Source organism: Salvelinus namaycush, chromosome 5 (genome assembly GCF_016432855.1).
Source record: "Salvelinus namaycush isolate Seneca chromosome 5, SaNama_1.0, whole genome shotgun sequence".
NCBI lineage: Eukaryota > Metazoa > Chordata > Actinopteri > Salmoniformes > Salmonidae > Salvelinus > Salvelinus namaycush.
The window spans coordinates 59,944,871-60,000,629 of NC_052311.1; the positions used below are offsets into that span (position 1 = coordinate 59,944,871).

Sequence of the window (55,759 nt, forward strand, 5' to 3'; positions counted from 1 at the left end):
TGATGGCGTCGTTGGTAATGATGGCGTTGTTGGTAATGATGGTGTCGTTGGTAATGATGTTTTCATTGGTAATGATGTTGTCGTTGGTAATGATGTTGTCGTTGGTAATGATGGTGTTGTTGGTAATGATGGCGTTGTTGGTAATGATGGCATCGTTGGTAATGATGTTGTCGTTGGTAATGATGGTGCTGGTTTTGGTGTGTTTTGTGGAATAATCCATTCGGCTGTTGTTGAGTTCTCTGCTTAATAAGGTCTTGGTCTGATGTTATATCAGAATGACGAGGGGTACCAGTGAAGATCTGTATTAAAAGCCTGGCTGAATGATACAGAGGATCAGTCTGATGAATGATCTCCCCATGTAGGACTCTTTGATGTCTGATAGGATCTCCTTTGTCTGTTGATGTCTGTTGTTTTCCTGGTCAATATGCCTCCACTCCTCAACCGCCACCTGCTGGCTGCTAAATCAAGATTACAAAACAGCTATTATCGTTAGACCGTAGTTTATAGGCTAAAGAGAAATCTTGCCCAAGGAGAATGCACTCAGTCGCTCCCTCCAAGACTATACACACACAGCAAGCATACTGTACATGTGCACACACACACACACACACACCCATACGGAAGCAAGCACTCATGCACACACATGATTTAGATGCTCCCGTGCCCTCAAAGACTTGTTCACATCGATGATAGTCTTTACAGTGTAACAAGGTTAGAGCACTTTATGATCAATCACGATGCTTACACATCAAACATTTCCCTCAGGGGACCTGTGATTCTGTTATACAATAAACACATATGTACAAATGAGGTAACAAGATGTTCTCTCTGAGGACCTGAGAGCAACACAGATATCCCAGCAGACTGCCATGAGCCTGGCATCTGCCTTTGGTTATTACCCGCCGTTAATGCTAGTTTCTATGGGAATAATGGCTATACTGTAGTAGTCTGCATGTGTTACTCCGTTATTGATTTGGTCCTCCTATCTGGGTGGTTTATTTGGTGTTTTCTCTGTCATTCAAGCTGCCATTTATTGTACTGTAGAGCAATTAATGGCTGGATGATTGGTGGAAAACCTGGAAGGCAGTGGTGATATCAGGATCGCAGGTTCATGTGCTCTCCTTTGGCTTGGTGCACCTTCCCTTCTCACCCTGTTTGAAATTCTGACCCTCCCCCTCCATTCCCTCTGCTTCCTAGCCTCTCTGATACTCTCTAAGCTCCCCCTGTCTAACACACACATTTCTCCTCATTCCCAGACACACACACCAGCACAGAGCCCACAGACTGCAAAGAGGGGGCTGGGTGGGTAAGTGGAGACGTGATATTCGAAAAACGAGAGAGAGAGAGAGAGAGAGAGAGAGAGAGAAAGAGACTGGGGACAAGGCATGTAGAAGTGGGAGGGATGCTCAGAGCAGAGAGAGGAGACTGGAGAATGAGACCATGAGAGCAAGAAGGAGGCGGAAAGTGAGAAGACAGTCTGTGTGTGTGTAAGACAGTGTGTGTTGTTTGGGGGGGGGGGGGGGGAGGTGCGCATATGCATGTAAACATATATAAGTTCATATGTCTGTGTGTTTTAGTGTATATGTGTGTTTGTGTTCCCGGTGACACAGATTGATGGAGGGAGAAGACAGAGGCTGAGGTGACTGTGCTGGTGGCGGTGGGGGAGGTAGGTAGAGAGTAGAGCATGCAGGATAATAGAATCAATACTATTGTCTGTAACATACCTGCCGTTGGGCTTTCAGTCTGGTCCCAGTAGCCAGTCAGCCATCAGACCCAGCCGCCGTAGAGCAAAGACAGAGAAGAGAGGGGGGGACAAAGAGAGAGAAAAGGAGGGGAAATGCAGGCATTGCCGCCGCCTTTTTTTATTTGCCGCAAATGATGGTGAATGAAGATGGAGTGTTGAAAAAGGCTAAGTTTGATTCCTTTGTGATTTTTAAACCTTTGTGTTTTGTTTAGTGACTCTGCCGCCAAGATGCACTGGAACTTTGGATAGAGGAAGATACCGTCCTTTTGTGTCCCTGTACCTGTATTTGTGTGTATATGCATGTATGTGCGTGTCCTTGTGTGCCTGTGTCTGTGTGTGTGTTTAATCAACAACTGAACCATCAGAGGACACATGTTGAGGGAGACATGTTGTCCACATGTCTGTGTCGGTGTAGCTGCTATTCTATGTGCTCATCTTGTTTCTCCTCTAGATTCCCAGATTGCTTTAGTCAATCTGTCTCTGCTTTTCTGCGTTTGAAATTATCTTTCTCACACGTTGATGATATTTCATTTAGAATGATGAAAGGGGATTGGGAACTCGTTTGAGTTGGTAGACATGTTGATGTGGTTTATCAGTATATGGCTTTTCTCTGCACCTGCGTACACACCATATGTGTGTTCAAAAGCAGAATTTAGTTTGAGATTGCAGTATTGCGGTAAAAACGATATTTACAGATCCAACTGAAGTGTATTATTAATATGGACTTGTAACTTGAACCGCAGATAAATACATAATTCATTAGTGTGTGAAGTTGTGAAAAATGTCTTCAAATGGCTCTGCTTTCCTTTCTGTAAAGACTCACCCTGTTTCACATTATTCACATTCATCAACGTCTATTTATTTCTGACAGCTAAACAGACACGGCCAAAACTTGATTCTTTATTTAACTCATTGATTGTATTTTTCTCATTATTTGAAATTATTGTCACAAAGAGAATTTACCTGTGTTAGAGAGTAAGTCAGTGTGTCAGTCAGACTGTCTACCAATAGGTGGCACTGCTTTGCCAAATTTTCTCTCACAGAACTTTTGCTCTTGGCACTACAGTAGGATATATTGGACGTAATGTACTTAAGTAGTTATTCAAACAAATAAACATGTTTGAGAGAAGTGTATGTACAGTAACATGTTCTTATTTCATAGTGTTTGATTGTCCCTTAGAATGACGCAATTTCATTCCCTCCCTCCGCAGGTAGAGTCGGACATTTTGGAAAATTGTATCCAGTGACATCTTGCTAAGATGGATCCGAAGGCTTCTCTCTTCACCCTTACACATCCTCCTTTAACCCTACACGACCATCATGTCCTGTGTCCCCATCTCACCCAGTGAGTGAGAGCACAGCTCCTGTCCTTCATTTGAACCACTGTCAGACTAACAAAGGCAACATCTACCTGTAATTGCCAGTGAAGACAGGGAGACAGTGGCTCAACCAGTAGGAGTTAGAAGAGAGAAAAGGGAGAATTGCTCTTTAAGTCCTCGTAAGCAGATGTAGCCATTCTTGGCCAGTAGCTGGTTGCCCCTACAACATAGAGTTGTTAAATTGCAGAGCAGTCTCACACAATCAGGCTGGAGATTGTCAAGTGTTACATAGTGGTATCTTAAGGGTAGAGGAATTATACTGACTGGGACTATTTTATTCTGATTGACACAGCTCAGTGGACTGCCGAGGAGGTCCGTAGAGACAAATGTCTCTAAAGAGCTATTAGAGAAATGATTCAGAGCCGAGGTTATTAAGAGAGTATATTACATATTAACAGAATATATTAGGTATGAATACACACACTGTTAATCAGTATATATCTAGTAGGTATGTATTATATTGTATGTTATACCACAGCATTGTTGAATACTTGTTTCTGATTGGCGAGAATGGACATTAACAAGTTGTTATACAGAATGTCTGGAATGTATATTCATTATATTACATGTTTCATATTGATCAGATTTGCTGCGTTTCTGTAGCAAACCCACACAGGAGCCGGCCGGTTGCCGCAGAAATGAAAATGTCAGACGAGGTCATAGCTTTTTGTCGTCGGTGCGACTATGCGGTTCTTTTTTCTTTCGTAAAAAGACGTTTCATCCATCAGACCATGTTTGCTAATGTGAAACGCCTGTGGAACTACTTTTCCCAGCATGCCCCTCTGTCCCTGAGACCCTTAACCTGTGAGGTCATAGTAGGTCACAGGTGAGGTCCTCGGGAACAGGGCTGCATTCATGTTCATCATTGTGGAGCAAAAGAAAAGAGAAGAGTCGCTGTGGAAGATGACTTACTGTTTTTATACGTCAATGAACTCCTTGTTATTTCCCATAGACTGTTCCAGTATAAAGAATGCAATGTATAGTGTTTAAACTGGTGTTTCCTTTTAAAGTGATCATAGTTAGAGTTGCTTCCACACATCTGAATACCAAACAAAATCCCAGACTTTGACACAGTGGTTGGATGTCCCATGTCTTTGTATCTGATAATGGTACACACAGCCCTATCCATTCTGTAGGACTCTACTGAATGTTGTGGTACTTATGTACTTGTCTGAAGTGTGATTCCCTCTTAACAACAAATAGCTGTGGAAGAGGATGTCTGTCTGTAGTCTCCAACTGCAGGAGTGACCTCAGGGGGCCCACCCTATTGGCTGGCTTTCTGTTCTAACCCATAATGGGAGCCAATCAGAAGACAGCCAAGGGTGGTGACCCTGTCAAAGTTATCTTCGAAGACAGCTAATGATCCATGTGAAATAAAGTATTTATACACTGTTACTGTATTTTGTTACTGTATTTTTTACTGTATAAATTGTATGTTTTAATTCGTAAATAAAGACAGAGTAATGTAAACGGTGTGGCAGTCTGTGTGAACGTGTGAAGAGGAGCATGCTATGAGCAATGTCTGGCAGATCTACATGTGAGAGACTCCAGAGGTGTAAAACCTCCCTGTATATATTGTTATTTTTTACTGCTGCTCTTTAATTACTTGTTACTTTTATCTCTTATTCTTATCCATATTTTTTTAACTGCACTGTCGGTTAGGGGCTCGTAAGTAAGCATTTCACTGTACGTAAGCATTTCACTCACCTGTTGTATTCGGTGCATGTGACTAATTAAATTTGATTTGATTTGACATGCTATCATCTAATTGAAGACAATGTTAATGTGGCTGCTGACACTGAAGCACTAACTACAGCTGCAAAGCCATTAGCAAACATTTAACATATCCCGGACTATCATCTTGGTAATGTACAAACATGCAGTCATCCAGAAATATCATCCTGCTGACCTCCCAGTCACACACAAGATATTAATGGAGAGGATTTCAACCCTTAAATGTAAATAAACAGAACTGAATGTACATTTAGCTTTACTGCATGAAGTGTCAGTTCATCAAAGTGCCCTTGTTGGCTACACACACAAAACTAGGCACACACACACACACACACAGTCTTGTACAGCTAACCTTGTGGGGACACACAATTCAGTCCCATTCAAAATCCTATTTTCCCTAACCCCTAAACTTAACCCTAAGCCGTACTCTTACCCTTACCCTAAACTTAACCCCAAAACCTAACCCTAACCCTAGCTCCTAACCCTAAAACTAACCCTAGCTCCTAACCCTAACCCTGAACGTAATTCTAACCCTAACTAACACTAATTCTAACCTTAACCCTAAACCCCCTAGAAATAGCATTTGAACTCGAGGGGACAAACACAATGTCCCAAATTGGTGTCACGCACACTCTCTCTCTCTCACTCTCTCTCTCTGTCTCTCTGTCTCTCTCTCTCTCTCTCTCTCACACACACACACACACACACACACACACACACACACACACACACACACACACACACACACACACACACACACACACACACACACACACACACACACACACACACACACACACACACACACACACACATGTATTTGTGGCCCTCCCTCCCCAGCTGGGAAGCCAGGGTGGCTGCCTGACTTGTTGTCTGACTCTGGCAGTCCTGGAGCAGACTCTTGGCCAATATTGATTAGCTTGTCTGTGTGGAGACAGATGAATGCTTTAGTACCCAGCTCACCATGCCACTGGAAATATATTAACTTGGTGTATTAGGCACCCTGTCTGGTTACCATGGAGACACAGAGAGAGATTGGGAGAGTGGGGTTGTGGGGAGGGGGAGGGGGAGGGGGATATGGGATGTGATGAGGCAGTGGGCTTGATTGGTAGTCTCTCTCTCTCTGTTCTCCTTTCTCTCTCTTGTTTTCTCGTGATCTCTCTTTTTCTCTCTCTCTCCATGTCTTTAACCTTTTTTTCAATGTCTCTCTTTCTCTTTCATTAATTAGGGATTGGCACTTTTTTCCATCACTCATTATCTCAATGATTTCAGTGTCCTCCACTGCTCAGGGTTTATCCCTCTTAGTTTTCATTTCCCTTTCTGTTTCCCTCTCCCTCTCCAGACCACCAGTGAGCCTTTTTCATTTTTGTTTTGGCTCCCTCACAGACAAACTTCCACTCTATATCGTTACACTTTCATGAGCATTTTGCACTCTCTCTTCCCCCCCCTTGCTAGTTTTCCCCTCCCCCCTTCCTCCCCCCTCCCTCTCTCACTCTATCCCTCTGCTCTGCAGTAAAACTGGTGCATTGTGGTAGCAGAGAGAGGGGACCAGAGACAATGGAATTGAGAAGAAAGGTGGGGAAACCGACACAGGCAAAGGGAAGGCTTTGGTGCTCCTCCTATACCTAGCCATGAAGTGGGAGAGCATTTCACATGTATTACGCTGTCATTCTCAGATTTAAGTGGAGTGGTTTAAAGACACTTACACCTCAAGTGAAGATGAACATCTGCTCTGCACAGCTCAAAGACACAGCATTTCATTTAGTGTGTCATGCAAATGTAATATCCATGGAATCCGAATTAGAATTATATGTGAAAATCCGTATCTCAGTGACATCCTTTATGACATCATACATTCATATTCAACAATACAGTACGTTTTGGAACCTCAACCAACTTTTCCCATATGACAGCACATCATCCTGAAGATGTAGAAGTGGGGGTTGTGGGTTCTCTATGCCAGCATGTTGTTCAACCCCTCTCCTAGCTGCTATCATTGCTTTGTGGAGGTTGAATACAGTATACGTCTGTGTTGGGGACACGTCCTCACCGAATACAACATTCGAAATGTAGACTCGTTGTAAGGTTCTGTATTTATTTTCTTAGTCAACCTTGTGTTCTGTTTCGTTGTGTTCTTGAACGTAGCCCTGTCTTTCATTTTTGTTCATTGATTTCACCTGTGTTAGTTACTCACATGGTCTCATCAGCTCCTTATTTAGTTCAGTTCATTCTGCTTGTGCCTTTGTGAGGTATTGTTCGTTTTGACTCTACTAAGCCTTTTCTGAGAACCAGTTATAGCCTTCAGTTCTAGTTTTGATTCACGTACCTGTTTGCCTACCTGTGTATGATCATTGCCTGCCTGTGACTACGATTCCTGCCTTCTGCGAAGGTGAAATAAACACCTGCCGCACTCTGCGCTTGAATCTACACCTTTTTCTCCCTCAGTATTCATTACAGAATACCTCACCTAAAACGGAATAGATTCAGCGGAGCTACAGCGGCGCCTAACCCAGCAAGAGGAGCTTATGGAGGAAATCTGCCATCTTCTCCGCCAGCCTATCCCTACTCCTCCAATGCCAGGAATCGTAACCCATTGCCCCCCTTCATTCATATCCATGCCTGGAAAATATGACGGTTCACCTGGAAAATGTCAGGGATTTCTGATGCAATGCTGCAAATACATTGAGCACAACCCCCACTAACTTCACCACCAACAAGAGCAGGGTGGATGTTGTTGTCTCTACTCATGGGCAAAGCCCTGGATTGGGCCTCCGCCATATGGACTGCCAAAAGCACAACTCGGATCCAAGACCCATTTCCACACCCTCTTCAAAGAGGTATTCGATCCCTCTCCTTCCGGCCATCCTATAGGGGACCTCCTCATAGAACTTCAACAAAGACGCAATTCAGTATGCCCTCGCGTTCTGCAAAATGGCTGTAGGGAGTGGATGGAGTGAGGCTGCTTTACTTACCGTCTACCGAAGAGGGCTCAAAACGGAACTTCAGGCGGCGCTGGCCTGTAGAGGTGACCTTCAGGATTTAAATCAATACATTCGTATCTCCATCGACCACCTCATCGCCGACTGCCGAAGAACTCTGCCACCCAGGAACCCGACACCTTCTCTTTCCATGATTCCGTCATCCGAGTCTTCCAGAGCCCATGCAGTTGGGCCATGATTAACGCTCCCTGAATGACGTCACGGTCAAACCGTGTCCCTCATCCTCTGATCCCAGCGACCATTGAACAAGTGGGCCGCCCCAACATCTATACAAAACTCGACCTGCGAGGTGCATATAACCTTGTCCGTATTCGTGAAGGCAACGAATGGAAGACGGCCTTTATCACCGCACTACAAATACCTGGTCATGCCCTACGGCCTTACTAACGCCCCCGCCGTCTTCCAATCCTTTATGAACGAGGTTTTCCAGGATATGATCAACCGCTTTCTCATCGTCTACATTGATGACATCCTGATTTAATCCCTGAAGGAACACATACAGCATGTGCAAAAGGTTCTTCAATGGCTCCTTGACCATAACCTTTATGTGAAGACTGAAAAGAGCACCTTCCATGTAACCTTGGTAAACTTCCTCGGTTTCGTACTGACACGTGGAGGGGTCAGCATGGATGAGAACAAAGTCACTGCCATCAGTAACTGGGCCAAACACACCACCGTTAAGGACCTCCAACGTTTCATTGGGTTCTCCAATTACTATTGCCGTAGTTCATTTGGAACTTCAGTTCTACTGCCGCAACCCTTACCAGCCAAAAGACCCGGACCCTTCAAAGGACTGATACCACCCTGACTGCTTTCAACAACTTGAAACGACTCTTTACCTCAGCTCCTGTCCTTCGCCAACCCGATCCGACCCTTCCTTTCACCCTGGAGGTGGATGCCTCCGAAGTAGGAGCCATACTCTCTCAGTGGGTGGGAACATATCCATAATCACATGCCTGTGCCTTCTTCTCCAGGAAGTTATCCTCCGCAGAGGAATTACGATGTGGGGAAGAAAACTCCTCGCCATCAAGCTGGCCCTCGAGGAGTGGTGCCACTGGTTGGAGTGCGCACAACATCCCTTTCTCGTCCTAACAGATCATCGTAATCTGGAATATATCAGAGGGGCCAAGAGGTTAAACTCCAGACAAGCCCGCTGGGCTCTCTTCACATGCTTCCATTTTCATGTTACTGACATCCCTGGAAAGAAAAACATAAAAGCTGATGCTCTCTCCCGCCAGTTTGACCTTCCGACCAGTAACTCAGACCCTACACCCATTCTTCCTTCCTCTTGCATTATGGGACCGGTACAGTGGGAGGTTCTCTCTGCCATACAAGAAGCCCTAACCTCAGACCTGGCTCCTCCTGGGACACCAGCTGGGAGGAGTTGCATACCAGCAGCTGTTAGACCACAACTGATGCAATGGTCACACGTCCTTGGGGTCAGGACATCCGGGCATTACACAAACCACCGAACTTCTAACCCGTAAGTTCTGGTGGTCCTCACTGGCATCCGACGTAAGGGATTACGTACACTCCTGTCCAGTCTGCACCCAAACCAAAAGCCCTCGTCATGTCCCTTCCTGTAAGCTGCAAACTTTGCCAATCCCTCACAGACCCTGGTCCCACATAGCTGTTGACTTCATCACAGACATTCCTGAATCCTCTGGTAACACCACCATCCTTGTCGTAGTAGACCGTTTTTCAAAAATGTGTTGTCCGGTTCCTCATCTACCTAACGCCATGGAATTGGACAGGAGCCATGGGGCCTCCCGGGTGGCGCAGTGGTCTAGGGCACTGCATCGCAGTGCTAGCTGCGCCACCAGAGTCTCTGGGTTCGCGCCCAGGCTGGGCTGGGTTCGCGCCCAGGCTCTGTCGCAGCCGGCCGCAACCGGGAGGTCCGTGGGGCGACGCACAATTGGCATAGCGTCGTCCGGGTTAGGGAGGGTTTGGCCGGTAGGGATATCCTTGTCTCAGTATGTAATGTAATGTAAAAAAAAAAATGTAATAAAATGTATGCACTCTACTGTAAGTCGCTCTGGATAAGAGCGTCTGCTAAATGACTAAAATGTAAATGTAAAATGAATTGGCTGAGTATGTTCCAGCAGGTGTTCCGTCTGTATGGGATTCCGGAGGACATCGTCTCTGACCGCAGGCCCCAGTTTGTCTCCCGGGTGGGTGTGGCGAGCCTTCTGTGACCGACTAGGGGTCACCCTCAGCCTCGCCTCCGGGTACCCCTCCCCCCCCCCCCCCCCCCCCCCCCAGAACAATGGGCAGACGGAACACCTGAACAAAGAAATGGGGAAGTACCTCCGCCAACAATGTTCTGCCTCTCCACATGACTGGAGTCTGTATATGGCCTGGGCCGAATATGCGCAGAACTCACTCATGCATTCATCCCTCTGCCTTACTCCGTTTCAGTGTGTACTTGGTTACCAACCCCCTGTTTCCCTGGGAGGCGGAGCCTGGTACTGTCCCAGCTGTCGACGACTGGTTTCGGCGTAGTGAGCGGGTATAGGAGACTGCTAACCGGCATCTGCAGGAAGCCTCTAATACCCAGAAACGCTTTGCCGACAGATGCCGCCGACTTACGCCACTCTTTGACCCCGAACAGCGTGTGTGACTCTCTACAAGAGACATCCGGCTCCGCCTCCCCTGCAAAAAGTTCTGTCCTCGCTTCATTGGTCCCTTCAACATAACACATCGCATCAACCCTGTCACGTACTGCCTCCAGTTACCCCGCCAGTATAAAATCTCCTCGTCCTTCCATGTCTCTGTTAAAACCGGTCACCTACAGTTATTTTCATCCTCCAGTCTCAACCCACAGTGCGCCCCCACCGTTGGACGTCGAAGGGGAACCTGCCTACGCCATTCAGGCCATCCTTGATTCCGAATGCCTGAGGTCACATCCACTATCTAGTGGATTGGGAAGGTTATGGGCCTGAAGACCGGTCCTGGGTCCCCGACCAGGACATCCTCGACCCAGAAATGATTCAGGCATTCAACCGTAACCGTCCGGATCGTCCCGCTCCCCGACCTTGGGGTCGACCCCCGAACAGACCCACTGGACATCAGTCTCAACGCAGAACGTCAGATCAGTCCACGACTTTGTCGAACCAGCCTGCCAGATCTCGCCCCCGATGTAGGCAGCTGCCTCTGCTCCCCCGCCCTCTCCACCCTCCCTTGGGTTGCCAGGCGGGGGGGGGGGGGGGGGGGGGGGGGGGACAATCTTGTCTCCTGTTTTGTGTTCTTGAACGTAGCCTGTCATTTTTTTTCATTGATTTCACCTGTGTGTTACTCACCTGGTCTCCTCATCAGCTCCTTATTAAGTTCAGTTCATTCTGTTTGTGCCTTTGCGTTATTGTTCGTTTTGACTCTACTAAGCCTTTTTTCTAGCTCATTTGTGAGAACCAGTTATAGTCTTCAGTCCTAGTTGATTTACCTACCTGTTTATGACCATGCCTGCCTGTGACCACGATTCCTGCCTTCTGCAAAGGCGAAATAAACACCTGCCGCGCCCTGCGCGTGAATCTACACCTTTTTCTCCCTGTGTATTCTTTAAACTCGTGCTTTAAAAAAAACTAGGGAATATATTCAATAACAACCAGAAAATGATTGAGGCAGGGCGAGTTGGTGAGAACTGATCCTGTTTTATTTAGGCACAGCAATATGGGTTATAAGATAAGAACTTGGAACTTGTTTCTCAGGGAAAGGCTATGGAAGCTGAAGGAGATCCTAAATGCTGAGATCATGGCAGCGGAATTTGACAAGAAGATGAATGATGGTACAAGTCCTGCTGTCTGCATCACTCCTAACAAAATAGTCCCTCAAATGGCTGAATACTCTGTGCTTTCCTCACTGCTAATGGTGTTGGGAGACGACATTCAATTGTTTTTGGAGAGTTCGATTACAGTGGATTTGGTTTTCTGCATACTGTAACAGTCATGGGTGTTCAAAGTTTGATCAGAAAGAATACTTTGCCTTTCAAGAATGGAATGGACATTTTATTTGATGCACACAACCGGTATGACTGAGAAATGGTCTTACCTAGCTACCTTAAGATAAATGATGATCTACATCTATAGAGGATTTAAGACAGTTTGCTACAGCAGGAAAATAATTCTGCATCAACAGGAAATGTGAATTATTTGGATCATAATTAATGGACATTTGTGTAGTGGTTGATACATTTTTCTTAAGGTAAAAACAAGTCTGAAATGTCAGTGTAAATTGCAAACTTCAGAGCTATTAAAACCTCAAACACTACATGTTTTACATTTCCTGCTTAGCAGGAAAGTTCCCCTGGGACAGGGTGATCAAATTAAGATCCTACATCTGTAACTGTAAGTCGCTCTGGATACGAGTTTTGGCTAAATGGCTCAAATGTACTGTTTATAACTCTAACTTCCCCCCCAGCAGCTCCTCTAGTGCATCATTATGCATTTTGATTCCCTTGGTTTTACACTGGGGGCAGTGTTTTACACTGGATGTAGCAGCAGACTATTAGATCATTTCAGCTCTGGTAAAGAAATTGACAAAAATGGAGCAGAGTTGGAAATCTGCACACACCCACACTTTCATGGGAGAAATTTAGATATTTTTCTCTCCTCCTCCCCTCTATCCTTCAAACACAGTGTATGCCGAGGGGTTACTGACAGCAGCAGACAATTTCATTGTGGCTGCCTTCAACCTGCCTCAAGGTGAGACATGATCCCCTCTCCCTTGTATTTCCTTTTCCTCACTACTACCTCACACCATATTTCAAAACATTTCTTTCATATCCAAACCTCTGTTACTTGCCATGGGGTGTGTAGCATCAGTAACGTCTTACCTTTTCCCAACCTGTCATCTGTGTGATAGGCTCTGTATAGTATGGGCTCTGTACAGTGGTGGAAAAAGTACTCAATTGTCATACTTGAGTAAAAGTAAAGATACCTTTTAATAGAAAAATGACTCAAGTGGAAGTCGCCCAGAAAAATACTACTTGAGTAAAAGTCTAAAAGTATTTGGTTTTAAATATACTTAAGTATCAAAAGTACAAATAAAAGTATAAACCATTTCAAATTCCTTATTAAGCAAACCAGATGGCACAATTATTCTTTAAAAAAAAAAGTATTTCCAGGGGCACACCAATTTACAAACGAAGCATTTGTGTTCGAGTCCGCCAGATCAGATTCAGTAGGGATGACCGGGTATGTTCTCTTGATAAGTGTGTGAATTAGACCATTTTCCTGTCAAAATGTAACGAGTACTTTTGGGTGTCAGGGAAAATGTATGGAGTAAAAATTACATGAATTTCTTTAGGAATGTAGTAAAGTAAAAGTTGGCAAAAATATAAATACTAAAGTACAGATACCCAAAAACTACTTAAGTAGTACTTTTAAAGTATTTTTGCTTAAGTACTTCACACCACTGGCTCTGTATAGTATGGGCTCTGTATAGTACTTTTATCAGTCTAACGATATACTTGGTTCTATACTGAACCATGTCAATCAAGACAACTTGTCATGTCAATGTAAATCAGTAAAAATGTTTTTGTTGCTTAAATTGTTGTCTGCTTCTTTCTTTCTTGTCATTTTTTGTTTGTTTTCCCCCTATTATCTCTACCCAGCTTCTGGATGTTTCCCTCCATGTTGTGAGTGACTGTTTCCTCCTCCATTGTTCCTCCTGGCATGACCTTCCTGTTGAACCTCATGAACTCTTAGTAGCTCTGCTCAGCTATGGCCTCAACGTGTTAAAAAGATTCCAACTATTCTATGACTCAATCTATGATAGCAAGCTAGTTGTGCACCTGCTGTCAATATAATAGTTCATTAAAATAGTTATACTAAGACATATACAAAGTATTAAATAGATTTAATTTCCTATTGAATTCCTATGGTATTTCCTTTCTATTCTACCTTGTTCTAGAAATGTATAGGCTGTGTTGCATTTCCTCCCATGGGTTCCTCAGGATCTCAGGCATCTGGTTATGTCTACAACGGTATCACCTGTCAGTATCCTGTGAGTTCCCACTTGACTGTCCAAGTGAGTAACAAAACACCGCCACATCCAATCTATTGACCATTCACACCGATTTGTTTCATCACTCAAATACCCTCATCTCCCCAATGCCTGGTTAAAAGACTTCATCCTAAACCCGCCTTAACACTGTCTGTGCAGATCTGTTTGTGTAGGTATGCCTGTGTAGGACTGTATGTAGTACTGCTTGTGTAGGCTATATGTTACATAACTGCATTTTCCCCTTGTGAAAACATCCACTTGGTGTCTTTCATCCTTGAAATGTTCTTAGCAGTAAAGTCAGAGGATGTTTTTGCACAGAAAGGCTCCCCAAGGCACCCTTTAAGTTATTGGCTTCTTTGTGTAAGGTGACAGTCCCCTCCCACACACCATGGTATTCATATCCACCCAGTGCTACACAATTACTGTTCAGCATATCACCCCTTTCAGTGCATCCCCCTAGAGGCTGTATTTAAATATTATCATTAGGAGGGCTCTGACTGCCACTTGAGAACAGCTTGACCTCAAGGTTAGGGTGCTTCAGTGTGTGAGTGATAATGGCCTAGCCCTAGCATGTCCATCACTATACAGTACCCACTGCAATTCCTCACAAGCAGGACCCAGGTATGTCTTTAGATGAGAATCTCTCCCAAAAAGATGAGGTGAATTATTGAAGTCATGTTACGAAACCATCCCTTTTCCGGAAACTTCCATTTAGACATGATTCCTTTGTAGTGAGAAAAGATCAGAGGATTGTGCAGTCATGTTGTCCCCTGACTTGCAGATCAGGACCCAGCAGGTGGATCAGTTTGAGGAGGTGACAGTAGGGATAGACAGGCTCTACTCTATCCCCTCAGCTGGTCTGCGACACCAGGGTACATTCCAGTGTGAGATCTACTCTGACCAGCGCTCCTTAGTCAGACTCTACTACCACCTCATAGGTGATGATAGTGTTGTAGAGAGACGTTCATTCAAGTCCCATATTCCTTTATGTGTGTTGTATGGTGGGGTCTGCCCATTCAACATCAATGTGTAGCACGGTGCCCATTTTGTGGCAGAGAGCTTCACCACACATCTTTGTATGTATCTTTATAGTCGATGTGTCCTCTCTTGCTCTGTTATCTCTATCTCTCGGTGTTCTGAGTCTCTGACCTCTCTCTCCCTCCATCTCTCTCACTGTCCATTTCTCTCTCTCTCTCTCTCATTATCTCTCGATCTCTCCTTCCCCCCTCTCTCTCTGACCCAGTCATCCCCCAGGTGGTGGTAGGCCACAGTGAGCTGCAGGAGATATTTGATCTGTCACTGCTTCCAGGGGGCCGAATTGTCCCTGTGCATGGTGGATGGTCCCTCGCCCTCCTCCGTCTCCCTCTCTCCCCACGGCCTGTCTGACTTCTCTGCTACTGCTGCTCTTCCTCTCCCTGGGGTAAGTGAACAGGCTGTACACCACATACAAAGTACACTCTTAGAAAAAAGGGTTCCAAAAGAGTTCTTTGGCTGTTCCCATAAAATAACCTTTTTTGGTTCCAGGTAGAATCCTGATGAAGACATCTTGGCTGTTGAAACGTTGTTGCTCCTAGAGTGTGCGGCTCTCCTTTTCTTTTCAACTATTTTGGGTTCCATGTAGAACCGTCTGGGGAAAGGGTTCTTTCTACCTGGAACCAAAACAGTTCTAACCAGAAAAGTTTTTTCAAAAACAGCATTTCCCAAACTCAGACCTCGGGGCACCAAGCGGTGCACAGTTGGTTTTTGCCCTAACACTACACTGCTGACTCTGATCAAATATTGATGATTAGTTGATTATTTGAATGAGCTGTGTAATGCTAGGACAAAAACCAAAACGTGCACTCCCAAAATGACCCTGTCCTATGGGGACAGCCGCAGAACCCTTTTAGGTTCTAGATAGCACCTTTGTGTCAGTGTCCCAGCTCACATACACAGAGCTGTAGATATACCTTTGACTGTGTTAGTATCCCTCCTCCCTCACAGATGGAGACAATCATTTATATTCTATAGGCTATAGTATAGACAGCTATTAACGCAGAGAGTGCCTTAATACCGGTCGATAAAGGAGAAGAGTGATGTGGAGCAAGCTGAAGACGATCCAGATTCTAGGTGCCCAGTGCGGGAGATATATCTACTGAAATAAAAACTGTCCTATGACGCTCATCCATTCCCTTGTCTGTGACGGTGAAGAATATCTGGGTTTGGTCAGAGCAATCGGTCTTTAGCTGGTTTCACCACTAGAGGGCGATAAGCACATGTTAATATCTATATCTATATCTATATCTATCAGTGCTTTAAGGCAGGAGTCATTAAGATCGGTTGCCTTACTTTCCTGATGTAAGACATTATTTGTTATAAGGACAATGATTAGGTTACTATTATCACCACATACTGTGGCATGGTGAGACCAGTGAATGCTTTATGGGACAGATTCAACACATTTTTATTTGTTCAAAGACCCCTACTGTTATGACAGATTCGATGTGATACATAATGAGACGTTTGTAATTAAGAAAACCTCAACCCTAACCTAGCATCAACCCTTACCGTAAACCTAGCTTCATTTCCACATCTCGGCTCAACCCTAGCCTCAACTCTAACCCTAGCAAAAAATATAAATTGACTTCTTTCTATGATTATATACGGATTGTTAACTGATCGTTAACTGTGACAGACAGATGGGTTAACTATTGTATGAATTAACCCCTTCATTGGTTAAACTTGATGTGGCTCATGAGTATTATTAGTTCACTGTATTCTGGCTAGGTGGTTGTGAGACTATTGTGACACTGACCATACCATGATGGAGGGAACATGATCTGAGGAGAGGCGGAGCGTTACTGGCGTTATAAACCCTCAGTGTGTGTCTAAATATATACAGACATGACTCATCGTTTAACCCAGCCATTTAACAGGCGCTGAGGGTGTATTTTTTTCCAATGGGTTGTTCAGTTGTCTGGGCAATGGATGATGCATCAAGGGGCCTCCTAGCTAGAAGTGTATTCTGGATTTTATCAAACCTGGAATTAAAGTTTCCACTTCATGATATGCTATTGTGGTTTGTGGCTTTTTGACCACCTACATGACCAAACACACTTATTTTATTTAACCTTTATTTAACTAGGCAAGTCAGTTTTAAGAACAAATGTTTACTTACAATGACTGCCTACCCCGGCCAAACCCGGACGACGCTGGGCCAATTGTGCGCCGCCCTATGGGACTCTCAATCACGGCCGGATGTGATACAGCCTGGATTCGAAACCGGTACTGTAGTGACGTGAGATGCCGTGTCAGACCGCTGCGCCACTCAGGAGCCCTAGAGTGTAGTGTGTAATCAGACTTGATTTTTTATGGAGTTTAGGATAACCAAGGTAGAATCTCAAATTTGATGAAAGTCAAAATGTGAAGTCCACTATATACTATTTATACATGATCGTGGGTGGGCTCTATTGCATTCTACTTCAGTCATATACTGTTGATTCATTCAATCAAATGCATTCAATTCAAGAATTGAAAAAAAGTAATTATAAATTCATTGAGTTGACATGAATTGACTTGAAAATTTACCCCAATCCTGTACACCATATGATCGCAGCATTTTATCATTGAGCATTAACCTTAGTGACCAATATCGCAAAAGCTGAATATATGTCACAAATCAGCCCTACGTTAGAGCCGACCCCAGCCTCGACCACACCTGTGACCACACCTCTCACAGGGCTATATATCACTCTGACAGAGGTCACATCACTGACTTCTAGTGTCATTTTACCAGAGATAAGGTAGTATTATGTAATAACATCAGGTAAACCTGGAACTTAGCTTTGTTTGAAGTTCCCAGTACTCTACAGTATAGGCATTATTCTAACAGATAATGATGGACTGGACCCTCGCATTTTATTTAACCTTGATAAGGGAGTCAAGCTGAAACCAAGGTCTCTTTTACAGATGAGCCTGATGAAGGAACCAAGGTCTCTGTCAGGACCCGGTGCGAGAAACAGTCACTAATAATCAGCAGAACCCAGAAGATGAGGCAGACACAGTAGTTCTAGAGATGGTGGTTTAATAAAAGAACAAAAACTTCAGGCAAAGAATCTAAATCCACAATGTCCAAAAATAAAGCCAAGAGGCACAAAATGGAAATCCTCAAAAATGCAAAAGAAACTCCACAAAGTGGTAAAAACAGCAGAGAAAAACAAACCTCCAAAAACTACTCAAAAATACACACAAGAACTAAACCAGAGAACCTCTGGAAAATCCAATAAGAGAAATATATATACAGAACAAGGCTTTGGCTGGGGCTGGGTGCTAACTTACAAACACTGAGCAAAGAACTGAGGAACACACAGGGTTTAAATACAAACAAGGGAACGACCTACAGGTGCAAACAATAAAAGAGCAAGGAAAAAACAAAAGGTTCAAAAAAGGTGCAATGGGGACATCTAGTGACAAAACCAGAACAGTCCTGGCCAAAACCTGACAGAATCCCCCTCCTAGGAACGGCTCCTGACGTTCCTACCAGCCTTCTCAGGGTGGAGGGCCCTGAACTGACGAATGAGGTCAGGGTCCAGTATGTCCTTGGCAGGAACCCAGGAGCGCTCCTCGGGACCGTAGCCTTCCCAGTCCACCAGATACTGCCAGGACCGCTGCACCCGGCGGGAATCCAGTATCCGGTGGACGGTATAAGCCGACTGGCCTCCGATGACACGGGGCGGAGGGGGAGGTCTGCCTGCCGGGATAAGGGGAGAAAAAACAACAGGTTTTAATAAAGAAATGTGAAATGTTGGATTGATCTTAAGGGATCTGGGTAAGTGCAGGCGAAAAGTAACGGGATTGACTCTCCTGGCAATCTTAAAGGGACCGATGAATCTCTGGGACAGCTTGCGAGACTCCACCCGTAGCGGTAAGTCCTTTGTTGAGAGCCATACTCTCTGGCCGGGGTACAGGGTAGGACCGGGACGGCGACGTCTGTTGGCTTGTCGCTGGTACTGCTGTGAGGCACGCAGAAGATTAAGACGGGCCTTCTTCCACGTAAGCCGACAGCGTCTGATGAACCTCAAGGCTGAAGGCACTCTGACTTCTGCCTCCTGGTCCGGGAACAATAGCGGAGCATAGCCAAACTGACACTCGTGCGGAGACATACCAGTGGAGGAGGAGCACAAGGTGTTGTGCGCGTACTCGGCCCAAACAATGAAGGATGACCATGTGGATGGGTTGTTGGAGACCATACATCTGAGGGTGGTTTCCAGCTCTTGATTCATCCTCTCAGTTTGGCCGTTGGACTCCGGATGGTACCCTGAAGAAAGACTGGCCGTGGCCCCTATGAGTTGGCAGAAGGCCTTCCAAAACCTAGAGGCGAACTGTGGACCTCTGTCGGAAACCACATCTTGCGGAATGCCAAAGACTCGGAACACATGGTTAATCACCAACTCAGCCGTTTCCTTGGCAGAAGGTAATTTGGTCAAGGGAACAAACCTGGCCGCCTTAGAAAACCTGTCGATGATGACTAGGATCGTAGTATTACCATGGGACGGAGGAAGGCCAGTAATAAAGTCCAACGAGATATGGGACCAGGGTCGGTGGGGAATAGATAAAGGGTGAAGGAGTCCTTGAGGGCGGAGGTGAGAAGATTTGCCCTGGCAGCACACGGAACAGGCCTTGACGAAAGTGGCAACGTCTTCTTTTATGGTGGGCCACCAGAACTTACGCTGGATGAACTCCAAGGTGCGACCTACGCCCGGGTGACAGGTGAGGCGAGAGGAGTGCCCCCACAGAAGGACTTGGGACCTTGCTGCCTTGGGAACAAACAACCGATTGGCAGGACCTCCTCCAGGACCCGGTTCGATGGCTTGAGCTTGTTTCACGGTATCCTCCACTTGCCACGAGATCGGAGCCACGATCTTAGCGGCAGGAAGGACAGTCATGTCAGTATCTTCTCGAATGGCAGGAGAGTAGATACGTGACAAGGCGTCCGGTTTGAGATTCTTCGACCCGGGTCTATAGGTGAGGATAAACTGGAATCGGCTGAAGAAAAGAGACCATCGAGCTTGTCTGGAGTTCAACCGCGTCGCCTGCTGGATATACTCCAGATTTTTGTGGTCCGTAAGCACTTGAAATGGTTGAGAAGCCCCCTCGAGCCAGTGTCTCCATTCCTTCAATGCCATCTTAACCGCTAGGAGTTCACGATCCCCCACATCGTAATTCCTCTCGGCCGGGGTAAGCCGGTGAGAGAAGAAGGCGCAAGGATGAAGCCTCTTGTCTTCACCCCTCTGAGACAGGACAGCTCCAACACCAACCTCTGATGCGTCTACCTCCACCACAAAAGGTTAATCCGCCGTCGGTAGTGTCAGGATGGGAGCAGAGAGGATGCGCTGCTTGAGTCCTTGGAAGGCCGTCTCAGCTTCTCTTCCCCACAGAAACCTTGTGTTGCCACTCTTGGTTACAGCTGAGAGAGGGGCTGCCACCGAGCTGAAGTTCTTGATGAACTTGCGGTAAAAGTTGGTGAAGCCCAGGAAACGCTGAACTTCCTTAACGGACTTGGGGGTGGGCCAATCCGCTACCGCCCCTACCTTCTTGGGGTCCATCTGGACTCGACCGGGTTCCACTACAAATCCCAGGAATTGTACTCGAGAGGAATGGAATTCACACTTCTCCGGCTTAACGTACAAATGGCTGTCTAGGAGGCGTTTGAGCACTTGTCTGACATGCTTAGTGTGTTCTTGAAGGGAGCTCGAAAAGATGAGGATGTCATCCAAGTAAACAAACACGAAAATGTTAAGCATATCCCTAAGCACATCGTTTATGAGCGCTTGGAACACAGCCGGGGCGTTGGTCAGGCCGAAGGGCATCACCAAGTATTCGTAGTGACCAGTAGGCGTGTTGAAAGCGGTCTTCCACTCGTCACCGGGTTTGATCCGCACAAGATGGTATGCGTTCCGTAGGTCCAGCTTAGTGAAGACCACTGCTTCCTGGAGCAGCTCAAAGGCTGTGGCCATAAGGGGTAGCGGGTAGCGGTTACGGACGGTTATGGCATTAAGTCCCCGGTAGTCGATGCAAGGACGTAATCCACCGTCTTTTTTTGGCCACAAAGAAAAACCCTGCTCCTGCCGGCGAGGTGGATGGCCGCATGAGGCCTGCTGCCAGAGCGTCCTTGATGTAGGTATCCATAGCAGCTCGTTCGGGAGGAGATAGGGAAAAGATCCGACCCCTGGGGGGGCAGGTGCCCGGAAACAGGTCGATGGGGCAATCGTAAGTTCTATGGGGTGGTAGTTTGGTGGCCCTCTGTTTGCTAAATACCGGTTTGAGGTCATGGTAACACTCAGGAACTCGGGACAGGTCGATGGATTCTAGAGACTCGGGAGGGGAACTCGGGGAACTTGGGAAGATACAAGTGGCTTGGCACGTAGGACCCCACTGCTTGATAGTGCCCACAGACCAGTCGATGTGAGGGTTATGGCTGTGAAGCCAGGGGTATCCAAGGACGAGAGGGAATTCGGAACACGAGGTCAGATGAAAGTTCATCACTTCCTGGTGTTGGGAAACTGACAGTCGCAAGGGGGTAGTGACACGAGTGACAAGTCCAGATCCCAAAGGGCTTCCATCCAACGTAGTAACCCTTATGGGGTCACTTAGAGGTTCAGAGGGAACGCCATTCTCCTTCGCCCAGACACCATCCATGAAGTTACCTGCGGCTCCAGAGTCTACCAAGGCTTGAAGGGGAAGCTCGTGGTTGTCCCAGGAAAGGGTAACTGGAATGAGCAGGCGGGAGTTCGATGGATGGGAGGAGGTTATGTTTCCCGTTACAGTCCTCCCAGGCCTGCACGGGAGAGTGCGTTTTCCCTGGAGCCCGGGACACGTGGAGAGGAAATGGCCCGGTTTGCCGCAATATAGACAGCATCGCTCCCTTATCCGGCGGTCTCTCTCAGCCTGGGAGATGCGTCCAGCCTGCATGGGTTCCGGTGGAGTCAGCGAGGATAAAGGTGGAGACTCGGAGCTGGGACCGATAGGAGCTAGGGTGAGAGATCTACGGTTGAGCTCTCTCTCTCTCAGACGCTGGTCTATGCGTGAAGCCAACTTGATCAGGGACTCGAGGTTGTCCGGTGGTTCCCGAGTGGCCAGTTCATCTTGGATGGTGTCGGAAAGACCCTTCAAAAAGCACACTGTGAGCGCCTCGTCGTTCCAGCCACTCGCTGCTGCCACCGTGCGGAACTGGATGGCATAGTCCGTCACGCTGCGCCGACCTTGGCTGAGAGTCAGGAGCTGTTTGACTGAGTCAGGACCGCTGGTGGGATCTTGAAACACTCGCTTGAATTCTTCAGCAAAGGTAGAGTAGCTGGCACAGCAGGGACTTTGGGCATCCCACACAGCAGTAGCCCAGGCTAGGGCTTTTTCCGACAGCAGGGTGATGATATATGCTATCTTGGACCGGTCGGTGGGAAACGACGAGGGTTGCAGCTCGAAGGAGAGAGAACATTGGGTGAAAAACCCCTTACAAACACTCGGATCACCTGAGAACCGTTGGGGAGGCGGCAGACGAGGTTCAGCCAGGGGGTTAACTGCCACGGGCACTTGAATCTGATAAACTGGAGCAGAAGCGGTTGCAGGAGAAAGTTGATCAGAAATCTGTTTTATGGAAGTCATCATCTCCGACAGAATTTGAGAATGTCCAGCCAGTAAGGCCTCTTGCTGAACCAGAGCAGCTTCGTGACGTTGGACAGTCCCCTCGTGGTGGGACAGCATGGGAAAAAAGTCCTGGGTACTGGCTGCCTCTGGGTTCATATTAATGGCTCAGTGTTTCTGTCAGGACCCGGTGCGAGAAACAGTCACTAATAATCAGCAGAACCCAGAAGATGAGGCAGACACAGTAGTTCTAGAGATGGTGGTTTAATAAAAGAACAAAAACTTCAGGCAAAGAATCTAAATCCACAATGTCCAAAAATAAAGCCAAGAGGCACAAAATGGAAATCCTCAAAAATGCAAAAGAAACTCCACAAAGTGGTAAAAACAGCAGAGAAAAACAAACCTCCAAAAACTACTCAAAAATACACACAAGAACTAAACCAGAGAACCTCTGGAAAATCCAATAAGAGAAATATATATACAGAACAAGGCTTTGGCTGGGGCTGGGTGCTAACTTACAAACACTGAGCAAAGAACTGAGGAACACACAGGGTTTAAATACAAACAAGGGAACGACCTACAGGTGCAAACAATAAAAGAGCAAGGAAAAAACAAAAGGTTCAAAAAAGGTGCAATGGGGACATCTAGTGACAAAACCAGAACAGTCCTGGCCAAAACCTGACAGTCTCTTTATTTGATTGACAAATTGGCTGCCTTTGTGTGTCCGTCATCGTTTGGAAAGGATTATGCTTTGTAAATGACATGCATTACACGCCAACTTATGTCTTTATCTGGGAGCCTGACCCTTCTTATCTCAACGACGAAGGCCTTTCCTTCAACTTGACTGGCACAAAGCATGGTCGTAATACAATTATACAATTATATCTTTTGAGACCTCGTGGTCAGGTAGTTGCAAAATAAGGTTTTTAAATGTATTTTTATCGACCAGAAAAACACTTCTTTACCTGGTTCTCTGACCTGATACCAATCAAAATATGACATATTTCCCAGACGTCTCGATGCCATCATGAACACATATGTACAGTATTTTGGGTGTAATATTGTCTGACGTCTTTTCAACCAGAAAAACAATTTACAACCGGAAAGTTACATCATTATGACATCCCATGCCAACTCAGCCCATAGAAAGAATCAGGGTAGTTGGAACCAAGACAAGTGTTTTTGCGATGATTCCGGTAAGGGATTATGACCCCACCAAGTAAGTGTGCAGTTTGTTGCTTACCCAATCAACCCTGAGGAACTCCCAGACAGCCCATAGGCTCCCCAGCCTGAGGAAACTCCCTTAGCTAGAGGCGTTGAAATACAGTATGACAAAAATAACCTCTGAGAAATGGTGTAATCTTACAGGATATTCCATCCTCCCCCCATTGTCTATGGTCCTTTTCTCAACTCTGAGAGGCAAACCTGGAGGTTTTATCGTAACTCTCACTGGGTGGGGAAAGTATCATTGTTTCCATAGCAGTTGTTGTGTTTTAGGGGTAGTTAGGACTAGTAGAACTAGTGGAAGTCCATTTCAGTTGCATTACAATGCTTGTTCTCTGTCCTCATTTCACTTTTGTCCTTCTTGCTGTCTTCGTCTTTCAGGCATCACAACACGATGCATCTCAGACCTCATCTATTGGTTTCTCTGCATCTCGTACGATTATGACGCCGTTGTGGTGATAATGACAGTAATGAGAATCACGATCATATGGATTGCATTTATATAGCACTTCTCACAAGGCCTCAAAGCACTTCACTGTGCGTTGTCATTCCGTCCACAGTGAGTTGAGAACATCAGCTCCATTGATATCAAAGTGGGTGACTGTTGATATGGAATGACTTTGAAACCTTGATGTGGAGGTGGGAAGGAGATAGATCTGACCCTCAAACTTGCAATACACACACACAAACACACACACACAGACCACATCTTTCAGTTTAGTCACATTACTGTGCTTCCCCTTTTAATGGGAGCAGCATGTCTCTGGTTGGGCTGCCAGCTGAGAGCATTCCTCCCTGACGCAGGGCAGGAGGCCTAGACAGGGTGGGGGAGGAAGGGATAATTTGAACCAGCTGCCAGGGGAAGTGATCTCCTGCTTCGTCACACAGAGAACTCCTCAGACCCTGTCTGACCAACTAACAGCCTGGGAACCCTAGCCTGGGTCCCAACATAAACCCAGCCCCTCGTATCAGCATCCTCCATCCACATCTCTGCGTCTGGGCTTTCACAGACGGTCAGGGTGTTTGGGGATAGTCACGTCACATATGTCACCTTATCAGATAGTGTGTGTATATACAGTCGTGGCCAAAAGTTTGCATATACTCCAGAAAGTTATGAAGAGTGATGAGATGAATTGCAATTAATTGCAAAGTCCCTCTTTGCCATGCAAATGATCTGAATCCCCCCCCAAAAATTCCACTGCTTTTCAGCCCTGCCACAAAAGGACCAGCTGACATCATGTCAGTGATTCTCTCGTTAACACAGGTGTGTGTTGATGAGGACAAGGCTGGAGATCACTCTGTCATGCTGATTGAGTTTGAATAACAGACTGGAAGATTCAAAAGAAGGGTGGTGCTTGGAATCATTGTTCTTCCTCTGTCAACCATGGTGACGTGCAAGGAAACACGTGCCGTCATCATTGCTTTGCACAAAAAGGGCTTCACAGGCAAGGATATTGCTGCCAGTAAGATTGCACCTAAATCAACCATTTATCAGATCATCAAGAACTTCAAGGAGAGCGGTTCAATTGTTGTGAAGAAGGCTTCAGGGTGCCCAAGAAAGTCCAGCAAGCGCCAGGACCGTCTCCTAAAGTTGATTCAGCTGCGGGATCAGGGCAACACCAGTATAGAGATTGCTCAGGAATGGCAGCAGGCAGGTGTTAGGGCATCTGCACGCACAGTGAGGCGAAGACTTTTGGAGGATGGCCTGGTGTCAAGAAGGGCAGCAAAGAAGCCACTTCTCTCCAGGAAAAACATCAGGGACAGACTGATATTCTGCAAAAGGTACAGGGATTGGACTGCTGAGACCTGGGGTAAAGTCATTTTCTCTGATGAATCCCCTTTCCGATTGTTTGGGGCATCTGGAAAAAAGCTTGTCCGGAGAAGACAAGGTGAGCGCTACCATCAGTCCTGTGTCATGCCAACAGTAAAGCATCCTGAGACCATTCATGTGTGGGGTTGCTTCTCAGCCAAGGGAGTGGGCTCACTCACAATTTTGCCTTAGAACACAGCCATGAATAAAGAATGGTACCAACACATCCTCCGAGAGCAACTTCTCCCAACCATCCAGGAACAGTTTGGTGACGAACAATGCCTTTTCCAGCATGATGGAGCACCTTGCCATAAGGCAAAAGTGATAACTAAGTGGCTTGGGGAACAAAACATCGATATTTTGGGTCATTGGCCAGGAAACTCCCCATACCTTAATCCCATTGAGAACTTGTGGTCAATCCTCAAGAGGCGGGTGGACAAACAAAAACCCACAAATTCTGACAAACTCCAAGCATTGATTATGCAATAATGGGCTGCCATCAGTCAGGATGTGGCCTAGAAGTTGATTGACAGCATGCCAGGGCGGATTGCAGAGGTCTTGAAAAAGAAAAGTCAACACTGCAAATATTGACTCTTTGCATCAACTGCATGTAATTGTCAATAAAAGCCTTTGACACTTATGAAATGCTTGTAATTATACTTTAGTATTCCATAGTAACATCTGACAAAAATATCTAAAGACACTGAAGCAGCAAACTTTGTAGAAATTAATATTTGTGTCATTCTCAAAACTTTTGGCCACGACTGTATATCACATAGTCCCCCTCCTAAACCGAGAAGTTAGTGAAGTCAGAAGTCTATAACATGATATCAACCCAAATCTAGTGAGTGTGATGAGTAATGGTGACAACATAGACTGGTACCATTCAGACCCTCATATACTCACCACAATAATGTTTTGACTCACTTTAATCACCATCCTTGTTGTACTGGCATTGTTGACCGGCACTGGCTATCACCAAAGAGCACTCTTCCCTCTATGGTTAGATTGATACGGTTCTGATACTGAAGACTGGGAAGCTGTCCGAAGTCATCATTTATGCATATAATTAATGTCATTTTAGTGCCCCCACACCTTGCACCAGAATGTTTTGAGTGTTGGGGTGAGGAGGAGTTCATGATCCATCACCAGGGAAGTTTTCCATATATTCAATAAAAGGATGCCATATCTTAACCAAAGTACCTAGTTTGTTCCGTAGAACAGGGTTTCCCAAAATAAATGTAAGAAAAAAAAATATTTACAAAATAATTGACAGATTAAGCACATTTTGGACAAGGGATCTGTGGGAAATTGTTGGAGGGTACAATACAATGTAATATTATACAATTTATGTTCTTAATTTACGTTCTTGCTTGTATTAATTATTTTTATTTTGTTGTGTGCTGAATTATATTGTTCTATACACATATGTGTATGTTTTATTCTGTTTTTGTATACAGGGCTCTATTGTAAAAGAGATTTTTAATCTCAATATGACTCACCGTTTTAAAGGTTAAAAAAAAATGGCAGGCCACATTATCAATTATTTTAAAAATCTACTAAATTCCCCATAATGTTGTTTTTGTCAAGGCTCAGGAGAAGACCCAGATGCAGACAGTTTCAAAGTAACAAAAGTTTATTACAAAAACAGGGGGGCAGGCAAACGACAGGCCTCAGAGGTCAGTAATCCGGAGCAGAGTCCGAAAGGTACAGAACGGCAGGCAGAGATCAGTAATCCAGGGTGATGTGACAAGGGGACAAAACGACAGGCAGGCTCAGGGTCAGGGCAGGCAGAATGGTCAAAAACCAGGAAAGCTAGAAAACAGGAACTAGAGCCAGAAAGGCGCACAGGAAAAAACACTGGTAGGCTTGACGAAACAAAACGAACTGGCAACAGACAAACAGAGAACACAGGTATAAATACACTGAGGATAATGAGGAAGAAGGGCGACACCTGGAGGGGGGTGGAGACAAGCACAAAGACAGGTGTAACAGATCAGGGTGTGACAGTTTTTGACATAATTTGAGTCAATTGGAGGTGTACCTGTGGATGTATTTCAAGACCTACCTTCAAACTCAGTGCCTATTTGCTTGATGTCATGGGAAAATCAAAAGAAATCTGCCAAGACCTCAGAAAAAAAATTGTACACCTCCACAAGTCTGGTTCATCCTTGGGAGCAATTTCCAAACGCTTGTAGGTACCACGTTCATCTGTACAAACAATAGTATGCAAGTATAAACGCCATGGAACCACGCATACCGCTCTAGGAGACACAAACTGTCTCCTAGAGATGAACGTACTTCGATGCGAAAAGTGCAAGTCAATCCTCAGCAAAGGACCTTGTGAAGATGCTGGAGGAAACAGGTACAAAAGTATCTATATCCACAGTAAAACGAGTCCTAGGTTGACATAACCTGAAAGGTCGCTCAGCAAGGAAGAAGCCACTGCTCCAAAACTGCTATAAAAAAGCCAGACTACGGTTTGCAACTGCACATGGGGACAAAGATCGTACTTTTTGGAGAAATGTCCTCTGGTCTGATGAAACAAAAATAGAACTGTTCGGCCATAATGACCATCGTTATGTTTGGAGGAAAAAGAGGGAGGTTGCAAGCCGAAGAACACCATCCCAACCGTGAAGCACGGGGGTGGCAGCATCATGTTGTGGGAGTGCTTTGCTGCAGGAGGGACTGGTGCACTCACAAAATAGATGGCATCACGAGGAAAGAAAATCATGTGCATATATTGAAGCAACATCTCAAGGCATCAGTCAGGAAGTTAAAGCTTGGTTGCAAATGGGTCTTCCAAAAGAACAATGACCCCAAGCATACTTCCAAAGTTATGGCAAAATGTCTTAATGACAACAAAGTCAAGGTATTGGAGTGGCCATCACAAAGCCCTGACCTCAATCCAATAGAAAGTTTGTGGGCAGAACTGAAAAAGCGTGTGCGATCAAGGAGGCCTACAAACCAAACCAGTTACACCAGCTCTGTCAGGAGGAATGGGCCAAAATTCACCCAACTTATTGTGGGAAGGCTACCCAAAGCGTTTGACCCAAGTTAAACAATTTAAAGGTAATGCTACCAAATACCAATTGAGTATATGTAAACTTATGACCCACTGGGAATTTGATTAAATAAATAAAAGCTGAAATAAATCATTATCTCTACTGATATTCTGACATTTCATTCTTAAAATAAAGTGGTGATCCTAACTGAACTAAAACAGGGAATTTTTCGAGGATTTAATGTCAAGAATTGTGAAAAACTGAGTTAAATGTATTTGGCTAAGGTGTATGTAAACTTCTGACTTCAACTGCATGTAGTGTTCAAACTACAACAGAATAAATCTGTCAGAACTTGCTGTTACGGAGACTGTCAGGTGCAGCCCTGTATCATGCAACGCTGCCTGACTGACTGACTAGTACGAATTGTGTTCTTATATTATGAGGGGGTCTCTGATGTATTTGCTATCAAAAAAGGGGTCCCCGATGAAAAAATGTTTGGGTACCCCTGCCTTAGAATATATGCTATTTTCTCTAAAGGAATGCATTTATTCATTTGCACGCTTTTTTGCTACATCAAGGGCAATCTTGGTTAAAGATGGCGCCGGAGGGGATGGCTGCTGTCTTATCGGCTCTTAACCAACCATGCTATTTTTTTAGTTTTTTCGCGTTTTGTAATTTGTTTTGTACATAATGTTGATGCTACTGTCTCTTATGACCGAAAAGAGCTTCTGGACATCAGAACTGCGATTACTCCCCTCAGATTAGACAGAGTTTTTCTTCAATGAGTAGGACGGGTGGGATATACTACAGACACCCGACCAGGCCCATATCCCAGTCATTCGCTGGAGAAGGAAACTGAGATTTTGCGGAAAAAGATCAGGGTGCCTTGTGAGGATCAGGTGATGAGTGGCTAATCTTCCTTTGCCATCCGTACTGCTAGCTAATGTTCAATCGCTGGAAAATAAATGGGACGAACTGAAAGCACGTATATCCTACCAACGGAACATTAAAAACTGTAATATCTTATGTTTCACCGAGTCGTGGCTGAACGACGACATTATTAACATACAGCTGGCAGGTTATACACTCTATTGGCAGGATAGAACAGCAGCCTCTGGTAAGACACGGGGCCTAAGCATATATGTACACAACAGCTGGTGCACGATATCTAAGGAAGTCTCATGGTTTTGCTCGCCTGGGGTAGAGTATCTCATGATAAGCTGTAGACCACACTATCTACCTAGAGAGTTTTCATCTGTATTTTTCGTAGCTGTCTACATACCACCACAGACCGATGCTGGCACTTAAACCGTACTCAATGAGCTGTATACCGCCATAAGCAAACAGGAAAACATTCATCCAGAGGCGGCTCCTAGTGGCCGGGGACTTTAATGCAGGGAAACTTAAATCAGTTTTACCTCATTTCTATCAGCATGTTAAATGTACAACCAGAGGGAGAAAAGATGCGTACAAAGCTCTCGCTTGCCCTCCATTTTGCAAATCTGACCATAATTCTATCCTCCTGATTCCTGCCTACAACCAAAAATGAAAGCAGGAAGCACCCTTGACTCGTACTATTAAAAAAAGTGGTCAGATGAAGGAGATGCTAAACTACAGGACTGTTTTGCTTGCACAGACTGGAATATGTTCCGGGATTCTTCCGATGGCATTGAGTACACCACATCAGTCACTGGCTTTATCAATAAGTGCATCGAGGACGTTGTCCCCACAGTCACTGTACGTACATACCCCAACCAGAAGCCATGGATTATAGCCAACATTCGCACTGAGCTAAACGGTAGAGCTGCCACTTTCAAGGAGCGGCACTCTAACCCGGAAGCTTATATATATATCGTGTTAAGCATCTCCAATCCAAAATTAAATCTAGAATCGGCTTCGCAACAAAGCATCCTTCACTCACGCTTCCAAACATACCCACGTAAAACTAACTATCCTACCGATCCTCGACTTTGGCGATGTCATTTACAAGATAGCCTCCAACATTCTACTCAGCAAACTGGATGTAGTCTATTACAGTGCCATCTGTTTTGTCACCAAAGCCCCATATACCACCCACCACTGCGACCTGTATGCTCTCGTCGGCTGGCCCTCGCTACATATTCGTCGCCAAACCCACTGCCTCCAGGTCATCTATAAGTCTTTGCTCGGTGAAGCTCCGCCTTATCTCAGCTCACTGGTCACCATAGCAACACCCACCCGTAGCACGCGCTCCAGCAGGTATATCTCACTGGTCATCCCCAAAGCCAACACCTGCTTTGGCCACCTTTCCTTCCGGTTCTCTGCTGCCAATGACAGGAAGGAATTGCAAAAATCGCTGAAATTGGAGACACATCTCCCTCACTAACTTTAAGCATCAGCTATCTGAGCAGCTTACCGATCGCTGCAGCTGTACACTGCCCATCTGTAAATTGCCCATCCAACTACCTACCTCATCTCCATATTGTTTTTATTTACTTTTTTGCTCTTTTGCACACCAGTATTTCCACTTGCACATCATCATCTGCACATCGATCACTCCAGTGTTAATTTGCTAAATTGTAACTACTCCGCCTCTATGGCCTACTTATTGCCGAACCTCCTTACTCCATTTGCACACACTGTATATAGATTTTTCTATTGTGTTGTTGACTGTACTTTTGTTTATCCCATGTGTAACTGTTGTTTTTTTGTCGCACAACTTTGCTTTATCTTGGCCAGGTCGGAGTTGTAAATGAGAACTAGTTCTCAAAGAAAGGTGGAAAAAAAGAAGTGTCTTCACTGACATTTTCAACCTCTCCCTGTCTGAGTCTATAATACCAACATGTTTCAAGCAGACGACCATTGTCCCTGTGTCAAAGAACACAAAGTTAATCTGCCTAAATGACTACCGACCAGTTGCACTCACGTCTGTAGCCATGAAATGCTCTGGAAGGCTGGTCATGAATCACATCAACACCATTATCCCAGAAACCCTAGACCCACTCCAATTTGCATGCCGCACCAACAGATCCACAGATGATGCAATCTCTATTGCACTCCACACTGCCCTTTCACACCTGGACAAACGGAACACCGATGTGAGAATGCTATTCATTGACTACAGCTCAGCGTTGAACACCATAGTGCCCTCAAAGCTCATCACTAAGCTAAGGACCCTGGGACTAAACACCTCCCTCTGCAACTGGATTCCTGACGGGCCTCCCCAGGTGGTAAGGTTAGGTAACAACACATCCGCCACGCTGATCCTCAACACGGGGGACCCTCAGGGGTGCGTGCTCAGTCCCTCCTCCACTCCCTGTTCATTCATGACTGCACGGCCAGGCACTACTCCAACACCAACATTAAGTTTGCTGATGACACAACAGTGGTAGGCCTGATCACCGACAACGATGACAGCCTATAGGGAGGAGGTCAGAGACCTGACCGTGTGGTGCAAGGACAACAACCTCTTTCTCAACGTGATCAAAACAAAGGAGATGATTGTGGACTACAGGATAAGGAGGACCGAGCACGCCCCCATTCTCATCGACGGGGCTGTAGTGTAGCAGGTTGAGAGCTTCAAGTTCCTTGGTGTCCACATCACCAACAAACAAACAGGCTCCAAGAACACAAAGACAGTCGTGAAGAGGGCACGACAACACCTCTTCCCCCTCAGAAGGCTGAAAAGATTTGGCATGGGTCCTCAGCTCCTCAAAATGTTCTACAGCTGCACCATCAAGAGCATCCTGACGGGTTGCATCACTGCCTGGTATGGCAACTGCTCGGCCTCCAACCGCAAAGCCAGGACCTCTATACCAGTTGGTATCAGAGGAAGACCCTAAAAATTGAAAATTGACCCTAAAGACTCCAGCCATCCTAGTCATAGACTGTTCTCTCTGCTACCGCATGGCAAGCGCTACTGGATCGCCAAGTCTAGGTCCACGAGGCTTTTAAACAGCTTCTACCCCCAAGCCATAAGACTCCTGAACAGCTAATCAATTGGCTACCCAGACTATTTGCATTTCCCCCTTCTACGCTGCTGCTACTTTCTGTTACTATCTATGCACAGTCACTTTAATAACTCTACCTACATGTACATATTACCTCGACACCGAAGCACCCGCACATTGACTCTGTAACGGTACCCCCTGTAGATAGCCCCGCTATTCTTATTTACTGCTGCTCTTTAATTATTTGTTTTTCTTATCTCATCCTTTTTTGCGGGGTATTTTCTTAAAACTGCGTTGTTGGTTAGGGGCTTGTAAGTAAGCATTTCACTGTACAGTCTACAACTGTTGTAATTGGCGTATGTAACAAATAAGATTTTATTTGATCTCAGCAAATGTTATATGACAGATTTGGACCAGTGGTTTAACCACTTGATAATGCTGTTGTCGTGTTCATTTAACCACTTGATAATGCTGTTGTCGTGTTCATTTAACCAGTTGATAATGCTGTTGTCGTGTTCATTTAACCAGTTGATAAAACTGTTGTCGTGTTCATTTAACCAGTTGATAATGTTGTTGTCGTTCATTTAATCAGTTGATAATGCTGTTGTAGTGTTCATTTAACCAGTTGATAAAGCTGTTGTCGTGTTCATTTAACCAGTTGATAATGCTGTTGTCGTGTTCATTTAACCAGTTGATAATGCTGTTGTCGTGTTCATTTAACCAGTTGATAATGCTGTTGTCGTGTTCATTTAACCAGTTGATAATGCTGTTATGTTCATTTAACCAGTTGATAATGCTGTTGTCGTGTTCATTTAACCAGTTGATAATGCTGTTGTTGTGTTTATTTAACCAGTTGATAATGCTGTTGTAGTGTTCATTTAACCAGTTGATAATGCTGTTGTCGTGTTCATTTAACCAGTTGATAATGCTGTTGTCGTGTTCATTTAACCAGTTGATAATGTTGTTGTCGTTCATTTAATCAGTTGATAATGCTGTTGTAGTGTTCATTTAACCAGTTGATAAAGCTGTTGTCGTGTTCATTTAACCAGTTGATAATGCTGTTGTCGTGTTCATTTAACCAGTTGATAATGCTGTTGTCGTGTTCATTTAACCAGTTGATAATGCTGTTGTCGTGTTCATTTAACCAGTTGATAATGCTGTTATGTTCATTTAACCAGTTGATAATGCTGTTGTCGTGTTCATTTAACCAGTTGATAATGCTGTTGTTGTGTTTATTTAACCAGTTGATAATGCTGTTGTAGTGTTCATTTAACCAGTTGATAATGCTGTTGTCGTGTTCATTTAACCAGTTGATAATGCTGTTGTCGTGTTCATTTAACCAGTTGATAATGTTGTTGTCGTTCATTTAATCAGTTGATAATGCTGTTGTAGTGTTCATTTAACCAGTTGATAAAGCTGTTGTCGTGTTCATTTAACCAGTTGATAATGCTGTTGTCGTGTTCATTTAACCAGTTGATAATGCTGTTGTCGTGTTCATTTAACCAGTTGATAAAGCTGTTGTCGTGTTCATTTAACCAGTTGATAAAGCTGTTGTAGTGTTCATTTAACCAGTTGATAATGCTGTTGTAGTGTTCATTTAACCAGTTGATAATGCTGTTGTAGTGGTCATTTAACCAGTTGATAATGCTGTTGTCGTGTTCATTTAACCAGTTGATAATGCTGTTGTAGTGTTCATTTAACCAGTTGATAATGCTGTTGTAGTGTTCATTTAACCAGTTGATAATGCTGTTGTTGTGTTTATTTAACCAGTTGATAATGCTGTTGTAGTGTTCATTTAACCAGTTGATAATGCTGTTGTCGTGTTCATTTAACCAGTTGATAATGCTGTTGTAGTGTTCATTTAACCAGTTGATAATGCTGTTGTAGTGTTCATTTAACCAGTTGATAATGCTGTTGTAGTGTTCATTTAACCAGTTGATAATGCTGTTGTTGTGTTCATTTAACCAGTTGATAATGCTGTTGTAGTGTTCATTTAACCAGTTGATAAAGCTGTTGTCGTGTTCATTTAACCAGTTGATAAAGCTGTTGTAGTGTTAATTTCAGTCTGTTGCACATCTATAAATGGAAGACCTCTAATCAGTCAAGAACATTCATCATTGTCAGAGCAATATATCTGTTATTGCTTTATTAACATTTTGAGAACGTCACAAAGTATTCGCTTATAGAATTGCTTATGATCTTTAAAGTTAGCTCTGACAAGTTTGTTCAGTTTATCATGATAGGGAAAGGGGATACCTAGTCAGCTGCACAACTGAATGTATTCAACCGAAATTTGTCTTCCACATTTAACCCAAACCCTCTAAATCAGAGAGGTGCGCGGGACTTCCTTAATTGACGTCCACGTCATCAGTTGCTGTTGGGGGTTAACTGCCTTGCTCAAGGGCAGAACACCAGATGTTTCAACCTTGCCGGCTCGGGGACTCAAACCAGCGACCTTTCGGTTACTGGCCCAACACTACCTACTAAGGCTACCTACTGCCCCCAGAATGGTGATTCACACAGCTAATATTTTCTCTGCAAGACAGACTCTTTAACGCTCCGTTAGTGTTACATAAGTGTTAAAAACAAATGGGTGTCACTTCATTCATATATACAATAATTAACTGTATATTGCAGTTTTCAGACTCTTTTAGAACTTCCATCCACCCAGACCTGTCATAAAAAGTTTGTATGGTACAAAAACAGCAAAAAAGTCTCTCCTCCCTCCACCAGTCAAATGAAACCAATGCAAAGCAACTGGCCCTCTAACTGCCCTGAGAGGTCAGAAATGTTGACTCTACATCAGTAATTATACCTCTTGATGAGCAACGATGACCCTCCTGATGATAGATGTCTCTAACAGAACCTCTAATTTTTCAGATTATCATGTGTTGTTCAATGGAAATGTCACGTTTTTCCTACAGTCAACAGAACCATTTGTGGATAGTACATCATGCAGACCTTCCATTGCAAGCTAGGGGCCAGTATTAGGGGCTACAGCAAAGGATGGTAGATTATGGGTTATAAAAATCATTGGAATTACTATTTTTCTTCCCTTCTGACCACAATGGTTACCTTACCCATCAACTGTCAGGGAAATCAGGGGTATAGTTAGCATTGACAGTGGAGTCAGATGAAGCAACCATTAAGACACCGATTTCAACATCCTAGATTGATAGGATCATTGAGAGATGGGTGTGGTAGCCAAAACAATCCCTCCTCAATAAATCAACAGTAGGCTACTGTACTTCATTCTTTTCATTTTCTCATTTTTATCAAATTCCCAAAACATACATACATTCATTCACATTTGCAAAGTAATATGACAGAGGAAATCATCACATACAATGAAAAATGTGCATAAACAATCTATACCGATGTGCTCAGTCAGTTCAGTTCAAACCGAGCCAGGTGCATCTCTCATGTTTATACTCAACATGACAGCAGAACCATTGTCCGTCTATCTCACAGGGCTTCACAACGCATCCCTGGGAGTGGACATCACATGTATGATTGTCTAATTGTCTTCCTACGGAGTCTGTCACTATTATTTACACTGAAATAAATATTTTCACTTAGAACCACAAGACATTTTGCTAGTTTTCTTCCAAGGTAATGTTTAAAAGAAAACTCGGATTAAAATCCAGTCCAATTTCCAGTGCATTATTGAGAGAAGTATATTTAAAAACAAAGAAAAGCTACTATGTCTGATATGGTATTTTGTTGTGTAAGGCATATATCAAGTCACATACAGCGTGATCTAATAACAGTTCAATCATGTTGTGCTCAAGAGAGATTACAAATCCTTATATTAAATAAATGTAACACTTCGTTCGTTAGACAGTCAGTAGAAATAAGCAACAGCAAATCAAGGGCCATCTAGAATAGATTATTAGTCTTATCATCAACTGCTGAGAGGACTCCTGAGAGGTATACTATATTGCTTCCATATGCAGTTTCAGTTATAAAGTATGTGTAAAGACAACTGAATGTCAAATATTCACTCACTTAACAACTAACAACTCCTTTCTCCATCTTCAGTAGCACGGCAAACTGTAGAATATCAACAATATATTCTCATCTTTGACACTATTCTAGATGAAGCTTCCCAGAGTCTAGGTAATTGTTCTCATATACAGTACATTATATACATTTATATATTCTATGGTTCAGTTGATTTAGCAGCTGTATAAAGGTTATCTGTTCACAAACAGCTACTGTAGCACAATATTAAATAAATAAATGAAAAATCTTTGATGTACAAAACACTAAATAAATACTAAATATCCAGTCTTTTTTCTCTTGTATAGAAACTGTCCCTATATGCTAACGTCATAACTTTGGGAGCGTTTCCTACACAGCCTGCGGAACCACACCCAGTAGAGGAAGATCATGAGGAACCAGTAGCAGACGTACGCCACACAGCCATAGATCAGAAACCTGGTCTCTAGTACCTTAGCCGGCATGAACCAGCCCTTTTGGCTCTCCTTGTAGATGGTGTAGCAGGACCCGCCCAGCAAGATGGCCGCCCACACCGACAGAGGCAGCAGGGGGATGTAGTTCCCAACCATCTTGCGGCGGCCCGACGTGCCCCAGCTGCTCTTGTTCATGGTGATGATGGCAAAGTACTTGGCAGGCAGCAGGCTGGTCATGTAGAGGGCAGAGTAGAGGGACATGAACACCATGACCAGGTCGCGGCGCAGGATGCAGGCATAGGCCGCCTTGATCAGGCCGATGAGCTGGATGCAGCAGAGGACCCAGAGGATGTCCCACAGGGTGCCTGTCCAGAACAGCTGGATGATGGTGGCCGTGACGAAGAAGGGGAAGACACCAGAGACGATGGACTCGTAGGTCATCCACAGGTGGTGCTTGTGCCACCACATGGCGTTGTAGAGCCACTCGCGAAAGTAAGACTTGGTCCAGCGTGTCTGCTGGTTGAGCCACCGGAGGAACTGGCCTGGCGTCTCCGTGTAGCACTTGGAGCGGGCCGTGTATCTGAGAGCAGGGGATGGATGATGATGAATGAGTCTATTATCATCTTATCTCCAGTAAAGTGTTGTGTTTCAGTTTATTTGCGTATGAGGAGTATTTGTGAAGAAATGTATACTCACTTGGTGGCATAGCCCATGCTGAGCATGCGGTTGGTGAGATGTCTGTCATCCCCAAATGTGCAGTGAGTCCCCAGGAACTTCTGGTTGTACCAGGACTCTAAGAACTGCTGGAGGAGGTCATTCCTGTACAGACCTGAGGATGAAACCAAATCTATGTTATAGTACTGCAGTTTAAATGCATGTACATTCAAATTGTATCACTAGTTATGTTAATGAATACAAATAACATAGTAATATTACATGACTACCAGTAACATAAAGAAGAAAAGCAAGGTTATGACTATGTTTATCGCGGTCACAGGAAAGTGTAATTTCCTTACCCAATGGGCCGCTGATGCAGGAGACACAGTTGAAGAAGGACTGGCAGGACCTCTCAATGTTGAACGCCATCCAGTAGCGCAGGCTGCTCATGAAGCTGATGTAGGACTCCTTGAGGTTGAGGATCATCACGTCTCCTCCCACCGCCCCGTACTTCTGGTTGCTCTCCAGAACCTTACACAGCTCCACCGTAGCCAGGGGGTCTAGCTTGGTGTCAGAGTCACACACCTGGAGGAGAGAGAGAGAGCGAGATTAAATACAGTATTTCCCTAATCTCAAGAGCCAAACAAAGAGATGTAAGTAAACTCCTCACCTGTATGTAGTCCACCGACAGTCCCAGTGCCTTGAACGCTGTGTACATCACCTCCCTCTTTCCACCCCACTTCTGCATGATGCACACACACCTCCTGCTGTTGATCAGATCCTCCACCTCCCTCCTCTGGGGGTCCTCTCCCAGCCCATAACTAGCATCCCCGGCGGGGCCTATCACCTCGAGGATGCCCCCCTCCTGGGTCTGGGTGGGGTCCCACGTGTGGTAGTTATTCCTCCACACGTAACAGCCAGGGTCCTGGTCTGCAAACACCTCCCTGAACATCTCCAGCATGTAGAGGTCGTCCTCTGAGTTCCCATCCACCACCATGATGACCCGCAGCAGCTCTGGAGGGTACTTGAGGGCCCGAATGGAGTTGAGGCACTCGCGCAGGTATTCTGGGTCCTCCTGGTAGGCTGAGATAGTGAAACCGATGGTCTTGGTGAATGTGCAGGCCTTGCTTCGGGCCCTCATGCGGCGGTGCTCCACGAAGGCGAAAAAGCTCTGGACCAGGACGTGGAGCCCCAGCAGGAGGCCATAGAAGCCAAAGGAGATGATGCCGTACGGGGAGGTGGCCAGCTGGAAGCCCTGGACGTAGGCCCACACCATCACCCCCAGCACCACCAGGGCAAAGAGGAATGTCAGGATGGCACGGACTATCGAGCCCACCCGCCTTAGTAACAGTTTCAGTTCCATTTTTTCCCCCTTTAGATACCTGTTGTCAATCAATGAAGATGAACATTGAAGATAAATACATTGAAACATGAACAAATAGGCTAAATGAAAGATTAGATTTCATTTATTGAATTAAGTGAATTGATTGAAAAAGGCTAATCATTATTTCAAGTATTATTATGTCAACAATACGGGTCTACAAAATGTATTTGATTTTGATTTTAACCTTTAGGATTGCTTATTATAAGATACAAAACAATTGTTGGGCATCATTATGTCAAGTAAGTTCCAGATAACTATAAATACCAAAGACATCCTACCACAAAAGCGTTATCATGAAAAAATATATATATATTTGTTTTTATTTGACCCATCAATCTTCCAAAGATGTCATCAAGAAGTTACCTTGTTTCTTTGTGACGTAGACAATGTACCGCAAAACGAAAATGTATTTCTAATGGTAAAAAAAAACAAAAAAACATTTCGATTAAAAATGTATAGCCTTACCTGCCTTTGGTGCCAAATTACTCCACTCTGGAAATGCCCCTTCCTCTCTGTCTCCTACTCTCTCTCTACTCTGGCAATTTGCGTGAAGTTGGATTACTTTATAAACTTGAGAAACACGCTTACTCCAGATGCTGCCAGATGTGGCCCAAAGCAAACCATCATAGGTATAACGCCCTTAATACTGGGCTTGTGAGTCAGCACGTGCTGCGTCAAAGTAGAAAATAGGTCCATAGTGAATTCGCCAAATATAAATCAACAGGGATTAGATTTACTCCAGTAAAATTAGTTATGTGCGTCCATTTTATAGGAAAATCCGTATGTTGGATTTCATTCAGGAATGCACCATTTTGTACATTTCTAATCATTACAATTTTGACTCAAATATGTCGCGCTGTCAAATATATACCTTTTGTAAAATGGATCTAATACAGAGTAAACCTCCATAATGACCACAGTAATCCTGAAAATTAAACTCTTATTTTGTTTTACGCTATCTGTTTGTGTTGTCGACAAAAAAAAGATTGATCTTGATCAATTGTAGGCTACTTATTTACAGTTAATTTGTTTGAATACAGGCATTTAGATATTATTCACTTGACTATTGAATAGAATAGAGTACAATAAAATAGAATATCCTACTTAATTTTTCCCATAGGGAACTTGTGGCATTTGGATTCGACAATAAATACATAACAGCACAATTCACATATGGCACAAACCCCTTATACAAGATCAACTAAAAGGGTGGGAAATATCACTACTCTCATCTCCACCATACATTTCCATTGAGGAATATTGCATCACAACTACCTTGTCCCTGACCAGTCACTGCCCTGATCTGTCAAGAAGTTGAAGGATGCCCTCTGGTGGCACTATAATAACCCCGCATCCTTTCTCTGGTACTGAACATTGTCAGGCAATGCCAGTCACAAGGCTAACAAATGTATATCCACCACCACACATGAATGTTGCTTAGAAACGGGCACATCAAGCAGTGTTTATGACCATATGACCATATCTTATCTCATGGATCAACCTGAGGGTCTTTGTTTTGGTTCAGTGACAGTGAAACATGACATACTATAATACTGCCTCAGTCATGCATATTCCTTGGTAAAAAGGCTGAACATACTACAGTAAAACCATGGGAGTATTTGACATTGCCTTGTTTCCAAAATGGTGGTTTGGAACTCAGGACCCAATGGTTAATCACTGCTAACTCTGCTTGGGTTGCAGACCCCAAATATATTGGTTTTGTTTGTGGTTTTGCATGGGTCACCAGGAAACGCCAACAGCCTCAGAGAGCAAATAACTTGAGAACCACTACCATATGTATTTTGGCAGGTTTAATATCGATGACCTCGAAAGACCTAGCTGCAGTGGTGTATAAAGTACCTAATTGTCATACTTGAGTAAAAGTAAAGATATAGTACCTTAATAGAAAATAATGACTCAAATAAAAGTGAAAGTCACCCGGTAAAATACTACTTGAGTTAAAGTCTAAAAGTATTTGGTTTTAAATATACTTAAGTATCAAAAGTAAAATAATAAATAATTTCAAATTCCTCATATTAAGCAAACAAGCCGGCATGATTTTATTTTATTTACGGATAGCCAGGGGCACACTACAACACTCAGACATAATTTACAAACGAAGCATTTGTGTTTAGTCAGTCCGCCAGATCAGAGACAGAAGGGATGGCCAGGGATGTTCTCTTGATAAGTGCTTGAAATGGACTATGTTCCTGTCCTGCTAAGCATTCAAAATGTAACAAGTACTTTTGGGTGTCAGGGAAAATGTATGGAGGATAAAGTAACTTATTTTCTTTAGGAATGTAGTGAAACAAAAGTAAAAGTTGAATAGTTTAAACATATAAATAGTAATGTAAAGTACAGATATCCAAAAAATTACTTAAGTACTTTACACCACTGCCTAGCTGTCCATTCTACTTTATTTACCCTGACTACATCTTTAGGGACATAGAAATCTGATGACGAGATCGTTGAAGGCCCACACCCACACCCATAGCTGTTGTGAACGAGTTTGCGGACGACACTACAGTGGTAGGCTTGATTACCAACAACGACGAGACGGCCTACAGGGAGGAAGTGAGGGCCCTCGGAGTGTGGTGTCAGGAAAATAACCTCACACTCAACGTCAACAAAACAAAGGAGATGATTGTGGACTTCAGGAAACAGCAGAGGGAGCACCCCCCTATCCACATCGACGGGACAGTAGTGGAGAAGGTGGAAAGTTTTAAGTTCCTCGGTGTACACATCACGGACAAACTGAATTGGTCCACCCACACAGACAGCGTTGTGAAGAAGGCGCAGCAGCGCCTCTTCAACCTCAGGAGGCTGAAGAAATTCGGCTTGTCACCAAAAGCACTCACAAACTTCTACAGATGCACAATCGAGAGCATCCTGTCGGGCTGTATCACCGCCTGGTACGGCAACTGCTCCGCCCACAACCGTAAGGCTCTCCAGAGGGTAGTGAGGTCTGCACAACGCATCACCGGGGGAAAACTACCCGCCCTCCAGGACACCTACACCACCCGATGTCACAGGAAGGCCATAAAGCGAAATGCTTGTGCTTCTAGTTCCTACAGTGCAGTAATATCTAACAAGTAATTTAACACTTTCCCAACAACTACCTAATACACACAAATCTAAAAGGGTGAATCAGAATATGTACATATAAATATATGGATTAGAGATGGCCGAGCGGCATAAGCAAGGTGCAATATATGGTATAAAATACAGTATATACATTCGATATGAGTAATGTAAGATATGTAAACATTATTAAAGTGGCTTTGTTTAAAGTGACTAGTGATCCATTTATTAAAGTGTCCAGTGATTGGGTCTCAATGTAGGCAGCAGCCTCTCTGAGTTAGTGATAGCTGTTTTTCAGTCTCTCGGTCCCAGCATTCCAGGGCCTCAAGCTTGATGATGAGCTTGAAGGGTACTATGGTGTTGAATGCTGAGCTGTAGTCAATGAACAGCATTCTTACATAGGTATTCCTCTTGTCCAGATGGGATAGGGCAGTGTGCAACGTGATGGCGACTGCATAGTCTGTGGACCTGTTGGGGTGGTATGCAAACTGAAGTGGGCCTAGGGTGGCCGGTAAGGTGGAGATGATATGATCCTTGACTAGTCTCTCAAAGCACTTCATGATGGCAGAAGTGAGTGCTACGGGGCGGTAGTCATTTAGTTCAGTTACCTTTGCCTTCTTGGGTACAGGAAAAATGGTGGCCATCTTGAAGCATGTGGGGACAGCAGACTGGGATAGGGAGAGATTGAATATTTACGTAAACACACCAGCCAGCTGGTCTGCTCATGCTCTGAGGACGCGGCTAGGGATGCCGTCTGGGCCAGCAGCCTTGCGAGGATTAACACGTTTAAATGTTTTATTCACATCGGCCACGGAGAAGGGGGAGCGCAGTCCTTGTTAGCGGGCCATGAAGGTGACACTGTATTTTTCTCAAAGCGGGCAAAGAAGGTGTTTAGTTTGTCTGGAAGTGTGATGTCGGTTTCTGTGACGTGGCTGGTTTTCTTTTTGTAGTCCGTGATTTCCTGTAGACCTTGCCACATACGTCTCATGTCTGAGCCGTTGAATTGCGACTCCACTTTGTCCCTGTACCGGCATTTTGCTTGTTTGATTGCCTTGCGGAGGGAATAACTACACTGTTTATATTCAGCCATATTCCCAGACCTTTTTCCATGGTTAAATGCGGTGGTTCGCGCTTTCAGTTTTGCGCAAATGCTGCCATCCAACCACGGTTTTGGTTAGGGTAGGTTTTAATAGTCACAGTGGGTACAACATCTCCAATGAATTTCTTTATAAACTCACTCACCGAGTCAGCGTACAAATCAATGTTGTTATCTGAGGCTGACCGGAACATATCCCAGTCCACGTGATCAAAACAATCTTGAAGCATAAATTTGGAAATTCGTCACTGGTACATCCTGTTTGAGTTTCTACCTATAAGACGGAAGGAGCTAGATGGCGTCATGGTCAGATTTGCCGAAGGGAGGGCTGGGGAGGGCTTTGTATGCATCGCGGAAGATAGAGTAGCAGTGATCGAGTGTATTACCCCCGCACGTAGTGCAATCAATATGCTGATGGAATTTAGGTAGCCTTGTTCTCAAATTTACTGTCTTAAAATCCCCAGCTACAATAAATGTAGCCTCAGGATATATGGTTTCCAGTTTACATAGAGTCCAGTGAAGTTCCTTGAGGGCCATCTTGGTGTCTGCTTGAGGGGGAATGTACACAGCTGTGACAATAACTGACAAGAATTCTCTTGGGAGGTAATATGGCCGGCATTTGATTGTAAGGAATTCTAGGTCGGGTGAGCAGAAGGACTTGAGTTCCTGTATGTTCTTATGATTACACCATGAGTTGTTAATCATGAAGCATACACCCCCGCCCTTCCACTTCCCAGAGAGGTGTTTATCTCTGTCGGCGCGATGCATGGAGAATATCCCGAGAGAGCCATGTTTCTGTGAAACAGATAATGTTACAATCTCTGATGTCTCTCTGGAAGGCAACCCTTGCTCGAATTTCATCTACCTTGTTGTCAAGAGACTGGACATTGGTGAGTAGTATACTCGGGAGTGGTGGAAGATGTGCACGTCTACGGAGCCTGACCAGGAGGCCGCTCCTTCTGCCGCTTCTGCGGCTCCGTTGGATTTGTTGGATTTGCTGTATGTGTCACGACTTCCACCGAAGTCGGCTCCTCTCCTTGTTCGGGCGGCGTTCGGCGATCGACGTCACCGGCTTTCTAGCCATCACTGCTCCATTTTTCATATATCCATTTGTCTTGTCTTGTTTCCATACACACCTGGTTTTCATTTCCCCAATCAATCTACTTGTATTTAACCCTCTGTTTCCCATCATGTTTTGTGTGTAATTGTTTCATGTTATGTGGTGTTAGTTTATGTGCTTTACTTTTATGTTCCGTTTTTTTGAGCGCATTTGATTTATGTAGTGCTCTCGTTTTTTGGAACTTTAATAAAAGTGCGCCTGTTCATTATACTCTGCTCTCCTGCACCTGACTTCGCCTCCAATACACCATTGACAGTATGTTAAAGTTTACCCATTTCATCCAAACAGTTCTACAACAGTTGTGGTCTAAAATCCGAATGGACTCAACCGTTAAACATGATATTACAAAGAGCAAAGCATACCATTCTAGTTTAAATGTGGATTTTAAGGCCTACACCACCAGAATGTTCATAAAATAAAATAAAGTGTAAAAAAAACATTTAATTATTTTTTAAATACTCTAGCACATAGTAACTCTGAAGTCTGCACTTACGATTTGTAGCAGTGGGCAGCAGAGAGCACCCATTCACTAGAGAGGAGGATCCCTCCACAGAAGTTGTACCCTGTGTACAGAAACACCTGGTAGGGAACAGAGTTCTTCCTGCACTCATACCCTCCTACAATCGTGTCGTCCTCCTCAAGAGCAGCTAAAATTCAAAGGGAAATTAAAAATAAAACAAAAGTCTGATTGAGATTAAATGACGTCTTAAGTTTTTCATCAGAATCCGGTGTTAACATCAACCAGCAATTTCTTATGTTACGTATTCTGTTATGTATTCTTTCTTAAGTTATGTATTATAGTACCAGAAGAATGAGAAGTTTCATGTTCTTGTTTCAGTCTATTTTGCTGACAGGATCAGTGTGTCTCCCCTCTCTCTTTTTTCACTCCTCTTATCTCACCTGTTACAAGGACTTTCTTTATCTCAATGTAATTGTCCTCTTGCTCAGTTGTGCACCGGGGCCTCCCACTCCTCTTTCTATTCTGGTAAGAGACCGTTTGCGCTGTTCTGTGAAGGGAGTAGTACACAGCGTTGTATGAGATCTTCAGTTTCTTGGCAATTTCTCACATGGAATAGCCTTAATTTCTCAGAACAAGAATAGACTGACGAGTTTCAGAAGAAAGTTCTTTGTTTCTAGCCATTTTGAGCCTGTAATCGAACCCACAAATGCTGATGCTCCAGATACTCAACGAGTCTAAAGAAGGCCAGTTGTATTGCTTTTTTAATCAGCACAATAGTTCTCAGCTGTGCTAACATAATTGCAAAAGGGTTTTCTTATGATCAATTAGCCTTTTAAAATGATAAACTTGGATTAGCTAACACAACGTGCCATTGGAACACAGGAGTGATGGTTGCTGGTAATGGGCCTCTGTATGCCTATGTAGATATTCCATTAAAAATAAGCTGTTTCCAGCTACAACAGTCATTTACACCATTACCAATGTCTCCATTGTATTTCTGATAGATTTGATGTTATTTTAATGGACAAAAAATTTGCTTTTCTTTCAAAAACAAGGACATTTCCAAGTGACCCCAAACTTTTGAACGGTAGTGTACATCATTCAGTGTCACCAAATAGTTGGAAATGAGTAACAAACTGCAATGTGAATATGACAAGCGATATATTGATTTTGTACAGCAGTCAAATGATGTTATCTTGTGAGTGGAGCAGGAGATGACTAATAAACAACAATATTACAATACTATTTCCATGACCACAACAATCATGTTCAACTGCAGCGCGTTGCCAATCAGAATGAAATCAAACACTCATCATGAAACAGCATTTGGGTTAACTCTGTGGTATGTGGAATGATAATGTTATTGATGATGGTGATTGTATTGTACCTTTCCATCCCTTGAGTGTAGGACATTGTTGCTCAATCCTCAGGGGAGAGATTAGTGAATTGGCAATCTTTCATTGTGACTTCCTGCAGTCGTCATTCATTTTAGATAAGTGACATGTTGACGTACAGAAACAAACACAAGTTCTTCTTTTGGAGGGACAGTTTGTCCGTTTCATGACACAATGGGATTTCACAATGTGGTTTCCTGAACGTTTCATCGATCAAACACAAATTAACATTCAATTACATGTTGTTGACATGTAATCACATTATTTGTTGATGGTTTATGATCACAGATTATAGAAGAAAATTCAACAAACAAACTAACCTTAGATGTACATTTTTAAAGCTTGCTGGAGATGATACAGACAATAGCCTGCATGAATACAGTCCAGCTCACTTTACATGCCTCTGAAATAGTATTATTAACATATCTAAAATATATTTCCTGAGTCAATTACTTCAGGAAAGTAAGAGGTAGACAAAACTTATACTGCAGTGTGTGCCAAGGTGTTTATCAGCACTTAACTGGGTGCATTTAGCCAAACCCTGTGATTATATGCACTTATGGTTTAAATATAACACACTCCCATCCAGCACAGGCAAGTTGTTCTCTTCATTTGCTCTTTGTCGCATATCTTATGTCTCAGAGAATAATGCCTCATTCATACTTTGTGTATATTGAAATGTATTTTGTGACCTCTCCTCCTTGACTATGTTGACATTGATGGATGGTTTCTCAACTGGATTATTTTCGATACAGAATAGAAAATAAAAAAATAGAACTACAGCTGAAAAACTACAGCTGCATATTGTTCGGGCCAGTCAAATAGCTCAGCCTTTAGATTACAACATGTTTCTGTCAACAGTTGGGTTGGTTGGATCACCTTTCACCAGAATCAACCAGCAACAACTGCAGCACCTGCAAAATTACACAATTTTGCAATAAGCGGGAAGTAATGCTTTCCTCTTCTGATAGCAAAGGTGAAAATCTGTGTAAAAAGTTTTATTTAGTCACCCGACATGGGAGTGCACACAGTGGTGTACACACTGTACCATGTGTCACCCAGATGCCCGCTTTCTTGAGGCTCTGCAAAACAGAGCTCACTGGATGTGGTCAACAGGCAGGGAAAAGCAGCAAGAAATATGTCACAGTCCTCTCTTATGCTGCCCGAGGAGGCTATTGACCTTGACAGTGGGCCAGCGCCGCTGCTCACATTTTTTCCACAGCACTTTTAGTCCAACGAGGGACAACAACCCTTATTCTCCTCTTCATCTTCACCATTTGGGGCTCGCTCCTCCTCCTGTTTCACCCTCCCAACCCTCCCTACCCATCCATCCCTCCCTCCCCCCTTTCTCCCAGATTTGCTGGTACACAGACTGTCAGATGGTCCTCTGCCACAGATCTGTATGGCACATATCCCTGTCATCTTGTATGATGTCAATCTCTGCCATGTTTGATCATTCTGTGTCCCTTAGGTCTGCCCAGGGGGCCTGGCATTGTGGTTGGAAGTAGGGACATACTGTATATAAGGAAGTGGTTTGGGGTAGTGACGATCAGCTCTTTCTTTATCTGTGTGATGAAATTTTGGGGGAAAACGTAGCGGGTTTGTGCGGTGAGTTATTTTGACTCTAAAACAAAATTCCTGACTTCTCAACACGACACTACAGCCTGATTTCCAGTCAGCACCGCAACTAGATCAACAAACGTTGGCGGTTATAGGACCAGAAGAATCCCATTGTGTGTTGGCTCTCTGTCTTCAAGACAAGACAACTGGAATGTTATGGGAGCTCCAGCAGCTCTCTGCGACACCGTAAGGCTTTCACTCCCTCAACAAACAGATTTGGGAGATGTAGAAAAGCAATGAGCCCACATTTTCCCCCCTCGACAGCTACGAACACACAGGGTGGATCACAACATGGCTGTGAGCTATGTCATTAGTTTTTCACTACCCTTGGGCTAGGCAATAACACCGTGAATTTAGCTCGGCTGTCTCTTGTTGATGCCACACCCTCTCAATACAGCTGTTGTGAATAATAAAACCCCCAACCCCAGTCCCACCTCCCTCCCCCACATTTCAACACCCTCCCCCAACCTCTACCCAAAACATCTGAGTTCCCCTCAAACTCCCACTGGTTGTTTTACACGCCCAAATTGGTATTTGTGCAGCCCGGCCTAATTACAAGTTTGGTTGGTGAATCAAGAAGTATGGCGAAACATGGTCTGCGAAAGCTTCCCTCAAATTATAGCTTAGGTATAGCTATTAATATCCACTCCAGACACTGTCGTTTTGAACCACTTGCTATAGAGCTGCACAGAATGACTAGAGAACAATCAATTAGAATAATATTTCCAACAATAATAACCAGAGAGATAAGTTGTTATTTTAAAGGCAAAATATATGACTTAAATACAGTATTTCATCTGGTCCGGACATCAGTACAAAGAAATCCTCCACCAGAAGTGTAACATCTGGACCAGCTCAAGATTAGATAGGCACAGATTTAACAGTGCATTCCTTGAGGATAAATCAACAGAGAATCATTTCCCTTATTGCTTTGAACTGTCCCCCGCAGGGCGGAAAGAATTGCTTATGTCCCAGTGTCAGATAGCCCTTCTGTGGCAAAATGTGCAGATGCTGAATACTTATGCATGAGTGAAAAAAGCCAGTGATACAAGAGACATGAGTTCTCCCACACACACAAATGAGGGTGTTGCTCTGACTCAAAGCAAAGGTTGACACACGCGTGTGCACATGCGCACACAGCCACACCAGCACATGCGCACACACACACACACACACACACACACACACACACACACACACACACACACACACACACACACACACACACACACACACACACACACACACACACACACACACACCAGGGGCCTTCATTCTCTTCCCCCTCACATCTGCTCTTTGGTAGTGTGCAGAGTTCCTGCGTGGTATGTTCACTGGCTGGGCATACAGTTTTGGGTTGGGTAACCGCTAGCCGCTCACCCTGTGAAAAAAGTCTGATTTCTCCAAGCTTTTGGGTTTGATTGCGTTCAAGCAATGTGCAGACAAGTGTCTGGAATGCAAATGATTTGGATAGTCAATGACGACAAGCACCTGTTGTGGAAAAATATTGACTCAAATACTTTTCAGATACCAGAGCTTGTGAATTAAATTAGACTTTATCACAGAGAGCAACAAAGCCGAGTTAGTTCATGAAACAACTGAATCTTCATTCTTAGTGCTTGGTTTTTATACAGTCTTACCCTTACATAACGTCATCACCCCATTTTTCGAATCTTGTTGTCCTACTTAGTTTCCATCCTCTTATTGGCTCAGACATTGGGGCATAGATTCTATTGGTGGCATGACATGCATACCCCTTAGCTAATGTTCCTGTCCAAAGGTCTTCACAAGTTCAGACTGACGTTGTCTTATGTATGATTACAGTTTTTCCCAATTGCTAAAACACAATTTTGCAAACTAGGCTGGTTTTATCAAAATACTTAACACAATTCACAAAACCACACACCCAAACTGCAAAATACCTCATATATCCTGCAAAATTAAGCACTGCAACCAAAAGTACATATAGCATTATCAAAATCAAATGTTTGCACGAAATGGCACGCACTTCATTCATATTACCAGATTTTTGTCTAACCAACTACACACCGTTGGGCATAATGAAAAGCACTCTCATCTTTAGTATGCTTTGCCATAATACTAAAATAGTTCAAATTGTAGAAAATTCTTCAGATGCACAGAAATATTTGCAGATACACACACATGCTGTTGAAACATTTAATTTTTTATTTTTCACCAAACAAGTCAGTGCAACATATGGACAGCAGATATATTTACATTGGACTGAACAAAAATATGCTCACAAAAAAACAGTAAACTGAAAAAGAAAATTGCAAAAAAAATATTTAAAAAAGAGGCAAGAAAAATAATTAGGCAGCATCTTGCCGCACAGCTGGGTCTGGCCACAACGCCTCGTCCACATCACAGGCAATATCTTCCCTTGCCAGACATCGAGGGAAGAAGCGCCTTGAGTGCCTTATCCATCCCTGAATCGCACCCACATCAATCTCATCACATGCCTCTTCCATAGCCTGCACAAGAGGCATGCGCACAAAGGGCTGCCGGTCGTATACCTTCCACCGCCATGCCAAAAATAACTCTTCTATGGTGTTCAGAAATGGTGAGTATGGTGGGAGGTATTGCACGAGAAATGGTGGGTGGTCAGCAAACCAGTTTTGGACTGGGGCTGCACGATGAAAGCTCACGTTGTCCCATACTACAACGTACCGGGTTCTTTGATGGTCTGCATCATTCATACGCTCTGGTGGTATGAGAATGTTGTGGAGTCTGTCCAGAAATGTGAGAATATGGGCTGTGTTGTATGGTCCAAGGTTGGCATGACGGTGGAGGATACCATGCGTATTGGAGATGGCAGCGCACATTGTGATGTTCCCACCACGTTGGCCAGGAACATCTATAATGGCTCTGTGGCCAATTACGTTTCTCCCCCTTCTTCTGGTCTTTGCTAGGTTGAACCCAGCCTCATCTATAAAGATGAACTCATGTGGGATTGCATGAGCATCCATTTCCAGTACTCCCTGAAAACAAAGAACAAAAGCAGTCAATATGGTGTTATCCAGTACACTGGGAAACAATGTTGCGTGTAGTGTACTGAAGTCAATATTGTACTTACATCCACATATGCTCGTCTGACCTCTTTGTTTCTTTGAGAGTTTCTCTCAAACGGCACCTTATAAAGTTGTTTCATTCTGATTTGGTTTCGCTTGAGAATGCGAGCCAATGTGGACAGACTGACTCGTTGAATGTTGTTGAATATGGTGTTGTCTTGGATGATGTGGCTTTGAATTTCTCATAATCTGATTTCATTATTTTCCAAAACCAAGTTTACAATGGCAGCTTCCTGTACCCCAGTGAACATTTGGCCCCTTCCTCCACCATGGTTGCGTCTCTCAGTCCTTTAGAAAAACAAAAAAAACACAAATATAGGGCTTGGACAATACAGCCTAAAAATATTTCCCCCACAGTAGAGTAAATTCTACAGGAAATTTGTGCAGTTAGTGTATGACATCAGCCATTCATGAAGTAAACAGGTATCACCCAACTGATAAACTATGACATGGGGTATACTACATAGTGTGAAAGAAATTTTGGTTACATACCTGTACTCCAGTCTAAATGTCCGGATGACACAGGCGACAGTAAAACGGCTCAAGTTGGGCTGCACTCTCTGTCCAGCCTCTCGCATTGTCAGCCCATGGTTGATGACATGATCAACTAAGGTTGCTCTGATTTCATTTGAAAGTTGTCTTCTTTGGCCATGAACTCCTCTACCAGCTCTACCCCTACCTCTCACTCTTCATCCCCCTCTCATTGTCACCCTCCCTCTTCCTCTTCCTCTCTCTGCAACAGCTTCCATTGTTGTTGTAAAACAAAAGGTGCTCACCTGTGGTCTTTTCATAGTGCTTACTTCCTGATTGAAGTGGTAACAATTAACCATTGAGGTGTTTGGCCAGGTGGCACATGTATTGGCCAATTAGCTCATGTAGTGTCATTTTGAATGGCAGTGTTTTGAAATGGCAAACATGTGACTTTATGTCAGATTGTTGTGTCTTATGCAGAGAACCGTGTGCAGTGCATTTAAAAAGTGCCATTTTGAATTGCAAAATGTGTGTAAAGCAGAAAATGTGTTTAGACTTTTGGAGACTTGAGAAGAGGTTTTGCTCTCTGTGTGTCAGTTTAAATAATTGTGCTGTGCATGTCATTTTAGTGTGTTAGCAATTGGAAAAAACTGTAACCCATGTGCTTGTCCAGTAGCCTTCACAAGATCAGATATGGCCCAGACCAGACACATCTTGTGAGTCTACCTTGCCTCATCTACTTACGTTCCCGTTTTTTATGTCCAATGTCCAACATGTCCAATGGTCAATTCGATGTTGGTCCAGCTTTGTACACTCACCTGGGCTTCAGCCTTCATTCTGCTTACACATGTCTAATATTTAAACGTATATCGATTCTTCTTTCTACTTCAAAGTGAACAGTATAGGTACTGAGAATCATCAGATAACTGGAAAATCTCCAACACACCCAGCAGTTTTGTGCCGAGTCAGAGTGTGTATGTGTGCCATGGAAAAATGTCCAAGAACCTGGTTAGACTGTAACTGTGTACTGTTTTGGCAGAGTGAAAGTCAAAACTCTTCCCACGTTCGAACACACACACAAGAGACACCCACATCAAAGCACACCTCCAAGGACCAAGTCTCAATCTCAGTTGCATTTCCTAATTTAAAAAAATATATATTTTACCTTTATTTAACCAGGTAGGCAAGTTGAGAACAAGTTCTCATTTACAACTGCGACCTGGCCAAGATAAAGCAAAGCAGTTCGACACATATAACAACACAGAGTTACACATGGAATAAACAAAACATACAGTCAATAATACAGTAGAAAAATAAGTCTATATACAATGTGAGCAAATGAAGTGAGATAAGGGAGGTAAAGGCAATAAATAGGCCATGGTGGCGAAGTAAATACAATATAACAATTAAAACACTGAAATGGTAGATTTTACAGTAGATGCGTGTGCAAAGTAGAAATACTGGGGTGCAAAGGAGCAAAATAAATAAATACAGTAGGGGAAGAGGTAGTTGTTTGGGCTATTTATATATGGGCTATGTTCAGGTGCAGTGATATGTGAGCTGCTCTGACAGCTGGTGCTTAAAGCTAGTGAGGGAGATAAGTGTTTCCAGTTTCAGAGATTTTTGTAGTTCGTTCCAGTCATTGGCAGCAGAGAACTGGAAGGAGAGGCGGCCAAAGGAGGAATTGGCTTTGGGGGTGACAAGTGAGATATACCTGCTGGAACGCGTGCTACGGATGGGTGCAGCTATGGTGACCAACGAGCAGAGATAAGGCGGGACTTTACCTAGCAGGGTCTTGTGGATGACCTGGAGCCAGTGTGTTTGGTGACGAGTATGAAGCGAGGGCCAGCCAACGAGAGCGTACAGGTCGCAGTGGTGGGTAGTATATGGGGCTTTGGTGACAAAACTAATGAGGAGAATTTAAACCGAAATCAAGTTCAGCCCCCTTAAAGGATCCGTATAAACTCATTCTGGTTCACAAACTCTAGGCCATGATCCAAGTCCAACATCATACTGTCTGTCAGCACTTGTTTAAACACTTTGGACAACTTTCAGTGGAGAAAGGTCCACAAAGCATCGGCCAAAATTCACAAGCGCCCTCCCCCACAGATGTATGCTTGTCTGTGTGGTGTGGGTGTAAAATGAACGGTGAGGGGGGACAGAGGGAGGAAATGAGCCGAATTGGATGTTGATCCAAAGTTCTGTACTTCCTCTCCTTTGGACTGTGTGTGTGTTTGTGGCAGGGCTCGGCTAACAGTTCCTTGGGAAGAAGAGACGGAGGCGGAATCTGTAATCTCAGCAGTCAGCACTCACCCACCTCCATGTCTACAGCTTGGACTGATTATTATATTCCCATGTTCCTCTCCCCTACGGTTTAGTTCAGGTGGTTTGTTGAGCGGATGTAACACATGTAAGCTACACACAGTACTTCAAGGCTGATCTCCCTGGCCTGGTCTAGGCTATGTGTGGGTGGGTCTATGGATGTGTGCACTGATAAATCTTCAGTGTGATTCACCCCATTTCTGTTGTTTTAAGGGAAAAAACATGTGGTTTCTGTCTCATCATTCTGAGCGGTTGTGAAAGAGAGAGATCATAATATTTACAGAGTGACCAGCCACCAGCTGAATTTCACCCTCACTTGACCAGCACAAATATATATTTTTACACAAGCTATCCATACAGACTGGATGAACACAGTGGAAATGTCTCAGTTTCCCCTCTGGGATTAATAAAGTATTTCTTATTTTATCTCATTTTATCTACAGTACGTCAGCATACTTTATGTCAAAGAATTGCGTCTTTCCTCAGAAATAATGTGCATGCAAATAGTTAAGGTTCATGTCAAGGTTAGCCTTAATTTTCAATGAGAATTTGTGTTGTGGTGTTCTGCACTGTAATGTTCAAACCTAAAAATGGTGCTGTTCTACACTGTAATGTTCACACCTAAAAATGGTGCTGTTCTACACTGTAATGTTCAAACCTAAAAATGGTGCTGTTCTACACTGTAATGTTCAAACCTAAAAATGGTGCTGTTCTACACTGTAATGTTCAAACCTAAAAATGGTGCTGTTCTACACTGTAATGTTCAAACCTAAAAATGGCGAGTCAGGTGTAAAGGCTTAAACATGAACATGAATCAAGTTTCACGTTTTCTTTTACAGTGAAATGCCTTTCTTGCAAACTCGAAAACCAACAATGCAATAATCAATAACAATTTAATACTATAAAAAACACATAAGAAATAATATGAAATATGAAGAACACAATAAGTAAGTAAATAAGCATACTATATACAGGGTCAGTTCCAATACCATGTTTGTGCAGGGATACTGGAGTGATGGAGGTATGTATATGGGTAACGGGACTAGGCAACAGGATGTAAGATAAACAGAGTAGCAGCAGCTTGTATGTGAGAGGGTGTGCGTGTGTAGAGTCAGTAAAAATGTACAGTGCACTCGGAAAGTATTCAGATCCCTTGACTTTTTCCACATTTGTTACGTTCCAGCCTTATTTTAAAATTGATTAAATAGTTTTTTCCCCCTCATCAATCCACATCACAATACCCCATAATGACAAAGCAAAAACAGGTTTTTAGAAATGTTTGCAAATTTAAAACTGAAATATCACATTTACATAAGTATTCAGACCCTTTACTCAGTACTTTGTTGAAGCACCTTTGGCAGCGATCACAGCCTCGAGTCTTCTTGGGTATGACGCTACACCTAAACTGGTACACCTAAATTGGTACACCTAAACTGTGACATGCTTAACACCCCGGCCATCCTACAATCTAAGCTTGATGCCCTCAATCTCACACAAATTATCAATGAACCTACCAGGTACAACCCCAAAGCTGTAAACACGGGCACCCTCATAGATATCATCCTAACCAACTTGCCCTCTAAATACACCTCTGCTGTTTCAACCAAGATCTCAGCGATCACTGCCTCATTGCCTGCATCCGTAATGGGTCAGCGGTCAAACGACCTCCACTCATCACTATCAAATGCTCCCTGAAACACTTCAGCGAGCAGGCCTTTCTAATCGACCTGGCCGGGGTATCCTGGAAGGATATTGATCTCATCCCGTCAGTAGAGGATGCCTGGTTATTTTTAGTAGAAAGAGGAGTGGGAGGCCCCGGTCCCCAACTGAGCAAGAGGACAAGTACATTAGAGTGTATAGTTTGAGAAACAGACGCCTCACAAGTCCTCAACTGGCAACTTCATTAAATAGTACCCCTAAAATACCAGTCTCAACGTTAACAGTGAGGAGGCGACTCCGGGATACTGGCCTTCTAGGCAGAGTTGCAAAGAAAAAGCCATATCTCAGACTGGCCCATAAAAAGAAAAGATTAACATGGGCAAAATAACAGACACTGGACAGAGGAACTGTGCCTAAAAGCTATTATCCTTTATTGATGTCACTTGTTAAATCCACTTCAATCAGTTTAGATGAAGGTAAGGAGACAGGTAAAAAAAAAAAAAACTTTTAAGCCTTGAAACAATTGAGACACGGATTGTGTATGCGTG

The 55,759-nt window shown here is 43.9% G+C and overlaps 1 protein-coding gene and 1 long non-coding RNA gene across 2 annotated transcripts; both read right to left on the reverse strand.

Moving 5' to 3' along the window:
* Window positions 1-36,637: 36,637 nt before the first annotated feature.
* Window positions 36,638-38,878, reverse strand: LOC120048559 (hyaluronan synthase 1-like). Its single transcript, XM_038994642.1, has 4 exons — window positions 38,186-38,878; window positions 37,875-38,100; window positions 37,555-37,687; window positions 36,638-37,438 (listed from the first exon to the last, which is right to left on the reverse strand). Exons 1-4 carry the CDS (start codon window positions 38,876-38,878, stop codon window positions 36,763-36,765), a joined length of 1,728 nt encoding a protein of 575 aa, XP_038850570.1. The 3' UTR covers window positions 36,638-36,762.
* A 10,969-nt stretch (window positions 38,879-49,847) lies between these two features.
* On the reverse strand, window positions 49,848-52,422 carry LOC120048580. Its single transcript, XR_005477015.1, has 3 exons — window positions 51,252-52,422; window positions 50,765-51,047; window positions 49,848-50,669 (listed from the first exon to the last, which is right to left on the reverse strand). It is a non-coding gene; the product is annotated as an uncharacterized LOC120048580 (long non-coding RNA).
* Between the last annotated feature and the right edge of the window lie 3,337 nt (window positions 52,423-55,759).

Bases quoted from the DNA above. Each gene is read 5' to 3' on its own strand.
- LOC120048559 (XM_038994642.1), bottom strand. From the start codon at position 38,878: ATGGAACTGAAACTGTTACTAAGGCGGGTGGGCTCGATAGTCCGTGCC. The intron at 38,101-38,185 runs GTGAGGAGTTTA...TCTCTCCTCCAG, and splicing joins TGTCGGTGGACTACATACAG to GTGTGTGACTCTGACACCAA. The intron at 37,688-37,874 runs GTAAGGAAATTA...TTTCATCCTCAG, and splicing joins CTGCATCAGCGGCCCATTGG to GTCTGTACAGGAATGACCTC.